The sequence below is a fragment of the Miscanthus floridulus genome, chromosome 16, assembly GCF_019320115.1.
Source record: "Miscanthus floridulus cultivar M001 chromosome 16, ASM1932011v1, whole genome shotgun sequence".
NCBI lineage: Eukaryota > Viridiplantae > Streptophyta > Magnoliopsida > Poales > Poaceae > Miscanthus > Miscanthus floridulus.
Genome location: NC_089595.1, coordinates 11298534 through 11369242, shown reverse-complemented (window position 1 = coordinate 11369242; position 70709 = coordinate 11298534). Strand labels below are relative to the sequence as shown.

Genomic DNA, 70709 nt, shown 5'->3' with positions numbered 1-70709 from the left:
CATCCTCGTCTGGAACATGCCCCATTCCTTCCTGCACCGCGCCCTCACCTAAACGACAGATAAATAAACCTATCAGTCATAAGCTACCATGGACAACAAGATGACAACTGCTCACAAACAAAAGCAACTTCCTTCCTGAAAAGCACTCTACGGCAAGTTTTCAGGCAATAAACATACCCCTTCCCATGGCGCTCTTCCGTTTTCTGACTGCCCCTGCAAGGTTTTTGTATACGAATTATGATGGTAGGAAAATGGTCAAAAACTCAAAGTTCACAGTCAAATTAAACAACAACAACAACAACAACAATAGTAGCATTTTGTCCTAAGCAAGTTGGGGTAGGCTAGAGATGAAACCCAAAAGAGAGAAGGAACAGAGAGACACATAAAGGGCACAAGATAGATAGAGGTCACAGTTCAGGCACTGTTGATTGCTAATCTCCAAGCGCTCCTATCCATAGCTAAATCATTGGAGATATTCCACTCCTTAAGGTCTCTCTTAACCGACTCGTCCCAAGTCAGTTTAGGTCGACCTCTACCGCTCTTTACATTATCGGCCCGCTTTAGAACCCCATTACGCACCGGCGCCTCAGGAGGCCTCCGTTGGACATGTCCAAACCATCTCAACCGATGTTGAATCAATTTCTCCTCAATTGGTGCCACCCCAACCCTATCCCGAATATCGTCGTTCCGGACTCTATCCCTCCTTGTGTGCCCACAAAACCAACGCAACATACGCATCTCTGTCACACTCAGTTGCTGGACATGTCGCCTTTTAGTAGACCAACACTCAGCACCAGTATAACATCGCCGGGCGAATCAGCCGTCCTATAAAACTTACCTTTTAGCTTCTGAGGCACCCTTTTGTCATAGAGGACGCCAGAAGCTAAACGCCATTTCAACCAACCGGCTGAAATTCTATGCCTAACATCTTCATCAATGTTGCCATCCTTTTGTAGCATCGATCCTAGATACCGAAAAGTATCCTTCTTGGCCACCACTTGTCCATCAAGGCTAACGTCTCCCTCCTCATGCCTAGTCGCTGCTGAAATCGCACCTCATGTACTCGGTCTTGGTCCTACTAAGTCTAAACCCTTCCGTCAAATTAAAGAAAGAAAAAAAACATAATATTTCTCCTTACCTGGTTCCCCAGAGAAGGAACCACTTGGTGAACGATCCACTGTGAATCAACAACTCCAATCTTTTCATGAGCAGGCTGTGAGCAACGTTACCAGCATTCAGTGCACACATTCAGAAATAGCAGTTCACTAGAATGGTATAAAAGTCTCTCAAACAATACATACCTGCACACATTTCCTGAGAGCAAAATCCAAGCCCCAACCATGAACCAAGTCATTCTGCAACCAAAGCAATATTGAATAATTATGTAAAGGAAGGATCGAAAGTAGACACAAGGGAAGGTATGACAGACAAACCTGAATCATATGCCACACACATCTCCATGCATCTCTTGAGAAGACTGGAGCCATTATTTCAACAAAACTGCAGTAAAACATAGATTAACTCTATATGTAAATCATGGGAGGCTGATAATATAATGGGAATTGGTAAGTATTCTGGGAGGAGAAAAACACAGTAAGAGGGCAATAACCACGTACGCGGCACAAGGTGGAAGATGAGGGTCAGAGCACCAGCCCGGCCTCTCCTCTGTATCCCTATAACCAAAATGATGCAAAATTAAAACACGAGAACTCAGCAGAAAAATAAAAGAAGTATTCTTTTTCAGATAAGAATGCCACTCACTTGTGAACCTCACTGTCACCTCTTCTCTTGGTCATCTGCCATGTTAAACCCCGATCAGGCTCTAATCCAGGTTGAGAGATGTCCAAATTATGCTTCTTAACAAGTTTGATGTACCTGTAACCCCAGCATTATCACAATATGTAAGAGGGTCAATGTTGAATAGCACTAAAAGGAAAGTGGGGAGAATGAAAGCATACTCCTCTGCATTAAAATGCTCAACCCCAAGGTCCTCATCCCAGATGAATATGTACTCATAAGCTGCCACAATATCAGGATGCAGGAATCTCTTGGCATACCACCTAGAGTTGTGTGCACAAACAAAACTTTCAGCACAAGATCATTTCAAATTAAGCAATTGAACTATGAACAGTACACTAGAGCACAAATGAAACTCACCATTTAGTTTGTTTCCTGACACTAATATGGATAGCTCGCTGGGACCACTCAAATTCATCCCACTCACTCACCCGACCATCATAATGGAATAACAGAATAGCAAAGTTGTCAGAAAACTGCAGCACCAACAACAAAACAGTCAGGAAGCTGAGTTAAACAAAATGCCATAAATGGATCTGAAAGTTCATTATCATCAAAACTAGGGAAAGGCATTATTTTCATTTTTCAGCTCATTGATGTTGTTGTCAAAAATACCTTCTTCACAGCTCTGTTTATATTTTCTTTCTGCTCAACTCCAACAGTAAAGGTAACAAGGTACTTTGGTTTGAAAGGTAGGTCCTGTATATTCAAGATCAAATATCAGCATAGAACATTGCAATGCAACAAAATGCAGAAAAAGTGCAAAGCTTTGATCTTTCAGTTTCAATAATTTGTGAATCCTACCAAGAAATAGAGAACTTCAGCTCAGTATATGCTTGTAGCACATGTCAAAAGGAAGCACAAGACACAAATTCAGAAATGTGAAGAAAACAAAGAAAGAACAAGCATGAGAAGGAGCATATGCTTAAAGCATGTGTCAAGAGAAGTATCAAAGAGTTAGAAATTAGGTTTCCAGTATAGTTCTCAACATGTCCAGCTATAATAAATATATCAAATGCACTTGGAGAAGATTGATGAGATGATGGTGCACAAGAAAATATACCTCACTTGGGTCTCCCCATAACCTGCGCAAATGGAGGTCAGACTCTGAAACAACGATACCTGGTGCTAGCCCCTCTGCACCCTTGGGGTTCGTTGGGACATAAATCTACAGATCATCGAAGAAAAACTAATCAGACAAACTAAAATATATCAGGAATAGCAAACGGTTTATTTATTATTTATAAGTATCTGGTATTCAAGGAGAAGATCACGTTAAATGGATATCATTCAAATAGCCATAGTACTCCACAACTAAGCTAAGTAGTGTAACAGAGTAATACAACTAACCTTGAACGTACTGTTTGAAGTTGGTTCGGTACCGTTTCCCCTTGCGTTTCTGGCAGAAGTCCAAGCATGATTGAGTATAGCTTGGGTTGTGAGTCCAGAGTTTTTGTCTTCAATGTACGAAACAAAGCTAGCTGGAAAGTGAAGCTGGCATATTTGAAACAGACATAATTAATTACTCAATTAGTTGAGATATTGCAGTTATGGTGGACATTATTATCATTAATACCTTTGTTATGCTGACCGAAGGGAATGAAATTCCAATGAAAAAGCCAAGGACTGCTCCAATAATTGTTACCATAACAAGCCTCATGCTTCCATTTGGGAATCTAAGCACACTGCGAGCGTCAACAAGGGCAGAACGTATTAGCAGGCAACGTTAGCCGTCCAGAAGTCAATGGCTCAAGTGGAGACAAGCATGTAGGTATACGAACCTGCGACCAAGAGTTGCGAGCTTTGCCATGCTCTAGTACAAGGGTGCAGCTAGAGGAGCAATACAGTTGCAAGCAACAAATGCTACGCATCATATGGGGAGATCATAATGGCAGCGGCTTTATTATGCAAACAGAAAGGGAGCCTGGAGAAAACACAGACAGTGGCAATCCATAGTCAGAAGAGTCCAATCCAAATATGTTTTTTTGAATTTGCATAGCATTACAAGCAACTAACAAGCAACCACAATGGTTGGACTGCATCTAAAAATATGAGCAATGCCCAAGTATGCACTTTCTACTCGGTTTGCTAAGAAGTGGGCGGCACAAATAGTATAGAATTACAAGGTTTTGTGCGCGTCGAACGAACTGCTGCAGGCCAATTTCAGTTTTCCTTACGGTCAAATGCAGATAACAGCTAATTAATTTCCTCCACGGAATTACAGTTACTCCCACAAGCCACAAGTACAGAGCAGGCACAGGTAGGAGCAGCTGAATTAACTAGCTCTGTTTACAGGACGCAAAATAGCAGCAACAAATTCGAAACCAAAAACACCCCATGCATCTAAAAGTATGAGCAATGCCCAAGTATGCACTTTCTACTCGGTTTGCTAAGTGCGCCGCACAAATAGTACAGCATTTCAAGATTTTGTGTGTGTAGAACGAACTGCTGCAGGCCAATTTCAGTTTGCGTTGCGGTCAAATGCAAACAGCTAATTACTCCCACAAGTACAGAGCAGGCACAGGTAGGAGCAGCTGAATTAACTAGCTCTGTTTACAGGTCGCAAAATAGCAGCGTCAAATTCGAAACCGAAAGCCCCGCATGCATCTGGAATCTCAATTCCATGAACCCCTTTCTGCGGCTGAAATCCCAATTCCATGAACCCCTTTCTGCGGCTGAAATCCCAATCCAAGACCAACCAAATCACCTAACCGGCGCTTAAAAAAACAATTTTTTTTATTTTTTTCTTGTATGCGAAGTAAAAAAAACTCGGAAAGTTTGGACTTCGGCCGGCGGCACGATTATATTATACTACAAGTGGAGTATCTAGTACGGCGAATCGGATGAAATCAACACCGCGGGCGGAAGGAAAGGCGGAGGCTTTGGCAGGGAAGCGAACCCGGCCTCCGTCCGCGCCGGCCGGCCGACGGAGCTGAATCCCGTGGCGCCGGTGCTTGTATGTTCCGATTCCCACTGAGGGGAAGCGGGGCGGGCGATGAGCCACCAACCGTGCCCCTGCCCGTGGGTACGGAGGCGGCGTAGGAGGGGGGCGAGGAGCGGAGCGCGTGGGCAGGCAGGCAGGCAGGGCAGGGGCAGGGGCAGGGGAGGCAGGCGCGCGCGTATATATGCGTGAGGCGGGGAGTAGGGAGGGCGGAAGTCGTGCGCGGCGCGGCAATGTCAGTTGGAAACTTGGAAGGGATGGGTAGATCGATCAAGCCGGAGAGGGGAGGTGGCCAGGCCAGGAGGGGAGGCAGCAGCCAAGCCAAGGGAAAGTTGGAGACGACAGCGAGAGAGGAGAGGAGGGAGAGGGACGCCACCCAACCAACCAACCGCGGGCGGCAACTGGTCGGGCCGTCCGATGCCGATGCCGATGCCGGCCTTCCGCCGTCGGATCCTGGACCACACGTACTCTTCTGGGCCTTAGACAGCTCGGTCCATCCCTGGACTTCGGGAACAAAGAGCGTGATGATCCATGTGTTTGTGTTGCCAACGTTCCAAACGTTTTTATTAGTTTTTTTATACGTATAATAATTACATTATTGATCCACCAGCTAACAGCAGCTGTTATTCTGTTTTAGCTGTTATGTTGTTGTTGTTATTTTTATTTTTATTAAGGAAAGCCGAAATACCATTGCAGAGGAGCTGTTAAGCTGAGCAAGCATGGCAGGGCTTGCAAAAAGTTGGAATGGCAAAGGTAGGTATATCCTTTCTCTTGACTGTTTCTTCTCAGAAACCAAAATTAGGACATGTTGACAGCAAAAATCGATTCGGCGTCAACAGGTTGTATGATACGGACAACGTGAAAATAGTCGCCCTGTTCGCTTGGTCGTAAACTGATCGTAAATTTCTAGTTCAGAAACAGTAGTTTTTCTCTCACACCAAATCAGTCCAGCAGTAAATAATCCACGATCCAATACGATCTCCCAAACAGGTTGAGTGTTTGTACTCGACGACTTTAGTCAACGCTCAATACAGGGCACATGCAAAGCTTAGGCCTACCATTGCTCCAAAAACTCCACGCTGTGCTACAGATACTGACGAGGAATAAATCATCTATTTTATTTATATATAAACTAGCAAATGTTCGCATGTTTCAACGTGATAAAAATTTATTTTTTAAATCCATTATTGTATAAACTACTTTAGTCAAAATACAATCATAAATTATTGAATTGATTTTAATGTAAAAGGGACTATAGTTCCTAATCAAAATTCATCGGATCGATGGCCGATTGGTGTGAAAAAAAAAGAGCGACAACCCGCGACAGCGCCTTCCCTATCCTCAGCCCGCGGTGGCTCGCTCCAAGTTGGCAGCGGGCTCGGCTCCTTGTCCGTCGTCGGCGGAGCTTAGACGGGAGGTCTGGCAGACACAAAACATTGGGGATTCGTCAGGACAAGGATGTCCAGCAACGATTGGAGCTCCGTGTAGAGTTCAGGTGACGACTTCTCCTCAATCCGCGGCGGCGGAGTCCAAGGGCTCGCTGGCGGTGGTGGACTCGGTGGCGGAGTTTCGTCATGACTGGCGCGCACAAATCATCGGTGAGTCATCTCCTCGCCTACATTCGGATTTGGGGGAATCAACTGTAGGGGATTTTGGGATTCCGAATTGTCGCCTTCCTGATTCTCGGCTGAAGGACGATGATGTTGCGTTCTCAGAGGAGGCATAGGCCATCGATTGAGCAGGGGATTCGTCAGGGCAAGGGAGCCCAAAGACGATTAACTCTGGCTCCGAATCAACACAGAGATTGGATTGTGGATAATTCTGGTTATCACCCATCGACCCAGGGAGGGAAGAGTCTCGTTCGATCGCAGATTGCAGCCGACATTAAGCGTCATTTGTTTTGCGACAGGGATTCGGATTCCCAGTTGGGAGAACTAGCTGATGCTTGTGACAGATTAGAAGCGTCGATGGGAAGGATGTTAGCGCTGGGAAGGTCAGGGGATCATGGAGATCTTGAAAAATCCAAGGCTAGATGTGGCACAGGATCAACAATGGCGGATTCCTTTCGGATGACTTCCATGGATCGGAATCTTCCAGAAAATTTGGCGCTGCAGGTTGGGGATGAAGGTGTTCACAACTTGGGCCAGGATCCGCACAGCATGATCTTTCTGCTGATTTTATCTTGGAGTTATCTGAATCTTGCTCACAGGAAGACATTCCTTTGTTGATTGGTGGGGATTTCAATCTGATTAGGAGTAATACAGACAGAAATAGAGGTCAAGGAGACCAAAATTTGATTGATCTATTTAACAACTTTATAGGGCAGTTTCATCTGAGAGACATTTTCATTAGTGGACCTAGATTCACCTGGTCCAACAAACAAAAAGATCCCACACTAATCAAGCTTGAAGTTTGCCGCCGATTTGGTAGTATTATCAATAGCCCTCAAACGGCCTCGATGACTTTGTCGATAGTCACACATTTTAGCGAACTTCCTCCTTGTCGTTAGGCAATTCAACATAATTGCATCTACTCCACTGATTTTTACTTTCACGTTGTTCAGTGGGTTTTCGATCTAAATTTTTAATATCTGCATACCATATAACATGTATAGAAGTATTATTAATAAAATTATGCATGTTTTGGCAGAATCGCGCCGCCTGGTTCCATTTGTGACCCGTGCGATTGATCTAGCACTTGTGGTGTGTGACCGATCTCTGCGTCAACGATATGAAATATTTCATACATCTCAACTAAAATCTAAATATGATCCATCTTCACTCACAAGAAGTCTAGTCAAATTTGGGTTGAAAATATAGAAGGCCAAGAAGTACCTAAGGATTAGTACTGATAGCAATACAATCATCATATGTTTTGTTCTCTGTGCCCTTCGTGCTACATGAAGCACTGACCTAGCTTTGTGCTATTTATGTGACATAATCAATTGACTTATGCTACAAATTTATGTGACATAATCAATTGACCTCCGAAATTGCTACAACTAACGACGAGGTGACGACGCCCATTGCCATTAGAAAAGGACGTTGTACGTCCTTGCCGCCCGCGAGATCTAGCGGGAGGAAGAAGAGCCGATCGACTTGCATGCAGTTGCAGTTGCAGTGCGCTGGCTGGCTGTCGTCGCATCGCAATAGCACCCGTACGTCAGCGAAGCGGCCATGCATGCATGCCGCCCCGATCGAGCGCCGTCGCTGATCCGCACGCACGCACAGTCCGGCCGCTCGATCGATCCGATCCGAGGGGCACGGCGACGCCTCCTCACCTGCGGCCGGTCTCAATGGAGAGTTTCACCTCCCAGTTTTCAACACGTGAAACTTTGATATGAAACGGGTCTCTCCCACAATGCAAAGTTTCATGGCACGGTTTCGTCCCTTATTTTACTATTCACAGGTCCCACCTATCCCTATCATCCCTCTCTTCCCCGCATCCTTCTCGTCACCGCCTGGAGGCCGAGCATGGAGTGGAGGCCGAGCATGGCGGCGGGCGGACGGAGCCCTCGCGCTCGCGGCGCCCGCGACCGGTGGCGACTGCGACCGGTGGAGGACGTGTGGCGGGCGGAGTCGCGACGGGGCAGCTCGCGACGGACGGCTCACGACGAACGGCGCCGGCGGATCTCCCACGACTGGCGGACGAGCGCCCGCGGCCGGCGACCTCGCCCGCGGCGGTCCGGCGGCCGCGCCCTGCGGAGCTCCCACCTACGCCGGCGGATCTCCCGCGACCGGCGGACGAGCGAGCGCGTCGGGCGGCCTCGCCCTGCGGAGTCGCGATGAAGAACGCACGGTCCCGGAGAAGAAAAAGTCGCGATGAAACGAAGGAAGGGTCCTCAGTGCAGGTTTCACGGCGTTTCCGAAGTTTTGGAAACAGTGCGGATAAGTTTCGTGACCATGAAACGAATCCCTTCTCTCTCCTCCCTAGTTTCATGCAAAAAAACTGACGTGGCACCTTATTAATTGTGCATGAAACCCCATTGAGACTGGCCTTACTCCAAGTCACTCACTCTAGCCGCAGCCAGCCAGGACCCATCGTCTAAGCCCATATATAACCATGTGTCGTGTGATCCACAGTCCGCTCGATCCTCGTTGCGCGCGCACCATCAAAATCAAAATCAAAACAAAATCAAAAGTTGCCTCTCTCTCACACTCCCGCCCGCCTTTAAATATGACCGTCTGCTGCTTCCACGAACCACCTCCCCTCCACACCACTCGGAATAACACTCCTCACCTGTGATCTGCCCGGCCCCTCCAGTGTCCGGGTCCGACACCGGCCTGTCAGTCGATCGCTATCGCCGCCCAACCAATCCGCGGCACTACTCGTACGTCATGGATTTCAACGGCGGCGCCATTGATGATCAAGGGTGAGTTGCTCCGCCTCCGCGCGGGATTCCTCCGCCGTACGTACCGCGCGCGCGCGGCGGGCCTTTATTTGGTGGCAGCTAGCAGCCGGGCCGGCCGGCCGACTGATCCTGTTTCGATCTGTTTAATTTCTCGCGCGCTTCAATTCGGTTCCGTCGTCGTCCCTCCGATCCAGTTCCAGTTCTAATTCTAATTGAGCTCGTCGTTGTGGAATTTCTTACAGTATTGCGATATGGGAATGGCAAAGCCAGGACTACTATGGTCTGCAGAAAGATGATTTGTTACCTGGTTTGCTTGCACCACTGCCATTGCATCACTCATTCTGCCCTAGATATATATATGTAGCCATGCAAATTAAAGACGATGCTATGAATCTCTTGTGTATTTCTGGTTTGGCGGATTCCATGTTACCAGCTTGTGTGCTGAAGCAAGCAACAACAATGCCAATGTGGGTGATGATTTTTTTAGCATGTTTCATGAACAAACGCCTATTAAACATTGTGCAGACTTGGAATATCAGTTCTGTGATATAGCAGGCAAAGTCTTGTTCTCTCTCTCTCTCTCTCTCTCTCTCTCATAAGAAAGGAAGCTTTTAATTAGGGGCTTGCTACGGTACTCTCAAATAACTGTGAGCCGTTGATCTAAATTAATGCTGATTACTACATATTACCTCCTGCTAGAAGGTAATACAATAAATATGTACTTAAGTATTTTTTATTTTAGAAAGTAGACAAAGTACTTCCCCCATTTCAAATTATAAGTCATTCCAAGAATCTTAGAGAGTCAAAGAATCTCGAGTTTAACCAAAATTATAGAGAGAATTACAAAGAGTTATGGCATCAAATAGGTATACTATGAAAATATAATTAATGAAGAATCTAATGATACTTAATTAGCATCATATAAATGTTATTGTCTTATCATATAAATTTAGTCAAACTTGATATGGTTTGACTCTCCAAGATTCTTGGAATGACTTATAATTTGGGACGGAGGTAGTATTAGGCAAAATATCTTATAGTTGGCTCTATTATACCTACTAATGTGATAGACAACGATCAATCACATACATAATTGGATCTATTAATTAGATGTAAGGTCGTCCATATGTGATTGTTTCAACATGTATTTTTATTGGATTCAACGTGACATAATAATGAACTTTTTATAGTTTTCTATTATTTAAATGCACTTTTAATTTGTATTACAAAAGTATACCTTGTATGTTCCGAATAAACAAAATATACAATGTCTTTTCATGATTGAATGACTTTCAAAAATCATTCTTCTTTTGGTAAAGACGTACAATTTTTTTTTTTGAACTGAAACCGTGGGGCAAAAACCCCCGGCGGCTTTGATTAAAAGAAGAGAGTACAAAGAAAAGCAAACTTACAACAGAGAGCAAGTGCCTAACCAGCAGTTAGACATGAGCAACAACAGGAGAAAAACTAAAAAATAGAAACTACAAAACTACAATTACAGGGCATCAAGCCACAAGCAAACAGACTGGTGAAGACTTTGCTTGATCTTAAAAAGATGTGCAGTTATCTCCTTCTTGAATGCAGCCTTCCAGGAATTAAAATTTGGAGCCCTTCTATCAAAGATGAATGCATTCCTCTCATTCCAGATGCACCAAGCCCCGATCATGAAAACCTCTATGAAAAAAGGATAAGGAAAATCTCTCTTGGCTACAATCAACTTTTCATTAAGATTCCCTTCTTCTTCCCAAACAATGCCCAGAGCAAACCATCTAGAGAATGACAGATGGGCATTCAAAGAACAGATTGCTCACTGGTTTCCTCAATGTTATCCTGAGCAAAGCACACAACAGTAACCTTCTTCTAGAAATTTGTTCCTCCTTCTTAACATATTTCTAGTATTTAGCCAGGTCCTTAAGCAGAAGCCAGGTGAAAAACTTGATCTTTGGGACGCATTTGGCCTTCCAAATCCAGGTGATGGTCAGGGGGGATTCAATGAAGCATACTGATAGCGATAATATTTGCTAGAAGAGTAGTTCTGATTTCCCCAAATAAACTGCCAACAATCATTTACATCTGAATTTGCTGGATGCATTTGCAGCAACTCTGTCTGCAGCTCAAGGAATTCATTATATGCTTGCCGTGTCATTGGGATCCTAAAGCTGCTAAGCAGAGGTTCAGCATCTCTCATCTTTTGAAATGAAATTCTTGGTTCCTTCGCAAAATTCAGCAGATGAGGGTATTTTTGGGAGTGCACACTACCATTTAAAAGATCATCCCAAAAACTGACTGTGTCCCCTTTACCTGGAATGCAGTAAGCAACTCCCCTATATTGGATATGAAGTCTCAAAATGTCCTTCCACCAGAATGAACCTCTTTCTCTTCTAATATGAGGGACTCCATCTGGATAATGTTTCTGCCAGATAAGCTTAACCCACTGAATATTTTCTTTCCTATAGAGTTTATCCAATTGCTTCAACAGAAGAGCATCATTTTGAACGCTCAAGTTGATGACCCCCAGTCCCCCTTTTTCTTTGGGTCTCCTGATAAGTTCCCAGGCTGCTAGAGTGTAACCTTTTTTCCTAAAATCACTCCCTCTCCAGAGACATTTCTTTCTGTGCTTATCAATAATTTCCACCACTGTGACTGGCAATTTTAAAGAGCACATATAGTAAGTTGGGAGTGATGAGAGAACTGAGTTTACCAACTGCAATCTTCCAGCATAAGAGAGGAATTGAGAGCTTGCAGAAAGCCTTCTCTCAATTCTGCTGATAAGAGGGGCATAATCTTTCACTTGTGGTTTAGTGAGACCCATGGGCAGACCCAGATAAGTGAAAGGGAAGGATCCCACCAGACATCCAAAAACATTTGCTAGTGTATTAGCCTTTCCTTGGTAAACATTAATAGGAACAAGACAAGATTTGTGGTAGTTAACTCTCAGTCCACTTGAAATAGTAAAATTCTGTAGGATCTCCTTGAGATGTTGCAGCTGTGTTTCACAGGCTTGCATGATCAGGATAGTATCATCTGCATACTGCACAATTGGGAAAGGGGTACCTTGATTCTGTGGAAAGGGGGGGGGGGGGAAGAGGTTTCCATGTTCATACTCCTTATTTATGACACACTGTAACAGATCAGCTGCAATAGCAAAGAGAAGAGGAGACAGGGGGTCACCCTGCCTAACCCCCCTTTTACATTTGAAATCCTTGCCAGCTACCCCGTTGAGTAAAACTGATGAAGTTGCAGATGAAAGAATTTCTTTCATCCATTCCAGCCATCTTGAGGGGATACCCTTTGCTCTGAGAATGTCTATGATGGCTAAGTGCTCCACCAAATCGAAAGCCTTTTCAAAATCTAGCTTAAGTATAATGATCTCTCTCCTGGAATGATGACATTGGTGAAGATATTCAAAAGCCCACCCTAGACAGTCCTGAATAGTCCTTCCTCATTATAAAGCCATATTGATTCTCATGCACCACTGTCAGAGCTTTCGTTTGAAGTCTATTGGCTAATATCTTAGTGATGACTTTCATAGAAGAATTGAGGAGGGAAATAGGACTGAAATCATTGATATTTTCAAGGTTGTCCTTCTTTGGAACCAGAGAAATATAAGAGGAGTTGATACTTTTGATGTCTGCCTGGTGGTGGAAGAAATCCTTGCATAATCTGTAGATATCCTACTTAATGATGTGCCAGAATTTTTTGAAAAATAATCCATTAAAACCATCAGGGCCAGGAGCCTTGTCACTGGGAAGTTCAAGGATAATTGAGTCAATTTCTTCATTGGTGAAAGGAGAACAGAGGTCTTCAAGTTCATTGCTTGGCTGAATGATTTCTTGAAGATTAAACTGCATAGAGGTATTCACTGATGTACCAAATCTTCTTTTGAATTCTTGATAAAACAATGCACTTTTCTCTTGATGATCAGAAATCATACGGCCACTTTCATCCATTATCTGACAGATAATATTTCTTATACCTCTCTGTAGCCATTGCATGAAAGAATTTGGTATTTTCATCTCCAAATTGCACTAGGCGCTAAGTAAATCTCTGTTTCCAATATGTTTTCTGCATGTGCAACAGGTTATTAATATGGCTTTTAATGATAGCTCTGAAAGCTCTTTCCTGGTAATGCAGGTCCCTGATTTCTTCAAGCTTATCAAAGAATTCAATAGTGGTAAAGACGTACAATTGTAATGCAGTTTTTATCTTAACAAAAGAAAAAGTAAGATTCTTTTATAATTCATTCTATAACTATTTTTCTTTTTTTCTTAACTTGTTTGGCCTCAAAAATGTTTTTCAAATTCATGGTTCGGGTAGTGGTATTTTGTCATGCTAATTTTAGCATACATGCTCGAGTAAAATTCAAATTTCCTTAGCAAAACACATGCTATCGTTTTGGGTAAAAAAATGCGTATAGGTGATATATGTAGTTTTTTTTAAGGAGACCTTACAACACTATCGTGCGTAGGGATAAGATATGCTACTTTAAAAAATCCATTTAGTTGTAGCATTTTTTTATAAGAATGTATTGCTACCAAAACTTATATGAAGATTAACGAGTCGGATAGACCGGTAGGATTGGTACGTCCGATGTTTCTGGTTTGCCTAGCTTCCATGCGAGAGAGAAACACTTAAGGGTTACCCACTTGGTATTTCCTAATTTTATCCCATCTGACCTTTTCGGCAAACACTTAAGAAGGTGCTTCAATATCAATTGCATTTTCTGACTAGTAAAAATGCAATGTATAGATATCATCATCAAGGACTTCGAAGAATGGAATGAAACTTTACAAGCAAAATGCAGACGCACGCTGCAGTTCTTTTTTTTTTGAAACGCAATGGCAGGAGCTCTGCCTTTCCATTAAGATAAGAAAGAGAGTTTATATACAAGAGCTGTAGAGATCCCCAAGCAGGACAAGGGGGTAAAGAGGTGAAAAAATTGTACAGTCGTCTAGGACGATTACTCTCCCTAAGAATGAGCCATCTTCTTCTGCAGGATGTCCTCTTTTGTTCTTGAGGCCACCTGCATTGCCGTTTCGTGGGTGTTTGTGAATATTCTTCTATTTCTCTCTTTCCAAATGTTCCAGACGGTGTAGATTACCAAGCCGTTGAAGCACTTTCTGTCGTCATTGGTTATCTTGGATTGGACCTCTTCCCACCACGAGATCAAATGGGTTGGATCTTGGGCCGGGAGGATTATGCTCGCATCGAAGTGTTCCCAATGTAGAATGAGATTCCATACTGCTCTGGTGAACGGACAAAGCAAGGCTAAGTGGAGGCACGTTTCCAACGGGCCGTTGCATAGAGCGCATCGGTCTTGGTGTGGCCAACCTCTCTTTTGTAGATTATCCGTAGTGAGGATTTTCTCTCGCGCCATGGTCCAGACGAATACTTTGCACTTGTTTTCAGTGAATGCTTTCCATATGAGATCACTCCGAAATGCTCTGTAGGAACCGCAGAATTGTATTCTGTAGGCCGATCGGGTGGAATAGGCTCCGTTGGCTATCCATTTCCAGGTAATGGTGTCTGGAGTGCCCGGCGTTAGGTGGATATCTTGCAACCTGATCCATCAGTTCTCTCCAGAAAATGTTGAGGTACATGCATGCTGATCTATCAAAGTATCCTTAGAGACGAAGTGAACTATGAATATTGTTTATTGAGTTAAATGCATTAGAGGTCCATTAACTTGTGAGGAAGTTTCGGTTAAGTCCATCAACTTCCAAAGTGACTTTTTAGGTCCATAAACTTTGTACGCGTATCACTTAGGTCCATACCTCTCCACGTTGGCTTCTCGTGCTGATGTGGCATGATGCTGTGGCCATGCGGGCGTGCAGGTGGCTTCCTCCGATGGCGCTTCGCGGCTGGAGCGGAACGCGACTAGGCTCGTGGTGCGCTGGAGCTTCCCGCCGCGGCGAGGTCCCGGAGCACGTGGTCGGGCAGACGCTGCGACTGCGAGCTGAGTGCCATGTGGAGTGCCAGCGCGGGAACCGTGCGGGCGCGCGACCGGACTTGGAGCGCAGCAGCAGCAACCGCTGCCGGCGCGACTGTGGGCGACGGCAGCTCCTGCGCGGGAGCCGCCGGCGGCAGCTGCAGCTCAGGCGCGTCGTCGTCGGCCGGCTGGGCGTTGTCGTCGGCGCTGGGGACGAGGTTGGCGCGGCCACGGACCGCCCCGCGGTGCCCGCGGACCACACGACGGCGCCACCGGGGGCGGAGCGGAGCACGAGGTTGCCCGCGGCCGTGAGCTCCGCGGACGCGCCCTCCCCGACGGGCTGGCCGCGGTTGGCGGACCAGACAACCTGCGGGATGCCCGCCACCACGGAGGTCATGAGCCCGCCGCTGTTGCAGTAGACGACCGACGTGGAGATGACGGAGGCAGGGGAGGAGGAGGTGGACAGCACGCCCCCCGGCGTCGCCTACGTGCAGACCATCAACCTCGACGGCGAGTCCAACCTCAAGACGCGGTACGCCAAGCAGGAGACGATGCCTACGCTGGGCGAGGCGCTCGCGGGGGTCATCAAGTGCGAGAGGCCCAACCGCAACCTCTACGGCTTCCTCGCCACGGTCGACCTCGACGGCCGCCGCGCCGTCTCGCTCGGCCCCTCCAACATCGTGCTCCGCGGGTGCGATCTCAAGAACACGGCCTGGGCCATCGGCGTGGTCGTCTACACCGGCCGGGACACGAAGGTGATGCTCAATAGCTACGGGTCCAAGCGCAGCCGCCTGGAGACGCACATGAACCGCGAGACCATCATGCTCGCCGTCGTCCTGTTCCTCCTCTGCGCCATCGTGTCGCTCCTCGCTGACATCTGGCTCGGCGACCACGGTGACGAGCTCGGGGTGATCCCCTTCTTCCGCAAGAGGGACTTCTCCGTCAAGGACGACCCGGACGCCACGTACAACTGGTACGGGATGGGCGCCGAGGTGGCCTTCACCTTCATGAAGTCGGTGATCACCTTCCAGGTGATGATACCCATCTCTCTGTACATCTCCATGGAGATCATCAGGGTCGGGTAGGCTTTCTTCATGGAGCAGGACAAGAACATGTTCGACGACAAGCGGCAGGCCAAGTTCCAGTGCCGCGCGCTCAACATCAACGAGGACCTGGGCAGATCAAGTACGTGTTCTAGCTCATATGTTGGCAGCGGATTCAATTCTTGGCGCCGTATATCACTCCGCGTATACAACGTACGACTTACTTATTTTAGAGAGAAATACATGGACTCCATAATAAATATAAAAGCTGCTTGCTGTTGCTGCTCGCCGGCGCCGTGCACGCCGACGGCGTCTACTACCCGCCGTCCGGTGGCCCCGCCGTGCCCGTGCCCCGCGAGCCCTGCGACCCCATCATGGCGCTGCTCCAGGAGCTGGAGGTGTGCGAGGGCATGAGCCATGGCGCAGCTCACGTCCAGCCGCAACGGCGACCTGCACCGGCAGCAGGAGCAAGAGGCTAGGCGCTCTCGTTGACGACGGCGGTGGCCACCCCACCCCCTTGCCAGGTTCCCGGACGTGGCGGAGCTGGTGGACTGCACGTGCCTCGACATCTATGGGACCCTCCTAGCGGCCGCGCTCACGCCGGGGACCCCCTACGCGGCGTACCTGGTGTACGGCACCGCGGAGGGCGGACACCGCGGCCTCAGCTTCCCGGACCAGGAGACGACGGTGGCCGTGGGTGGCCGTGGGCGGCCGCGTGGTGGCGCGCCGGAGGTCCAGGAGAACTTGCCGCGGCCCGACGCGCGGCCACGGCGCCAGGCGCCCTCGTACATGCTGCCGTCGGTCCACAGGAACTTGCCCGCTACCTGCGCGGCGGCAACGGCGACGGCGAGACGGCGGCGGCGAGGACTGCGCGTGTGCTCAGCTTCATGGACGGGCTCTCCTGCTGCGGCGAGGAGCGCGTGATGGTGTTCACCATGAGAAGAGGCAAGGACGGCGTGGACCCGGCCATGCTGCGCGGCCAGGCCGGCTTGACGTGCACATCCACTTCACCATGTGCGACTTCGAGGGATTCCACGCCGGTGCCCGCCGAGCTCGGCGAGATCATGCTCGCCAAACCCGGGTCCACGAGCCGCGCGCTCCGCACCGTCATCAGCGCGCTGCAGCACGTGGCGCCGTCGACAGCACGCAGGCGGCGTCCGCGTCCCCGGGCGGCACGGAAGCGCGATGCAGCGCTGGGCGCGCACCTCGCCCGCAACAGCGGCGAGGCCATGCTGCTGCTGCTTCGGTGTTGCTGCTGGTGGTGGTGGTGTCGTCATGGCTGGCCGGCGGCCTGAGGAGCGAGGAGTGACGTGGGCGACGCCCTGATGAAGAGCGACGGGAGCAGCAGGGGCGGCGGCGCCGGGGACGGCGACGGCCGCGGCTTGTTCGCGCGCCCGCAACGGCGGCAGCGGCACCTGCTTGCGCGCCCACAACGTGTTTGACGAAACGAACGGTCAACAGTTGCTTTAGATGGACAAGTCAGCAGGCCACGTCAGCACGAGAAGCCTACGTGGAGGGATATGGATTTAAGTGATACAACATTAAAGTTTATGGACCCAAAAAACCACTTTGAAAGTTGATGGACCTAACTGAAACATCCTCACAAGTTAATGGATCTCTGATGCATTTAACTCTTGTTTATTTGTGGGACCTGTGTCAATTTATAGTGGTATGTGTTGTTTTGCCTTCAACCCTCATTGGTATGATGCCTTTCTTCTATGTCTAGATGACACGTCCTATGACTGAAGGGGGCTTTCTCAAAGTCTTCAAGTGATGGATTCTTCAGGTATACTGTACCTTCCATCATTACTGCTAGACTTTTGGTGTTTAGGCAGGGTGTGTGTCATTTTCAATTCTTAATTATAATGGTAACTCCAGGTACCAACAGTTTACTGAAGTCTGATGGGACTGATGAACTGCCAGAAGAATGGCTAGTTAATTGCTTACAAGTTATTGAGGCTTGTTTCCCAGCAGAAGAAATGTATGCATGTCATTCAACATAGATAAGCCCTTGGATTTATCAGTCGTTGAGTTCAATGTCATTCAAGATATGCACTATTGCTACTTATGGTATCTCTGAACCTTCTTAATAGGAATACCCATGTTGCTGCCATGGAAAAAGCTGTCGATATCTCAGGTTGGTACAAACCTCTAATGCGATTTTCAGATTGCCGTTTATAGCAGATTCTAAGTTGCATCAGCGCTGTGCTTCAATTTCAGCGCATCAGAATACTTTGCCTTGTCAACAATCTATCGTTGTCCATAAAGAACCTGCACTGCTGAAAGGTGTGCCCAACACTTGTCCACGTACGTTTGCTGAACGCTTGTCTCCCTTTCAAGATTAGTATATAATATAATATAATATAATATTGGCTATGTAATGTATCCTGTCAATTGAACTCAAAGCACACTTTTCTCTGTTCCACAGCTGGCAAAACTATTGTCACAAGAAAGGAGCCGAGAACATATGTGGCCTACCCTTTCGATTTTGTACTGCCATCCAGTATCCGTCGTGGGGTCACCATTAAAGACATAAATGAGATGATCAAGGCCAAACCGCCACTCAAGATCAAGCACAAGAACGACGAGGAGCCCAACTCGTTCCAAGCCTTAGCTATCTTCGGGAAACCTGTGGTCCACAAGAGGAGGATCCATGCCCTGCCGCCGCACAAGATCAAGCACGACTAGGAGCCCAACTCGTTCCAAGCATCAGGTATCTCCGGGAAACCTGTTGTCCACAAGAAGAGGATCCACACCAAGGGGAAGGGGGGCAACGGAACCATCACGATCACCAGAACCATAGGTTAAGCTGACCATTTTGTTGGCGAAGCTGTGCCAACCAAAACAGAGCAAAATCTCCATTGTTGGGACGAGAGTATTCAGCAGAAGCTATAGAGCAGTGAACAACAAATCTGATGTGTATAGTTATGGAATGGTGGTCCTTGAGATGGTCGATCGGAGCAAGGAAACAAATCGATGATAGCACAGACGACAGTAGCAGCAAGTATTTTCCCCAATGGTTGTATGACAACTTGGATCAGTTTAGTAGCTCTACAACCTGTGAGATCAGCATCGACACCACGAAAGTTGTGAGGAGCGATGATCCTCGTTGGCTTGTGGTGCATACAGTTCAGGCCTACTGACCGGCCATCCATGAGCGAAATCCTTGAGATGTTGAAGAACGACACTATGGACTTGCAGTTGCCACAGGCTACCAACCCATCCTAATGCGAGGCTCCCTCGACTCGCCCTCGCCCTAGCGCCGCCGCCGCCTTCCACCACCGCTGGTCCCCTCCAATCCCTTCCCCCTCCGATATCTCGCCGGAGGCTGGAGGGAGTAGGGATCCATTATTTTTAATAAGTTTCTTTTAGTAGATCGAGTTCTTAAGGTTAGGATTTCTCCATGCCAAGTTTCTTGGTATTAGGGATTTATCTCCTCCTCTTCTCCGGCGACGGCGAGGGAGTAGGGTGGAACGTTTTCTCCATGGCGGCTCTGTTGAAAATAAGGACGACAACTACGGCGTCAGCATCTTCATCGGCATGACAACATGAAGATTCTTTCCGGACGGCGCATCAAGGCAGAGATGATGTCGCTGCCATGGAATAATTTTCTCCGGTCTCTTCTCTGTTTTGTTGTTTAGATCTGGCCACGATGAAGGACTTGGGAGAATATATTTCAGATCAGTCTTCCTCATTCTTTGGTGGCAGAAGAAAGAAAAAGGAAGATACAAGAAATAAGAAGTTTCTCAACTCCACATGCAGGAATGTTGGTCGTCATTTGTTGGACATCTGTTCTCAGGGCTTTTGCCGAGTGTTTGCCTGTGTGGTCATCCATACGAAGCGTCATACAGGTTTGGATATGAGATTTGGAGCTATTCACGGCGTGGGTACAATATAGATGAAAATCAGTTTTTGGATATATGTAATGTATTCCAGAATGCTGGTAACGTGATGATATGCCCAGCTATTATCTAATATAATTCTTCTTTCATTAAAAAAAAAAAAAGACTTGCAGTTGCCACCGAATGCGTTCTGGACTGGTTGAACATAGCCACCCAGCTTGTAAACTTCACTCTCCTTTTTATGATTGCATATATACTTTTAGTATATTGTAAATATGTCCATTATTTAATATGCACTAAACAGTTGCATAGACTTGTGACTTGTATTAGAGGATCTCTAATAGATTACTTCGTAGAAAATGGGTGCTGCAACATTAGTGCACAATAAGACCTACTGTTGTAACTTGTAAATGATTCCTAATTATAACTGCTCTGTACTTGTGACGGTGAGGTTAATCGTCATGCATAGGAATAGTTATATATACTTTGTTAAAATTTAGTAACTGTTTGCTTTGTGCATGCATGTTTTTGACGAATACCTTCGTGATGATGAATTTGGTGGTTCTGTTAAAAAAAATGTTGTAAGCGAAGTTCTGAGGCGAATATCAATAATAAGATTATGGCAAATACATTTAGCTTAGAAGGAAAAACAAGATAATAATGTCCAAGAGGTCAAGAGTCAATACAGAGTTTTCTTGAAGGTATCAAATAGAGCTTCTTGCTCGCTTATGATATCTTCCTCTGCCTACTTCCATCGACTTAATTAAGGTTCTTTCCGAAAGATGCCAAATATGGGGAAACAATCTTAATTGTATTGTTCTAGTGCTTCATTTTGAACATTTCAACATTTCCACTTATAAAGTCGAACTAGTTTATCTGACATATTGACCTCGCGTTCATAAATTGTTGGATCAAAAGTTTAAGAAAAATGTTGACTTAGGGTTTCAGCATGGACGCAACCTGACAAGCTGGTCGTGAAGTTGGCGTGGGGCACGGCAACACCAACACGCGGGTTACCATTGCGCTGACGACAGGTGATGGTTGCCAACGAGTCAACCACAGCCAACTTTCAAAAAAAAACTCACTTTATGATAAATAAAAAATTTAAACTAACATTTATGATACCAAATAAATATCATTACACTAGTTATGAAATATATTTTCATAGTAAACCTATTTGGATACATAAATGTTGATGCTGTTTTCTACAAACTTGATTAAATTAAAAAAATTGACTCATTTCAAATCTCTAATTACATTCTTTTTTAGACAGTCAAATCTATAATTGCATGCCTTTTTTAGACGGAAGGAGTACGCAACTGCGGGTGTGACCTAACCTGGTAACACAGGGTGCAGACATAGGGTTCAGATAAATGCAAAGTAGCTTTTGTATCTGACTATTTTTTCCAAGCAACAACCGAAAAGGACAGGTAGTTCCTGTAATTCACTATAGGTAGAAAAAGAAATTAACCCAATTTATAAGAAAAAAAACAGACATGAAAACTTTTTAGTGACATGGTTAATTATTAAAGGAAAACCGTCAAAAAACTAAACACGGCAACCCAAACGACTAACCCCCGAGCAACCCACTTAGGTAGTACAACGCACAAGTGAGGGAGCCCTGGGACAAGCTTCGTGTTCCTCTATGAAAAATTGAGGACGCACTGAATTGGATTTGCATCTGTTCAGTTCGGCCCAGCCCGCGTTGACAGCCCTGGGACTGATATGAATGGATGCCTATTTCTGGATGCCTACTCAAGTGGCATAATTTCTATATAATTGGTGACAAATGACATGGCCACTGGTTGCAAGCCGCATGTAACCTAGCTCGCATCCCCCAAAGTCCAGAAGGCAGGTTTAATTAATGATCATAAATACCCCTTGGTGATTTGTTGCTCAAGCTCATCGAAGTTCCAAGCATCATTGACCGAGTATTCACCTGCAAAATAAGCCTTAGAAACCTTCACAAGCAACAAATCTTCACTGGACTAGAACTACAGCTGAACCATGTAGACAGTAGCCAAGAGGCACAGCACAGAAAATTACCTATTGAGTCTCTCCGCAAGGCAGTTAAATGAGCACAGCTGCAGGAAAATGTATAGACTGAATTTGGTCACCGAAATATATTAGCATAAAAAACATGTCGATGGATAAGAACAGTAACTGAAATGAAAATGGGGGGAAAAGGATCATGTGGTTATTCTACAATTAAACGACAAGAGTATATATTAAACATCCAGAAAAAAGGGAGGAACAAGTATTTGGGTTCAGTACAACAAATACATGGAACTAGCCAACTTCAGTAAAATAGCTAAGTTATTTAAAAAAAAAACTTCCAGCCCAAAGACATGATAATACTTGTGAAATATGAAATATCAAACTTGGTTGAATCTTTGACAGAGCAAGTACAAGCAGGGTGCATAAGCATAGGACCAAAACACATAGGGGCTAGGCTCTATGCAGACTTTTAGCCTTATGGTGTTCAAAGATATGTAGAACTCCATTGGACACATAAAGTAACTTGCTACCATAAAAGGATGACAATAGTGAAAGGATATTGCACAATCGTAACAACTGAAACATTTATAGAAACCTGAAAAGGAAATATAAATGTAATCCTGACACCGATCACTTAGAGCACATTATACATGCTGATGTTCATTAATGCAGACTGCACACACAGAAAGTAAACAGAAAATAAGGCTAACACAGGAATAATTGTGCCAACCTTCCAAGTGCTTTACCCAAGTCCGCACATAGGGACCGAACATATGTTCCTTTTGAGCAAGTAACTCGAAATATCAAATTCTGTCTGTAGAATGCAAACCAAAAAAAAAAGAACAATCATCAAGAGTACAGGTAATCATATGAACACTGACCAGATATTTATTATCCGCTATGAATTCAAAGGTAGGAAAAGAGGAATGTAAGAATACCTGTCTTCCAAACTGCGCTCAATATCAAATTGGTATATTGATATTCTTCTTGGTGAAAGCTCTACTGTTTCACCCCTCCTTGCTTTGTCATACATCTTTTCACCACCAACCTGATTTCATGGTCAATTAACATTGTGAGCTTGTGAATTTGTCATACACGTTTTGGAAATAACACAACTTGTGAACTTGTGGTTTCATGGTTGATTAACTTTTGAGTAGTAGGCAGTGTGACAGCAGATGGAAGATCAGTAATATCAAACTGTATCATGATCAAAACCAACTATATCCTTATGTCAGAAAGCGCAGTACACAGACAAGTCCTGAGATAGTATGACAAAGTTAACCTATATGCATGTTATCTTTCTATTTCCCTTTTTGCTCTTCATAAGTGAACAATATACTTCTAGTGGTTTAGTAGCTTATTATCCAAAAGTGTAAAACTGCTGAGCAGATTGTCATACATGCATAACAGAAAGTCAGCACCACCCACGAACAACTCTAGCAACATTCTTTTAAAGAAAATGTAGAAAAATAGCTTTAGGTACAAGAATAGTGTACCTTAATGGCAGAAAACATTGGAGGAACTTGCCATATCTCACCCTTGAATGATGCTGCTGCCTTTCTAATATCTTCATCTTTGATGTGTTCCCATGGTTCCCTCTGGATAATCTGATCATAGAAGGATGTAAGGCATTACTGTCATCTAAGAAGAATTGTGAATACAAATAATTAAAATCAAAGCTAATATAAAAAAATAACTGTACAGGATCAGATTTAGGAAAACACAAGTGGTTTAACTAATTATTTCAAGAAAAGGTTAAGATTGCACACAATCAACTATTGAGATCTGAAAATAGAGTTTGTAATTTCTGACATTTGTAAAGATAGGATCAACAAATGCTTGCAGAATTTACAGTCACCTACTATACTATATATAGACTATATATGCTAATAAGGTGATCAGCCTCTTTTTAGGATATAATCTTTCAATACGACTTCCCAGCAACATTGTACAAAAGCATAATTAACTGTGAAAATAGAGTTAACAGTCACCAACTAAAAGATATGTAGACAATATATGCTGATAAGTGATGAACCTCTTTTCAGGGTAGAATCTTTCAATAAGATTTCCCAGCAACATAGAAAAGAAGAATAACTAACTGCGAACCAAATAGGTTGTTATTTGGTGATGCTTCCCCAAATCCCTTCAATAATGCAGATCCATTTGCAACCCCTGAATAAAAGAATGTTCAGCAGACCATTGTAGAGATGCTAGGATACATACTGGTGAATCTGCATCCCAGGTTGATGTGGCTTCTCCAAGTCGGAAAACACCGCTATAGCCTTTAACCATTCCTTGGTAGCTTCAGAAGCATGAGATCATTCAGAAAAAACAATGTACAGCAAGTGCTAGAGATGGAGGGATGATAAGTAGCCATAGTATGTAAAACAATTCTTTCAGAGTCCATCATATTTTATTTTTCCCCCAAAGCCTACAATACAGTCTATACTAGGGCAAATTTGAAGATAAGCGTAAACCAGAGGACAATTGTCCCAGCAACCACAAGAATAAGCTTTCCCCGAAAGTTAAGACGATGTTACCTATCAACTATTTTGGTTGCTTTTCCTACACAAACAATCAACAATCCAGTTGCCATGGGGTCCAGAGTTCCAGCATGTCCAACCTGAGACCACACAAATATTGCAAAACATATACTTAATGCTAAGGGCTAATGCTACATTCAGATACAGTGAAAAAGCCCTGATATCACCTTTTGTACTTTCACCAAGCGCCGCAACTTGCCACAAACAGTAAATGAAGTCCATCCTGAGATTAGAGGAAAGACGAGTTCAGATGAATTGTTCAGGATGGAAGGCAACAGAGCAAATTAATAAAACACCACTCGAACCTAATCCTGTCCGCACATTAACTAATTATTATCTGCCCTGAAAGGAAACACAACACAGAACCCTGTCCTGAGGCAAAGCTGCAGAAGTGCCACACTAACTGATTGCCATGTAATTGTTGCTCTAATCGCTCACATTTCACAAAAGGAATTTTCCAGTGGTGCATCATATAAAAGTATCTAAAATACTACTGTTGTCTTAATCTCACACAGACGGCAACCTAGTACTGCCGATGATACATTTTGGTGATAATCCCAGAACCTGCAATGCACCAAAGGGGAGGCGAAAGGCATCACCCTTGGGCTTGTCGATGAGCACGATGGTCCCGGCCGGGCCGTCCCACCTGGGCGGCAGCTCCGTGGTCCTGGTGACGAGGTACGGCTGCGGCCGCTCCTCCTGCTTTAGCACCTCCCGCTTCACCTGCTGCGGCTCTTTTCCCGGTCTCTTGGTCTTGGTGTCGGCTTGGCCGGGGCCCTTCTTCAGAGACCTGAAGAAGTCCTCCACCTTCCTCTCCAGCACCTCCCCTTTGTCGTCGCTGTCGCCGCCCTTCTTACTGACCACCCGCTCCTCTCCCTCATCTTCCTTCTTCTCGTCGTCGAAGAAGACGAGGCTCCTATCGGCGTCGGAGGCCGGGGCAGCGTCAGCAGAGACGAATGCATTGTCGAGCGACTGGTGGGGGAAGTACTTCTTCTCCAGGCGGTAGAGCATACGGTAGTGCTTGTCCTTCTCCCACGGCATAGCGAAGGTGTCGTGGAAGTAGAGCGCTTCCTCGCGCGCGTGCAGGCGCGGGAAGTCCACCACCTCCGGCCGGAGCTCGACGAATTCCGACGACGAGGAGGAGGGCTTGGTGGTGGTGGTGGCGTCAGGGTCGGGGAGGAGGCGGCTGCGGCGCTTGCGGAGGTACCGGCGCTTGGCGCGGTCGAGCGGCTGCTCGTCGGATGCTGGCTGCGGCTGGCGGCCGGCCCCGGCGGCGTCGGAGGCGGAGGATTTGGGGGGATTGGGTTCCGCGGGGCGGTGCACGATGAGGTCGTAGTAGAGAGGGTAGGGAGTCGCGGTGAGCGAGAGGAAGCGGTGCGGGAGGCGGAGCAGCGGCGACGGGGAGGGGGAGGAGGAGGGCAGCAGCGCCGCCCTCGCCGCCGCCGCCATGGCTCCCGCTCGAGGAGGCATTCGTGTCCCCGCGGTGCGCGGGCCGCTTGCTATCGGTAGGGCCGTAGGGGAAGGGAGAACCGAGTCATGCGGCAGCCCAGCCGTTGGATCTGCAGCAGACGGTGCAGATGGAGAGCATTGCATCATCGATGTCCATGAGGACTTTGCAGGTAAGAAAATGGATGACGACAATTAAAAATGCAACGAACTATCATGTTTTATAACATAATAAAAATAAAGTTGATTTTTAAGAGCAATGTTTAAATCAAAAATCAGAGAATAACTAAAATTACGGTAATATTACTATTAAGACATCCCAAAGGCCGCTCCACTCACTGACGCATGCGCCTTCTCACCTAAAAAAAGCAAAATCAACTCCTGCATACCTCACTCTGCTCCCGTCCTTATCCTTTCCGTGCTCGTCATCCCCTGCCGCAGCGCACCAACGCCCGATGTCCTCCCCCACCGGGAGCCTCCAACGATCGCAGATCCGGCAGCCCTCTCCCTACCTCGGCGAGATCTATGGAGCAGGAGCAAGATCCACTCGCCTCTGGTGAGATCCATGGAGGTGAGATGATGGTGTTGCAGGGAAGTGGACGCCCTCTCATCCACCAGGCACGGCGGCCTCTCCACCGCTGACGGTGCCCTCTCTCACCCCAGCGACCACTCCCCCGACCTCAGCGGCCATGGTGATCCTCGCCCCCCATCCCTCACCGTCTCCCGCCGAGCCAAGCCCGATATTGGTGGCGGTGGTGCTCGTGCGCCGCCACTCATCACCAACTCCAACCCCAACGGCTAGAATCGACCGGCCCAGGCTTCCCCTTCCATATGTTGCAAATGTATGTTTCTAGTGTTTGAGTCATTTCAAAGGTATGTTGCAATTGTTTTTTATGGTTGTTGGAAAAGTAGATTAGAGGATGTTGCACATGTTGCGAGTGTTTCAGAAGTATGTTGCAAGCATTTGTTCAAAATATTTCATCTGTTTCCAAACGTATGTTGCAACTGTATTTATCTGGATGTTGCATATTTTTCACACATATGTTGCAACAGTATGTTCCAAATGTTTCAGTTGTTTTAGTCTTATGTTGCAGTAAGTGTTTTTTTCATGTTGAACTTGTTTTATCTGGATGTTGTATATGTTTCATACACATGTTGCAAGCGTATGTCCCAAATGTTTCATCTGTTTCAAATGTATGTTGCATTCGAGTGTTTCTTTTTGCAAGCACAGGGCCAAGCCACGGCCACCGACACGTGGAGGAGGTGCAGACCGCCGTCAGCGGTGTGGGGAGGAGGCACATGTCGCGCGGTGATGTTGTGGAAGAGACGGGTGCGAGTCTTTCAGGCAGTCTAGAAGAGACAAGCGCCGCGCCAGTGTGGAAGAGGCGGGGGCGAGTCATCTAAGCAATGTGAACAGCGGATCTGAAACAGGCGGTTTGGATGCGAGCGCTGGAAACGAAGCTGGCGCGACGCATGCATCCGGACCACCATGTGCAAGTGTTGCCGATAAAATTATGCTAATAGAGCCACTGTGTTTTTTTCTTTATCGGCCTTCGATGAGATGAGATCATCCATGCATGATTTTAAAGCCCAACACGGCCTGAAACAACCCACCAGGCATTCAACCTGACACGCAGGCCACCCAAATAGGCCCATGATTCAGCAGCCCATCGCCGCATTGCGCTCTCCTAGTCCCTCCCGGCTCTCGGACAGCCAGAGAGGAAGGTACGATAGGGCGGTTGTGGCTTCATCACGAGTACATACAAAGCACAAGTATTTGGTTGATTATGCAAGCGGTAGATCGGTGTGCTTTTTTTTAATAAACAACCTTATGTTGATGTTTTTTTTGTCACCAACTAATAAATTTAGTGCCACGTGTCACCTAGCTCTAGGAAATTCAAAAGTACATTTAGGCCCGTTTGGCATAGCTAAAGTGAAGTTGTTTTTTAAAGTTTCACCTCAACCAACATCTTTATCAACGAAGCTAAAGCTGTTTTTCAACTTGTTTTGCAAAATAGCTCATGATGGAAGACAAAATAAATGAAATGACAACAATGGCCCCCATTTTTTCCCTTTCCACTTTTTTCCTATTTTTTCTCCTACCCATCGGTTTCCTCCATGAGTCATGGCTGCGCCAACACCTTCAAGCCCCGGCGTGACCTGCGGGCCCCAGCGGCCGCGAACGCCTCGTGAGCCCAGCCTCGCTCGAAGGTCGCGCGTGCCTCGCGAGCTCCGGTGGCCGCAAGCGCTCTGCGAGCTCTAGGTGCACGTGCCTCGCGAGCTCCGACATCCACACGTGCCTCGGCACAACGGTCGCGCCGCCTGCACCTTGTCTCGGCTACCGTGGCACTCGCGCCCGCTCATGCCCCAGCGACAACAGTCACGCCGCTCACCTGTGGTCTGGGGCCGCGGCGCGCTCCTAGCTCTGGTGGCCTCTGCCATCTTCTTCTGATGCGACATGTCTCTCCTTCATTCATCCGCACATGGCTCCTGGTAGCCATGTCCCGCCGCCCCCGCCGATCGTGCCCTAGTGGCCATACCCCGGTGGGCCACGCCCCGACGAGCCATGCTCCAACAACCGTGCTCCCGGTGGTTTGCGCTCCCATGAACGTGCCCCAGGCAAGCCATGCCCCAGTGAGCAGCACCCCTGAAGGTCGCGCTCCGGCAGGCCATGCCCCATCGCCTCCCTCTTGCGAGCTCATAGCTCTCTCTCTCTCTGCCTGGGCAAAAGGAGTCTTTTGTGCATGCTAGGCCCCACATGTGTTAGGTGAAACTGGGATAAGCTATTTTTTTAGCTCTCTTCCATCCCATCCTCTTGTGAGAGGAGGGAAAAACAGCTTCACCCATGAAGCTATTTTGAAGAGGGGTCTTTAGAAAAAAACGGCTCACAACACTTTATGAAGCTGTTGGTGAAGCTATGCCAAATAGGCCCTTAATGGGTGTTACCCTCGCGATCTCTTTCTTATTCGACTGATATGAGTCGAGCATAAGTTTAATCTCATGTGAAGTCATATATATCATGTTAATGAGGGTGCCCGTTGTATGGATACACGTCAACTAAAATAATTAAACATTGGTGTTACTCCAAGAATCTACGGTCATTGAGCAGAGATTAACAAATTGAATTCGAGTAAAATCTCTGAATTAGTATCCAACAGTGTTAGAAAAATTTTATTGTATTTCACTGAAAGCACGATGAACACTATCACCAGAAAATAATGGCAAAAAATTCCAAGAGCCTCCCTTAGTCGCAGTGGCTCTAGAGTTTGAAAGTCAAGTTGTGGATGTGTTGTAAGATTCACTGGACTCAGACATGAACCTTTTGCAAGAATGATAAATTGGAGCTGGCATCTTTGAATAACAAATGTACTCGACCCAAGCAAGAAACACAAATCTCACGGGGCAACAAAGCAATTATGCTCATAAAGAAGAGTGTTCCTAGGTAAACTTGTAATTACAGCCCACAGAGCCAATTTGCTTTGCATAGTCTCGCATTGTCGCATAAGCATATGTGCTAAGAGTTGTGGCTTGAATCTTGCAAGCACTAAAAACACCTAACCATCTTCATGACCTCTATCGTGCTCCTTATTGTTGTCAGGACGGGATATCGATATAATGTAGAGGTGCTAGCAAAATGGCAAGTGTGCATCATCCTACTTGATACCAGTCCTGTTAGTGCTATGCTCCACCATGCATCCTCCTTTTGGCTCCGCCATCAGTGAACTCCCACTACATAGAGACCCTTATATATGAACCTTGCCTGTCATCAAAATACAAGACATGTTCCTCATTCCAAGACCAGATGCTGACACAATGGACGAACGCGCACCGAAGTTGGCATCAGTCTTTCCTCCCTAGCATCCTCATCGACTGCGGCGAGCCATGCCTCGTCAGCTCTTACCATGTTATGTTCCTATTGGGACACAGATAGCTTGGTCGCGAAGGCTATCCTCCCCTCGCATCTCTTCATCACACATCTAGCGGACTAAGCCAGAATATGGGATGTCCTGTTTATTTTGACAGGAATTTTGTAGTGACCTTCGCCTATGACATCTGACCTTGCGAAGGTCCATGGGTAGTGGAGGTGTCTCAGTGAAGGCCCAAAGATTGCTTCAAGGCGGCGCTCGGGAAGAAGACGCGAAGGTCACTAGGGGGAAGACGATGAATCAACTATGCGGCTAGAGAAGACTGGCGGAGGTTAGGCCTTCGCCTTTCATGGGCAGGGCTACCGAAGGAGGCACGTGTTGCATAACCACTGGGCCTCTAGTGGGCTTAAAGCTAAGGCCCATAAGGCAAGGTGGTTGAGGGAGAGAAGAACTAATGTATGAAAGCCCTAAGTTTGGTTTTGGTTAATTGATGAAACCTAGTACTAACCTTTGCTCTAAGTGTAAGAGATAGGTTGGTACCCCAAGTGATGGAGCAAGCTTGGTGGCTAGGAGGAGATGCCACAAGATCATGGTGATCAAGTGCTCAAGCATGGGAAAAGAAGAAAGAGAAAAACAAAAAGAGGCTCAAGGCAAAGGTATATGCATAGGAGCTCTTTTGTTTTTAGTGGTTAAGACACTATAGAGAGTGTAACCACATTTAGGATTGATAGCCGTACTATCAAGATGGCAGAACTCGCAAGTGAAATGTGGTTATCAAAGTGCCACTAGATGATCTAACTCATTCATATGCATTTAGATTCTAGTGAGTGACTAACACCCTTGAAAAAGCTTTGAAAATATGCTAACACACATGCACAAAGGTGTTACACATGGTGGTTAGCACTTGGGAGCAAGGGTGGAGAAGTTGGAGATGAGAAAAGGGTCACAGAAGTGACCGGACACTCACACCGGACGCTGGCCCCCGTGGCGCCGGACGCGTCCGGTGGTAAACCCTAGTGTCAGTGTTGCTGTCCAGTGAGGATCAGATGCTGAGGGAGTTCGGTCACCTCTGACCGGACGCGTCTGGTCGCTCTAGGACTTCTCTGGATCCTCTCTGTGTTCGACCGGACTTTGGTGAGTCGGTTGGACCGGACTCGCCTGTAGCACGTCCAGTCGCACCGTCGAGGCACACGAGCTGAGCTGTGAAGTGAGCACCAGACTCTGGGCGCGTCCGGTCTGAGCGACCGGACGCGTCCGGTCGCTGAAAGATTGCTCGGTGTTATTTCTGTGATCGACCGGACTCTCTGAGGAGCGCGTCCGGTCAGTTCCTATAACGCGTCCGGTGCAACATTAAGGGGGCGCGAGCACTATGCCGACTATTGGGATCGAATGGACGACGTTGAACGTAGCTGACACGTGGATGGCTCTGGGCGACTGGACTCAGTGCATCCGGTGCGCGCTGTAACAGAACCGACCAATTATACGAAATTTAGTAAGAAAATCATCCGCCAGAGCAGACGATTTAGCAAACTTAAGCCCATATAACCCGGTAGTCCGTGAAATCACGAAGGATTTCAAACCAACTTCCATTCCAGCCAAGATCGTAATAAGTTTAGCGGTCACCATCACATATTACATAAAAGTTCACAATCTCAGATACATCAGAGTTTCAACATAGTTATTACAAAACCAGTTCGAATAAAAGTAGCGGAAGCCATTTGTTCAAACCACACATACTCACGCGGAGTTTAAATATAGTGCCAGCGAATGATCATCTCCAACAAAAGCATCAGACGAGACGTAAGGAATAACCATGCCCATGGTCCTAAGCATCACCCATCGCAGGATAAAGGCAGTTGATACAGTAGCCATAATACATCTGCCCATCTGCAACAAGTGGGAATAAAACCCTGAGTACGAGAAGGTACTCAGCTAGACTTACCCGATATAACCGAAAATAAATGACACCAAGGATTATGAAGGGCGTTATAGTAGGGTAGCTGACTCATTTGCAAAAGAAGCATTTTTAGCATTTCAAGAACCTTTCTAAAAGCATTATTGCCAAGTTAATTATTATTAACCTGTCGACTAGATTTGCACCTATACTAGAGTAAACACATGTGATTAAGCAGATAATGATAACCAATGATCATTAAACAACTTCCATATCATCATATTCACTATAACTGTCCAAGTGTTCCATAAACATTTACTACGATGAAGTAACTCAAGTCAAGTGCTCACTATCTAGGAGCGATGGCGATTCGAATCGATTCCTAACCAGCTGGTGATTTATTCCTTACACAAACCTCACTCACCCGCTAAAGTGAGATATTGATCACCGAGTCAACTTTCTAGGTATCTCAAGTTTGCCAGGAACCACATGTACCCGGGGGCAGACCGACTGCACTTTGGTCTTATCATCTCGCCCCCGTGTCCTACCACACCTGCTCCGGCACAGTGCGTTGCGGGCAATCTACTCGGCCCAAAAAATCTTCTAGCTTCGCGGTCGGAAGGTACTTTATCCGGCCAGCTAAATGTAAGGTATGCGTTCAACATGACTCGAGGCCCAACAACGGTCGGTCCTTAATCGACACAGACGGAAACACTATAGTCCAAAACTCTGCAAGTCTCCGTCCGGTCTCAACTTCATTTAACACTTAGTTATACCATGACTTCATAGTCATCCAAGCAGATCCAGGTAACCACCTATAGCTCGCAGGTGACAGAAAATCACCCGACTTCTACCGGTCTAAGCCAGCTAAGCATTGACTCGACTGCGGGTACCAGGGTAACAAGGATATAGTATAACAAAGGTAAACAAGGTATAATGCAGCAACGGTTGCAAACAACTCCTAAACGTAATGCATCAATTAAAGTAAAGCATTTAATTAATAATTGCAAACCGGGAGAAAATGCTCCGGGGCTTGCCTCTCTCGAAGGAGCTCGGACGGTGATCTAGGCACTCCGGAAGTTCCTCAACGCCCTCCTCGTCGGCTTCGGGCACTTCCTGCGGCTGCACCTCGAACTGCTCCTTGGGCTCCTTGGGTATGACGACTGGGTTCTCGGTTTGCGATCCTGTATGATGCAATGTGCGTAAGTGCTTATGCAATCAGCGCATCGGATGAGATGAATACAATGGATATGTTTAAATGCAAGGTAGTCAACATCATCCAAGAAAATATACTACAAGCACATGTTATCTACTGCATTCTCTTCTACTACTAATATGTTAAGTCAACATATCTTATGAAATGCTTCAAAGATACACCAAAGCTTTGCTAATTTCTTAAACACATAAAGCAATGCTTAATTAAACTCTAATTAATAATAGGTTTGAATAGCAACCTCTATTTTTCTTGCTTAGAAAAATCTTAGAAAATTACCATAGCACATTACTACCCTAAGCAGTCTATTATCAGATTTTCATGGTATTTGAATGAGTGGATTAGCCTACACAAAAATAACAAGCTATGGCAGGATTATGAACATAAAAATACTTTGAACTGTGAAGAGTGTCAAACAACAGAGTTAGTATTTTTCCTAGGTTCTTCATAGTATACAATGACTGTACAAAAATTATCACATGCATGTTTTATACAAAGTTTGCCCTCTAGCTAAAATAACAAAAATCAGCCATTAAAGGTACTTGAACTACACCTCAAAATTTTCCCACAGCACATGCATGAAACATATTTTTCCTAGGTAGTACATTACATAGGAAGATTAACAAACTTAGAATCATATTTTTCTGAAGCCTATAGATTTTTGTACACATTTTTCAAGTTATCAGCAATATACATGATTAAATAAAGTTCTACAGAAAAGTATTTCAAAAATGACATGCAGAAATTTTTTCCAAGTAGATCTGATGATAAGGAACCTAGACAAATTTATTTCCACAGATTTGGAGCAACTTTGAGTATCCAAACATTTTTCAAACCATTTCCATTTTCAAATAATAAAGAATAAATTGAAAACCATTTATCCTACAGCTACTGGGCCAGCCCGCTGGATTTCATCGGCCCACGGCCACTTTTGGCCTGCGCGGCCCGAGCGCAAGGGAGGGGGAAGACGGCCCAGCAGGGCGTCGGCCCACGGCCATTCGGCCTGGCTGGCCGAGGCAGAGGCCACGCCGGCGCTTGCACTGGCGCGGCGGCACAGCTCGGCCATGAGGCCAGCGGCCATCTCCGGCCGAGACAAGGCGAGCTAGCGGGCGCATGCGATGTGCGAGAAGATGGCGAATGTGGTAGGGTAGCTAGGCGGGGCTGGAGAAGAGAAGGAAGGTGACTTCCATGGCGGCCGAGCACGGCGGCGCCATGGACGTTGGTGGCGGGGCTTGAGGTAGCGCTACCTGGGCTCGGCGGTCGGAGCAAACATGAGCACGACTTGAAGGAGAGCGAGGCGGAGCTATGGGCGCGTGCTTGCTGGCCGAGGTGGAGGAGCCACGGCGGATTTCGCCGGCGGGTGCGTGGGCGCGGCGAGAGGTAGAGTTGGGGCGCTCGGCTCTGGAGGAGAGGAGAGGCAGCACGGGAATGAGCCAGCGAGCGCACTGGCTTCGGCAGGTGTAGGCGGGCGTGTGGTCGTGGGCGCAGGCTGGCTGCGATGCACGGCGGCGTCGACGGCGCATGGCCGCCACGCGGCGGGCAAGCTCTGTCGCGGTCGGGCGCGCGGCGCGGCGCGTCAGCGGGCAGGCGCGCGGAGGCAGGCCAGGCACGGTGCGGTGCTGGGCTGGGCCGAGCGAGGCGAGGCGCACGCGGGAGGCTGGCTGGGCCGGCTTCGGTCGTGGGCCAGAAGCGAGGCGGCGGCCCGCGAAGGAGAAAAAGTCCTTTTCCAAATATATTTTTAAGGAATTTTTAAATGCCATCTTTCAAATATTATTTTGAGCAAGAAAATGACATCTTTTGAAAATGTACCAAAAATGAAAGTTGATTAGAATTTAATTATCTACAACTTTGCTTTTATGACCAAAGCCAAATTCTTTCTAGATTTTGAATTGTAAATTCAAAGTCCATGTTTAACTCAAAACCCTAATTTTTGGGAATTTATTTTTGAAGCCAAATTTTGAATTAATTTGAATACAAACCTTGCTCCAAAAATTGAACTAAACAATCCTAGATGATTTACAATAGTAGCCAACCATGTTTTACTAACCTAGCAAGCAAAATTCAGGGCAAAACAATTCTAACAAAGGTATGCAACATTCAGGTTTCACAACATGTTTCAAATGTTTCGAAGCAGTGTTTCAATTGTTATTTATATGATTAGGCATGTATGATTTGGATGCTTGATGATGCATGATATGTATGATTTGCAGTGACTAAATGCAGGCATAACACCGGGGTGTTACATGCGTGTAGAAGCTATGTGAAGGGGCCAACGGCTCTTTGAGCTTTGCCTCCTCTATATAAGTGGTTTGGCCGGTTGAGGCTCACTCTCTTGGATATTTTGATTGCCATACACACCTAGTGAGCCTTGCCAAACTTCTCTCACTCACATTGCTTGATAGTGTTCATCATTTGGTGAGATTGAGAGCATCCAAGTGCATTGAGTGAAGTGGTTTCATCTAGAGGCACTTGGTGATTGTGTTTTGCTATGGATTCTCTTGTTACTCTTGGAGTTTGCCGACTCCTAGATGGCTTGGAGCAGCGAGGATCGTTGAGCAGAGGTTGGTGTTTGTTCTCTGGCTCCGATCGGTGGATTGTGAGGGGTTCTTGAGCCTTCCCCGTGGGAGTTCACAAAAGGCATCTCTAGTGGATTGCTCGTAGCTTGTGGATCCCCATCTTGTGTTGGTTGTGCGGCACCTGGTTACGGGTTAGGCATTGAAAGCCTATTAGTGCGTGAACCTTCAAGTGGGTGAATCGCTACAACGAGGAGTAGCTTGCCGACAAGCAAGTGAACCTCGGTAAAAATCATTGTGTCATCTCTTTGCCGAGGATTCATCTTGTGTATATCGATTGATTGGTTCATTTATCACCGTGTCGGTATAACCCCCTCAACTCTACCTTTGCACTTCAATTGTTTACTTTCTTGCAAAGTAGAGTAGCTAGTGTTCTCTCTAGTGTAGCTTGTGTAGCTCTAGACTTGTTTAGTAGCTTGCTCACTAGCTAGAATAGTCTTAGCCCTTTGTGTGCCATAGAACTTTTAGAAACTAGAATTGTTGGATAGGTGGCTTGCAACCTTTTGGTAGTGCTAGCGCAAAACTTGCTATTAGCCTTTTGTTTTATTAACCTCTTTGTTTAGTGTGTTTGTAGAATTTTTATTAGGCTATTCACCCCCCCCCCCTCTAGCCATTTTAGGACCTTTCAAGTGGTATCGGAGCCGTGGTCACCGTTTCTTTGAGGCTTAACATCCTACGGTGTCAAGATGGCTCAAATCAACAATACCAAAAGGCCACCCCAATTTGATGGCACAAACTATAGCTATTGGAAGGCTAAGATGACCACCCATATCAAATCAATCAACCAGAAGATATGGTTGGTGGTTGAGAAGAAGTTTGAGGTTGTCGATCTGGAGGCACCCACCGCCGCCGAAGAAGAGAAGCTACAAAACAATGATATTGCTCTAAGTGCTATTCATGATGCAATCTCTCAAGATGTATTTGAGCAAATCAAGAATTTGGAAATGGCTCATGATGCTTGGAAGAAGCTAGAAGAATCATTTGAGGGCACTCAAGCGGTCAAGGGAGCCAAGGCATATATCTTGAAGGAGAAGTTTGCAAGTTTCAAGATGAAAGAAGATGAGACTGTGCCGAAGATGTTCAATAGGCTACAAGTGCTAGTCAATGATCTCAAGGCACTTGGTGAGAATGTGGAGGACAAGGACTTCTCTCATAAGTTCTTGAGATGTCTTCCCTCAAGATTTGGCATGTTGGTCACCCTACTTGTGAGGAGTGGATTGGATACCATGACACCAAATCAAATACTTGGTGATGTGGTAACCAATGATACTTATAGGGATGACAAGGAAGAGATGGAGAAGAAGGATGAAAAGAACAAGAGTGTGGCATTCAAAGCCACATCATCATCTAAGAGAAAGGGCAAAGCTAAACAAGAGGAATCATGTGATGATGATAGCTCCAATGCTTGTGAAGATGAGGATGAGGAGATGGCCATCTTTGTGAAGAGATTTGGCAAATTCATGAAGAAGAAGGGCTATCATGCTAGAAGGGAGAAGTCTTCATCCAAGGGCAAGGATGAACCAAGAAGATGCTTCAAGTGCAATAGCAAGGATCATCTCATTGCGGATTGTCCATATAATAGTGACAATGATGATGACAAGAAGGGCAAGAAGAAGAAAAAGGATAAGAATGAGTCCACTCACAAGAAGAAGAAGAACTACTCTCACATTGTCACGTGGGATAGTGATGCTTCCACAAGTGATGAAGATGATAGTGATGATGAAAGGAAGACATCAAGCAAGAAGAAGGCAATTGCAAGCATTGCTATTAATGACAAGCCTTCACTATTTGACACTCCATCGACATGCTTCATGGCTAAGGCCAATAAGGTACAATCCGATGATGAGAGTGATAGTGATAGTGATAATGATGATGAACCCACTAAAGATGAACTAATGGACATGCTTGATGATGCTCGTGATCATTTTGACATAAAGAGAAAGGAGTGCAAAGAATTATGAAAGAAGCTTCAAGCTCTTGAGCAATCCTTTGATGAGCTCAATGCCACTCATGAGAGGCTAATGGAAGCCCATGAGAAGCTTGGCAAAGCTCACTCCAAGCTTGAGAAAGCTCACTCTTCTCTTATTGAGCAAAATGAAAAGGAGCAAATTAAAATATGTGACAAAGGCTAAACTTGTGATATAATTGATGAATCTTTCTATAAGCCTATTATTGTTGCTCCCACTAACCCTTCTTGTAGCACATCCACTTCTACCTCATCTACTAGTGATGGTTTCACATGTGATTCCTCACTAATGGTTGAGAATGAAACCCTCAAGAAGGAGGTAAATGAGCTCACTCATGCCTTAGGCAAAGCCTATGGTGGTGAGGCCCGCTTGCTTAAGTGCTTGGGTAGCCAAAGGTTCTCCCTTTGCAAAGAGGGATTGGGCTATACCCCCAAGAAAGGCAAGGTAGCCTTTGCAACTCCAAAGTCTAGCTTTATGAGGGGCAATGGTCGGTTTTGCACTAGTTGCAAGCAAGTTGGGCATGTAGAGCAACATTGCAAACTTAACAAGAGCAAGATCAAGTTCACTAATGTATCCTCCATTCATTATGATTCTTGCTACATGCTTACCAAGGGTGGTGATGGTGTGAAAGCTAAGTTCATAGGTTCACCCAATGAGAGCTCAAAGAAGAAAGCTATATGGGTACCTAAGTCCTTAGTCACTAACTTTGGAGGACCCAAAAAGATTTAGGTACCTAAAAGGAATTGATCTTTTCTTGTAGGTCAATTACAAAGCCGGAGGAAGGCATTGGGTGCTTGATAGTGGGTGCACTCAACATATGACCAGGGATGCAAGAATGTTCAACTCAATCAAGTATCACTTTTGGTGACAATGGAAAAGACAAGGTGAAAGGGCTGGGAAAGATTGCTATATCCAATGATCTAAGCATTTCCAATGTGCTTCTAGTTGAGAGCTTGAATTTCAATCTATTGTCGGTTGCCCAATTATGTGATCTCGGTTCCAAGTGCATCTTTGGTGTGGATGATGTGGAAATCATTAGTGTGGATGGTTCAAATTTGATCTTCAAAGGCTTTAGATATGAGAACCTCTACCTAGTTGATTTCAATGCTAGAGAGACTCAACTTTCAACATGTCTCTTCACCAAATCTAGCATGGGTTGGTTGTGGCATAGAAGACTTGGTCATGTTGGCATGAGACAATTGAATAAATTAGTGAAGCGTGACTTAGTTAGAGGCTTGAAGGATGTGATCTTTGAGAAGGACAAGCTATGTAGTTCATGTTAAGCCAGCAAACAAGTTGGAAACACCGATCCTGAGAAGAGTATGATGAGTACTAGCAAAGCATTTGAACTCTTACATATGGACTTGTTTGGGCCAACTACATATACAAGCATTGGTGGCAATAAGTATGGATTTGTGATTGTGGATGACTATACAAGATACACATGGGTATTCTTCCTTAGTGACAAGAGTGACACATTTGATATCTTCAAGTCATTTGCCAAGAGATGCCAAAATGAGTTTGAAATCACAATCAAGAAGGTTAGAAGTGATAATGGGAGTGAATTCAAGAACACAAGGATTGATGAGTTGTGTGATGACCTTGGAATCAAACATCAATTCTCACCCAAGTACACCCCACAATCTAATGTCATTGTTGAGAGGAAGAATAGAACCTTGATTGACATGGTAAGATCAATGCTAAGTGAGTACAATGTTAGTCATTCCTTTTGGGCCAAAGTTATCAACATAGCTTGCTATTGTAGCAACCATCTTTATTGCCATGGGATGCTTGAGAAGACCCTATATGAGCTCTTGAATGGAAGAAAGCCAAATATTGCTTACTTTAGAGTGTTTGGATGCAAATGCTATATTCTCAAGAAATGCACAAGATTAAGCAAGTTTGAGAAGAAATATGATGAGGGGTTTCTACTTGGATATTCCACAACTAGCAAGGCTTATAGAGTTTGGAATTTGGCTAGTGGTACACTTGAAGAAGTACATGATGTGGAATTTGATGAAACCAAGGGATCTCAAGAGGAGAATGAAAATCTAGATGACGTGAGAGGTGAAAAATTGCTAATGCTATGAAGGACATGGACATTGGTGACATTAGGCCAAGACAAGTTGTTGATGATGATGAAGTTCAAGTGATCCCCCAAGTGCAAGAACAAGCTAGTGGTTCTCATGATCAAGTGCAAATCCATGATGATGTACAAAATCAACAAGCTAGTTCACCATCTCAAGCAAATGATCAACTTCCAACACTTCAACCCATCAACATTGCAAGAGACCACCCACTAGATCATATCATTGGTGATATTCAAAGTGGTGCTCAAACTAGATCAAGATTGACTTCATTTTGTGAACATTACTCTTTTGTCTCATCAATTGAGCCAACCAAGATTGAAGATGATTTGCAAGATGTTGATTGGATAAATGCCATGCATGATGAACTCAACAATTTTATAAGAAATCAAGTTTGGGAGTTAGTTGAGAGACCAAGAAATCACAATGTTATTGGCACTAGATGGGTCTTTCGCAACAAACAAGATCAAGATGGTATAGTTGTGAGGAATAAGGCAAGATTGGTTGCACAAGGTTATACACAAGTGGAAGGACTTGACTTTGGAGAAACCTATGCACCAGTTGCAAGATTAGAGGCAATAAGGATTCTATTGGCCTATGCATGTGCTCACAACATTAAGTTGTACCAAATGGATGTAAAGAGTGCATTCTTGAATGGGTACATCAATGAAGAGGTGTATGTTGAACAACCACCAGGATTTAAAGATGACAAGAAGCCTAACCATGTCTACAAGTTGAAGAAGGCGTTATATGGCTTGAAACAAGCACCAAGGGCATGGTATGAGAGATTAAGGGATTTTCTTCTCTCAAAAGGTTTCAAAATGGGAAAGGTTGACACAACCCTATTCACAAAGAAGATTGGCAAGGATCTATTTGTATTGCAAATATATGTGGATGATATCATATTTAGATCAACCAATCAAGACTTTTGTGAAGAATTTGGAAAAATGATGGCAAAAGAATTTGAGATGTCTATGATTGGAGAACTTATTTACTTCCTTGGATTACAAATCAAGCAAATGAAGAATGTAACCTTTGTGAGTCAAGGCAAGTATATAAGGGACATGATCAAGAAGTTTGGTTTGCAAGATTCTAAGGCTATGACTACACCAATGGGAACTAATGGTCACTTAGATCTTGACACTAGTGGCAACTTGGTGGATCAAAAGGAATACAGATCAATGATTGGTAGCCTACTCTATGTCACCGCATCAGATGTCATGTTTAGTGTGCACATGTATTCTAGATTCCAAGCCTCTCCTAGAGAGAGTCATTTGAAAGCAACCAAGAGGATATTGAGATACTTGAAGAACACAGAAGATGTTGGTCTTTGGTATCCTAAGGGGTCACAATTTGAGCTTATTGGATATTCCGACTCCGACTATGCCGGTTGCAAAGTGGATAGAAAGAGCACATTGGGTACATGTCAATTGTTGGAAAGATCACTTGTTTCATGGTCATCCAAGAAACAAAATAGGTAGCACTATCAACCGCCGAAGCCAAATACATTAGTGCGGGAAGTTGTTGTGCACAATTACTTTGGATGAAGGCCACCTTGCATGACTTTGGAATAAGATTCAAACAAGTGCCATTGCTATGTGACAATGAAACTGCCGTCAAGCTTACCAACAACCCAATTCAACACTCAAGAACAAAGCACATTGACATTCGCCATCATTTCATTAGAGATCATCAACAAAAGGGCGACATATCAATTGAGAGTGTGGGCACCGATGATCAACTAGCCGACATATTCACCAAGCCATTAGATGAGAAGAGGTTTTGCAAGCTAAGGAATGAGTTGAATATCCTTGATTTCTCCAACATGAGTTGATGCACCCCACTTATATGACATGCCTCTCCTTCGAGCAAAGCAAGGTAAAAGTTGTTTGGCATGCATACATCCTTTGATAAGGACTTGCTTAGTGCATCTAGTCATACCTCATGCCTATTAGGCTCATTCATTAAAATCAATAAATTTGATGTATATATGATGCCACTATTGCTTCTATGTTTTGACTTGATCTAGTGGTACCATATGACATGTGTTATGAGCTTGCAATCATAAGTGTTTAATCTAGAAAACAAGCTTTAAGTGTTTAACCGACATGGACAAGATAACCATTGAAAGATGTGTGAAGAAGCTTGTCCTTGAGTTAAACCGTGTTAAATATCTTGGGCAAGTAATCTAGAGTGAACCACATAAAAGAAATGATCTCCCTCACCCTTCTCAAATTGGTGTACCTTTTGTGATAATAGATGACAAAGGAGGAGAAGTTGGTTACAAAGATTAAAATAAAATATATAGGTAGATACAAAGGGGGAGAGATATGACAAAGGAGGATCAATTAAAATTTTTTAGCACACAAGTAGGGAGAGCAAGCTCATGAACCAAGTTGTTGCATTTGAATGTGCATTTCATGATGTGCTTGCTTGCATTGCATAAATTTCAATTCATATACATGCTTGTGTGGTGTATGCTAGTAGTAACACTTGATTGATGATTGAAATACTAGCATGCATAGGTGATAGCTAGATACTTGTTGTTTTTCAAGTGGTACTTGTTCTTATCAAGTGGTACTAGAGCCTTGTTTCTAATGTTGATCTCATGAGGTATCTAGTTGTTTGTGATGTTTTCAAGTGATATCCAACTAATCATGGTGCTAAGGATGGTGTAAATGGTGCACTTTGATTGGTTTCATGCTTCAAAGGTCCATCTCTTACACCTTAGCATCATTGAGAAATTTTGATAGTATTCACCCCCCACAATTCATATCCATACATATGTGTAGCGCTTTGTACCAAACTAAAGATAGCACATATGTAGGGGGAGCTAGTACTATCAAAACCGAATTTGAAGTGTCTGTCCACTTTTCTTCATGATCAAATGCTTGGACAAGCAATTCAAGTTCAAACTTGATTATATTTCATATCTTTGTAAAGGTTGTCATCAATTACCAAAAAGAGGGAGATTGAAAGCCCTAAGTTTGGTTTTGGTTAATTGATGAAACCTAGTACTAACCTTTGCTCTAAGTGTAAGAGATAGGTTGGTACCCCAAGTGATGGAGCAAGCTTGGTGGCTAGGAGGAGATGCCACAAGATCATGGTGATCAAGTGCTCAAGCTTGGGAAAAGAAGAAAGAGAAAAACAAAAAGAGGCTCAAGGCAAAGGTATATGCATAGGAGCTCTTTTGTTTTTAGTGGTTAAGACACTATAGAGAGTGTAACCACATTTAGGATTGATAGCCGTACTATCAAGATGGGAGAACTCACAAGTGAAATGCGGTTATCAAAGTGCCACTAGATGATCTAACTCATTCATATGCATTTAGATTCTAGTGAGTGACTAACATCCTTGAAAAAGCTTTGAAAATATGCTAACACACATGCACAAAGGTGTTACATATGATGGTTAGCACTTGGGAGCAAGGGTGGAGAAGTTGGAGATGAGCAAAGGGTCACAGAAGTGACCGGACGCTAGCCCCCGTGGCACCGGACATGTTCGGTGGTAAACCCTAGCGTCAGTGTTGCTATCCAGTGAGGACCAGATGCTGAGGGAGTCCAGTCACCTCTGACCGGACGCGTCCGGTCGCTCTAGGACTTCTCTAGATCCTCTCTATGTTCGATCGGACTCTGGTGAGTCGGTTGGACCGGACTCGCCTGTAGCGCGTCCGGTCGCACCATCGAGGCATGCGAGCTGAGCTGTGAAGTGAGCACCAGACTCTGGGCGCGTCTGGTCTGAGCGACCAAACACGTCCGGTCACTGAAAGATCGCTCGGTGTTGTTTCTGTGATCGACCGAACTCTCTGAGGAGCGCGTCCGGTCAGTTCCTGTAGCACGTCCAGTGCAACATTAAGGGGCGCGAGCACTGTGCCGACTATTGGGATCGAATGGAAGACGTTGAACGCAGCTGACATGTGGATGGCTCTAGGCGACCGGACTCGCCTGACCGGACTCGTTGCATCCGGTGCACGCGTAGAAGCTATGTGAAGGGGCCAACGGCTCTTTGAGCTGTGCCTCCTCTATATATGTGGTTTGGCCGGTTGAGGCTCACTCTCTTGGACATTTTGATTGCCATACACACCTAGTGAGCCTTCCCAAACTTTTCTCACTCACATTGCTTGATAGTGTTCATCATTTGGTGAGATTGAGAGCATCCAAGTGCATTGAGTGAAGTGGTTTCATCTAGAGGCACTTGGTGATTGTGTTTTGCTATGGATTCTCTTGTTACTCTTGGAGTTTGCCGACTCCTAGATGGCTTGGAGCAGCGAGGATCGTTGAGCGAAGGTTGGTGTTTGTTCTCCGGCTCCGATCGATGGATTGTGAGGGGTTCTTGAGCCTTCCCCATGGGAGTTCATGAAAGGCATCTCTAGTGGATTGCTCGTAGCTTGTGGATCCCCATCTTGTGTTGGTTGTGCGGCACCCGATTGCAGGTTAGGCATTGAAAGCCTATTAGCGCATGAACCTTCAAGTGGGAGAATCGCTACAACGAGTAGCTTGCCGGCAAGCAAGTGAACCTTGGTAAAAATCATTGTGTCATCTCTTTGCCGAGGATTCATCTTGTGTATATCGACTGATTGGTTCATTTATCACCATGTCGGTATAACCCCCTCAACTCTACCTTTGCACTTCAATTGTTTACTTTCTTGCAAAGTAGAGTAGCTAATGTTCTCTCTAGTGTAGCTTGTGTAGCTCTAGACCTGTTTAGTAGCTTGCTCACTAACTAGAATAGTCTTAGCCCTTTGTGTGCCATAGAACTTTTAGAACTAGAATTGTTGGATAGGTGGCTTGCAACCTTTTGGTAGTGCTAGCGCAAAACTTGCTATTAGCCTTTTGTTTTACTAACCACTTTGTGTAGTGTGTTTGTAGAATTTTTATTAGGCTATTCACCCCCCTCTAGCCATTCTAGGACCTTTCAACGTACCCCTGGGTGTTTGTAAGTGTACGGGCATATGGCCAGAATATACCCTACCGATTGTGACTTGTGAGGGCATAGGTGTAAAAGAATTTTGCCCTGTACAATGACCTATAAAAGGGGAAAGCAAACCCCATGTAAAGGGGAGAGACCAATGAATCACTAAAACCTAATTGAGTCATATGAATTGTTTTCTTACTTAAATAGACCTTTACCCCCTCCTTGGCGATGGCCCTAGAGTAGTCAGCTTGCTGGGAATAATTTTCCCAACAGTTCTCGGGCTTCGCCGCTTGGCTGACTGAGGCCAAGCTCGCCGCGCCATGACCAATGAAAGAAGGCAGGCTTCAATAGCATGGACGTGACTAGACAACATTCCTTGCATTGGGAGACAACTTATATATTGTAATAATATTATTAGTATTATGATGATGGTAATAACAATGTAAGTTGATCTGGTGTCTGGTCCATATATAGTAAAAAATAGATTTGCTCGTTCGCACTCTCCTGCTGCGTTGCAAATCTGTTTGCCACCTGTCTCCTTCGCCTGATTCGCGTCCGCCCGATCCCTGGCCATCCAATTCGCCCATGCCCCATCCACTGTAGATGGACAAGAAGAGGTAGCGGCGACGACTACCAAAGATGGAAAAGAAGCAGCGGCTACCAGAGATAGAGAACAAACTTCGGCGGGTTTAGAAGAAGGGGCTCTAGGGGAGGCAGGCCGACCAGGCGAAGGGGATGGTGGTTGGGCGGTTAGAGGCCCTAGAGGTGGTCGGGCCAGGGAGGGCAGGGGCATCGCGGCCGAGCTCGCTGGCACGCTTCCCTAGGGTTAGGATGGGTGGGGTTGAGGGGCGAGGACAGGTGGCGGGTGGCGTGGTGAGGCGGCTCACCGCCGGCCACCGGTGGCAGGGGCAGGGGCGGGGCCGAGGCCGAGGAAGATGGCGGAGGTCCAATGAACTTTCTTCACTTTAGGGGAGGGTGGGGGCGGCCAGTCGGCGGCAAGGCAGTCGAGGCTAGGGGTGACAGGGGAGGAGACAGGGGTGTGGGTGGGGGAGGCAGGGCACCGACGACGGAGAAGAAGGCATTACAGAGGAGGAATTGGGGAGGAGTGCTGTAGGAAGAAGACGATTGATGGTTTGCTAACGATTAGTCCACTATGCAGGAGACACACCAAAAAAACAAATAATGATATGTTACGAGTGTCCGTCCCATGACTCCTGTCCAGACGCGGCTCATTTCTCATCCACTCATCCGCGTGCTTCTCACCTGCGTTGCTCACCTGTTCTATGCTGCGCGTCCCCACTCGCATGGGATGGACTCTGCTCGCCAGCACTGCCCCTGCTGGCGGGACATCCGCTCGCTGGTGCCCCCCCCGCTCAGGCCTACCCTGCTTGCGGCTCGAGGGGACAGACTCCGCCAGCGCTGCCCCCCGCCCGCACACGCCGCGTGCCTCCCCTGGCTGTATTCACACCTCCCGTTGCGACCGCACTCCATCTGCCTGCCGCGCCCACTGCCGAGGTTCGTGCCGCTGATGAGCTCCACACCGACAACCTCTATGTACTATGTGGCATCTAGCTCCGCGCCGGTGTCGAGCTCCACAAAGACGAGATCCATTCGTCCAAGCAGCAAGGTGACATTGCACTGAAAGCACATGTTGCAAGCGTATGTTTCAAGTGTTTCAGTTGTTTCAAAGGCATGTTGCAAGGGTTTCGTATGGATGTTGCATATGTTCAATGGTCGTACACTTATGTTGCAAATGTCTGTTCCCAATGTTTCATCTATTTTTTCAGACGTATGTTGCAAGTGTGTTTATGTGGATGTTGCATATGTTTCACACATATGTTGCAAGTGTTTTATCTGGATGTTGCGTATATGTTGCAATGTTTTTTCAAGCGTTTCATGTGTTTTTTTGTAAGTGTTTCAGACATATATTTTAAATGTTTCATTTGTCTTCAGACGTATGTTACAAGTGTTGTATCCGAATGTCTCAAAAGTAGATTGGGTGTTGCATCTCCCTCCTCTGCGTTGCATCCTTCTCAAACTAGGGAAGAGGTGTGCCGGGGCTAGCAGAGGGCGCGCCGGGGGATGGCAGCGCGGACGCGAGCACACGCTCTCCAATTCCGTTATGCGGGTAGATAGCGCTTTTGTTCACTTTTTATGTTACGTGGGGATGCTTAGATGGAATGCTCTCGTTGTTAGGCCTGGGACTGGGCCGGGAGCTGGGCCATGATTCGGTTGCCTGGGACTATGAGCTGTATCCGGACATGCTGTTGACGCCAAACGTCCGGCGCTAGTGCCTCGAAAAAAATAGAATTCCTCTCTTGTAGTTCCCATGCACGTATGTGCCATTGGACCAGCTGGTCTTTGACTCGCTTCTGTTCCTTTCTTTCCACGAGAAACCTGCATGCATGCATGGAGAGATGCCGTGCAACACTCTTGACTCATAGTCGTCCATACTGGACGTGCTCAATGTTATAGTTAGCCCGCCTCGTCTCAAAACCTAGATCGGCTTTTCTTTTCTTGTTTAAAGCTTCCATTGAAATCTTTACTGACCCCCTAAGGTACCTGAAGACATGTTGTATTGAACTTTTCTCTACCTTAATACAAAGACGCGCAAACCTTTTGCATGATCGAGAAAATCTCCCTGGTCGGCGCTCAGCGGCGTGTTCATCATGGCGGAAGTGGAGGCGGAGGCAGGGTCGAGTTTGGAGTCGAAGGCGCCTACGTGGGCAGAGTCGCTGGCGATGGAGAAGCGCTTGGACGCGTTGGGCCAGTAGATCGCGGACCTCAACAAGATCGTCTATCCTCGTCGTGCTTCTGCGGTGGAGTATCCTGATCTATCAGGCCTGAGCGAGGCCGACCGAGCGGCGGAGTCGGCGTGGCTCCGTGAGCAAGCGTGGGACGAGACGGTGAAGCGAGGCAAAGCCAACGAGGAGCTGCTGCGCTTGGGGCGGGAGTATGTCTGGCTCGCCTCCGAGATGAGGGCTCCGGATTTCTCTGCAATGACCGAGGCAGACCGAGCGGCGGAGGCGGAGAGGCTCAGGGAGGAAGCGCTGGGGAAGGCGCGTCGTCTCCAGGAGGCGGGGGACCCCGAAGGTCGGCGGCGGGAAGCGGAGGCTTTCATCCTCGATTTTGATCCCAAGCAGAAGGGCATCTACTACAAACGGCTCTGCTTCGTCAACTTTCGACCTCGACGAGGAGTGTAAGTCGCCCATGATTCTTCCGGCAATGTCTTCTCTTTTCTCTTCATTTTTTTATATGATTGTTTGCATTTTCATCTAGTTTTGCTAGAACTATTATTTATTGTGAGCATGAATTCAAGGTACCTTGTTTACTTTGTGGTTTTTCGTCTGCTACAGCGCCCCATGGTTCGACGAGATTTACTGATGATGATGCATTTGGAATGAACAAGCCACACATGCTTTGCGGGAGAGTAAACATCTTATCTGCCAAGATAGCCTCTTCGGATGTCGGCTACCCGATCCGAGTGTATGGCAATGTCATTGCCCGGGACTGCATTGACAAGAAGTGTGTTTATCTCTACCACCGCTCCAGAGGCCGATGCCAACTCATTAACTCTAAGGTACAGCTCCTTCTCTTCCCAACAAACAAACAATGCATTGCTTGCTTTTTGTTTCAATAAATATTACGCCCTATATTTTGTACCAAGATCATAAGTCTAAAATCTATATATTGACATTCAAATTGATCTCTATGGTCTGAGAATGTATCTGCCAGATGTCTTCAATAAGTATACGTAATCCCCATCATCATTTGCTGTTTGAATTCATGGCGATGGAAGTTAAAATTTTGGACGCCACTAATTTATTTCATGCAAACATTAGCTGGCTGCACCATATATTCACAATCGTAATAAAATAAAGGTGTTTAGAAAACTTGCCATGCTTGTTTTTAGTGCTTGTTTGTAGACTCTGGTGGGCTAGCATTCTATATTTGCATGGTTGTCAATGGTAAAACTAGATGATCCATATCTGCTGGACCAGTGCCAGCTGCGCTAACATCTTTAGCGTGCTGTGTGGCCTAAATTTCATCCACTTTTTTCACAACGCTATGTAATTGGAATAATTTGTCACTGACCTATCATGTAAACCCTTTCGCAGGATACTCCTTTGATCTTGACTGGCCCAAAATGAGGACTTGCATTATTAGACGCTATGTATGTTGAGATTGATCTGAAGATAAAGGGTCGTCATGGGCAGGACAGAGAACTCAGCAAAGGAGTGTTGTTTATCAAAGGCACGGTGCACCGATCACTGAAGGAATGTAATCTTGAAACCAATTCGCTTTCAACAAGGCTCAGTACTGTGGACGTGACGTATGCAGTTGCGCCTATTGCAGTGGAGGCAACTATTGCAGTTGAAGTTATAGAGGGACATTTTGACGGAAGAATCACCGCACACACCTCCAGCATCAGGAAAAGCCTTGTGCTTTATGATAGCAAAGTGCCTGGCGATGGTCATAGGCCTTGTTTGGGACCGCGGCCCGCGCGGTGCGGTAGCCAGGAATCCATGGTGCTTTGGCTCAATCTTGTGACCGTAATCTCTTACGTGGTTGCAAGAATCATGGATGTCGCAGGCCGTTTAGCAGGATTCTTGCGGTTGGCGATGGGAAATCCAATTTTAATCGGTTCCAAGTAGGGCAATAGAGCTATCCAAACTTAAGCGACCTGTTGTGTCCGTTTTTGTAAAAGATTGGCTGATAATTGTTGCAAAGACGGGTGATGGTAAATCTGCACGCAGGATTGGATTTTCTCCAAAGAAGAAAGGCAGAGAAGAAGCTGTATTTACAGTTGGTGTCACTAAGATGCGCGTGAAGGTTGCTTGGTCAATAATGGACCCCTAACATGTTTGCAGATAAGCATCATTTTCATTGGTAGATGTGCATGCTTCGGTGTGGCCATATCTGATTAGTGATGTTTGCGTCTACCAATAATATAATAAGTTGTGCAACACCTAGCTGGACTCCCGACCCAGAAATTAGATGGTTTCTATAGCTATTAATTAGTGCTCCTACTAATAAGAAAAATGTTGATGTGTCACTATAGTTATTGAAGAGAAAGAAGGAAATAACTTCTTATATAGAAAACTATGTCTACATGAGAACCAAAATACAAAGAGATGTGATCGGTAGATGCTATAAGAGTGGTGTCTATATTAGTTAGCAAGTATGGAAACTATCTCATAGTTTCTGGGTTGGGACTGCCTTAATGTGAATAAACTGTTGTGTTTGTCTTATTAGGATAGTCTCAGCCTTAAACTTGAGAGAAGTTTCCATAGCAAATACGTCACCGTTAAATTAGAAACTACACATCCTATTGCATTGCATCCGTTTCTGTAATAAGTTCGATGTTTCTCCCTTCATTTGCACTCCCTCTCTTTCTCTCTCCCTTCTATTCTCTTTCTTGATCCTCTATCTTATCCGAAACAATGGGTGAGGTCGGAAGATGGCACAATGCGGGCAGTAGGGGTGCGATGACGGGCGGGCACGTGGGGTGCTATACGAGGCTGCGACGGCATGGGCGCGGTGTAGGGTGCAGCTAGCTAGGAGAGCGTGGTGCTGCAGCCAGATGAGGGCACGACAGATTTGGCAGTGTGGGGTGCAGCTGGTGGTGCGGGTGTGGAGTTGTGGTCGGATGAGGGCATGGGTGGCGTGGAGTTTGATCGGCGAGGCGGGCGTGCACTGATGGGCGTCCGACAACGTTCAGGGCAACCCGGTCAACCATACGGTGCGATGGAGGCATGGACTGCTATGCGGGGTGGCAGAGGTGTGGCTAGGTGAGTAGGGTGGCAGAGGCATGGCTGCCAACCGTAGAGAGCGCGTGTAGCAGATGGGACCCACATGAGGAAATCACATCTCGCCCCCAACACAAAACCATCAGTTTTTGCCGCCTTGGAGCTCGAGTCAACATTTGACATGAGAAACAATTTCCTCCAATGGTACCCGCGATGCCCCCATCAAAATTTGAAATTAAAGACTGGAAGAAGAAACTAGACATGTTTCTCCTTATTGAAGGTTGAATCTGATCCCCTCTAAATTCCCATTGTGTCCCCCACTGGCCTAAAGCGTAGGTTTTGATTCTAGTTCCTCATAGGTGAGCCTATGAAACCATCCAGATGAGGTTGTACGTCCAGATGAGGCGCGGCTTACCAGGAGGAGAAGGAGGGGGAGCGCTCAGATCCAGAGGGGGAGGAGAAGGAGGAGGATGGCTCAGATCCAGAGGAGGAGGAGGGCTCATATCCAGAGAAGGACCACCTACCTCATCGGAGTCGCCGCCGTCATCCTCGTCTCCGGTGAGGAGCACGAGAGCTGGGTCGCTGGGCTGGCGCGGAGTCTCATGGAACTCGTAGAGGGGGAGGAGGGAGGGAGGGAGGAAGGAAGGGAGGGAGCGCCGGCGGGCGGGCGGGGGCGCAACAACAAGGTGGCGCGCGGCGTTTCCCAGCGAGCGCGCGGCAGCAGAACGGAGAGGGTGACGCCAGCGCTGTGGGACTCCAGAGTGAGCGGTCGAGAGGATAAGGACCAATAGCGACGGTTTGGTTCAGCGCAGTTGCGTCCGGGGCGTGTGGTGGGTTGGTTCGATGCAGGTGTGTCCGTTCCGTCCGGACGCCCGTCGTATATCAATATTGTTTGTGGTACTTCCTCGAATCAGTTTTAGTTGGCGTTTTCAGATAGGCAAGTAACACTATATAGAAGCCAAAACATATATGCATTTACCAAGTAATAATAATATATAGTGCTTATATATGCTTACTCGGGGAGGGGTCAGCTTTTTCTTTTTGACAGTTAGTCGGATGGAGGTTACCATAGGAGAGCTGAGCGGGCGACTTCGGGGCCGCCCACCGAACCTTCACCGGAGTCCTGCCGACTGGGAGCCCCCGCGGTGGATCCGGCGGGGTCGGAGCCTCCAGACCCAGTGGTGCTGCTCACCGCTCGCCGCGACTCCTGGCGCAAGGCGAACCTCCCCTCGAGCTCGCATGTGACCGAGAGCTCGGAGGGGGCATTTCAACATCGAGATCGGCGATTGCCTCGAAGGGGGCATCTCCACATCGAACTCGGTGGTGGCTTCTCCTCCGCAGCGACATCGTTGCGCGTCTTCTTCTCCGTCGTGATTCAGGTCCTCTGATTTCCCCTCTCTTCGTGAATCCGCTCGTATCATTGCAAAGAAGAAGGGCTTCGGGCCCCCATTTGCAGAGCAGGATCCTCGATATCAATTCGCTGCTAGAAAACGGGAATTCCCGTTTGAAGAAGTTGCGATTGATACCCTAAAGATCAAAGCAACACCAATTCGGCTGCAGTGGCGCCTTCATCAACGCAGTTTGAGCTCAGATTGCGTGGAGGGAAGGAATTTGAGTTGGTCGGAGAGGAATTGTGAGGAGGGGCACGTGGTGGTGGAAGCTTGCTGTGCAAGTGGTGGTGGAAGCTGGATAATGAGAGTGGTCTTTGGCAAGACATTGTTAAGTTCAAATATTTGAAAAAAAAAGACTCCATCTGTACTATGAAACACAGACAGAATGATTCGGCCCTATGGTCTAATCTTTTGAAAGTCAGGAACATCTATTTACAGGGGAGGAAAATGGCAGTCAAAGATGGTAAGAAAACCTTGTTTTGGAAAGACATTTGGTTGTTTGATAAGCCACTTAATCATCTATTCCCGGATTTGTTTAAAATATGCTTACAGCCCGATATTTCTGTTTTCCAAATGAAACAAAACTCGGTTAATTTCACCAGATGGCTGTGTCAAGAATAGGGTTAACGAGGTAACCCTCCTGAGATCCTCGGCTGCGTGTTATGTAGGTGGGAAGAGCCCCCACCGTGACAAGTTACATCAATTGAGGAATTACAACCACATATTCCTAAAAAAGCTCAACTATCTATTTCTAGTATAACAAACATGCAAGGTACAATGAACTCGGTCCATGCTTCCAAACCGCAACCCCTATACATGTGCTAGACCATTCCTTCTAACACCCCTCCTCAATCTCAGCCACTTCTAAGGTTGAGATTGTTCCTGAATCGTCGAAGCTTCACAATCGGTAGTGCCTTGGTGAACCCGTCTGCTACTTGATCACCTGTGTGTATGAAACGAATATCCAGTAGCTTTTGTGCAACTCGCTCCCGCACGAAATGAAAATCAATTTCTATATATTTGGTCCTGGCATGAAAGATAGGATTAGCAGCTAGATATTTTGCTCCTATGTTATCGCACCACAACAGAGCTCGGGGTGGATGTGCAACACCAAGTTCAGTGAGCAATTTCTGAACCCAAATCATTTCCGCAGTAGCATTTGCTAGTGCTTTGTATTCAGCTTCAGTACTAGATCTCGACACAGTTGGCTGCTTTCTGGCTGTCCAGGAAACCAAATTTTCGCCAAGAAACACGGCAAAACCACCTGTTGATCTTCTATCATCAACACAACCGGCCCAATCTGCATCAGAGAAGGAACTGACAAGCATAGACCTAGACCTCCGAATCTATAGACCAAGATTTACAGTCCCCTTTACATATCTCAGGATTCGTTTTACGGCGCTCCAATGTACAGTGGTTGGGGCATGCAGGAACTGGCATACTTTATTAACTGCAAAGGCTATGTCAGGACGTGTCAAAGTAAGATATTGGAGAGCTCCAACCATGCTACGGTACTTGGTAGAGTCATCAGGTCCTAGCTTATCACCACTCTCAATGCTTAGTTTTTCAGTGGGTGACAATGGTGTATCAACCGGTTTGCAGAGTTGCATGCCTGACCGTTTCAAAATATCCAAAGCATACCTTTCTTGGGTGAGAGTCAAACCATCACGCCCCCTCTTGACTTCGATGCCCAAGAAGAAGTGAAGATCACCAAGATCTTTGAGGGCAAACTCGGCCCGCAGATCGGCTAGAAGTGCATCTGTTGCCTGAGAAGACGAACTAGCAACAATAATATCATCGACATAAACAAGAACAAATATACTGTGGCCCCTTTTGCTATAGTAGAAGAGGGAAGTGTCGGCTTTGGAAGGCACAAAACCAAGACATTGCAACTTACTGCACAAGCGAGCATACCACGCTCTAGGAGCTTGTTTGAGCCCATACAATGCCTTGTCCAACTTGCAAACGTAGTTGGGATGAGATGGATCTTCATACCCTGGAGGTTGATGCATATACGCTTCCTCCTCAAGAACACCATGGAGGAAAGCATTCTGAACATCAAGCTGCCTCAGTGACCAGCCCCTGGACATGGCAACAGACAAAACAATATGAATAGTTGCAGCCTTAACAACGGGACTAAAAGTGTCCTCATAGTCAATCCCATATTGTTGCTTATACCCTTTAGCCACCAAGCGAGCCTTGTAACGATCAACAGTTCCATCAGCCTTCCGTTTTATCTTATAAACCCATTTGCACCCAACGATATTTTTACCTTTCGGTGGAGGAACACGATGCCAAGTTTTGTTGCGTAGGAGGGCTTGGTGCTCAAGGTCCATGGCCGACACCCACTTTGGATCACCTTGTGCTTCTGTCACTGAGCTAGGTTCATCATAAGAGGTGGTGGCGAGCTGACACCATCGTACAGTCCCATCAGTGTAGACCTTTGGCTTGCTGATCCCTTGCTAAAGCCTGGTAACCGGCCCCTGCGGCATTTGTGCAGCGACCGGTGATGAAGCCACGGGTGAAACCACAGACGGCGACGGAGCAGCAGATCCCGTAGGCAAAACCTGCAGACCCCCACTCCCCGGATCATGCTGTGGTGGTTCCGTCAGTGCAGTCCGCGTAGCACCACCAGATCCTGGCGTAGAAGATCCGCTCGCGTGGGGAGACAGCGTCGGAGACGCGCCTGGCGAGAGGATGGGCGTCGATCCCGCAGTAGATGCGCCACTAGGATCAAATGCCACGTCAGTGAGATCCACTCCGGGCGCGCTGCTATCCCCGACGGGGGGGGGGGGCACATGAAATGACGCCCCCACTTGAACTTTGTGAGCTGCATGAATGTGGCATTGCGCCGAAATTTTGCCCTGCAACACTTTGATCTCCAGCAAAAACATTTAAACCATTAGAAGGTAATGGAGAAAACAGCCCAAGGTCAGACATTTGTGCATCCCCAGTACTAGTTGGATTGATTAGGACATCGGGTAGAAGTGCAATCTCGGCACGCAACCGTGCACCGGCATTAGGATGGAGAGAGGCAAAAGGAAACACATGCTCATCAAACGTGACATCCCTAGAAATGTAGACACACCCTTCTTTTGGGTCTAAACATTTAAATCCTTTATGTTGGTTACTATATCCTAAGAACACGCATTGTTTGGAACGGAATGCAAGCTTCTTGGTGTTGTAGGGGCAAAGATGAGGCCAGCAAGCACACCTGAAGGTGCGGAGAGAAGTGTATTCAGGTTCTTTTCCAAAAAGACGATAGAAGGGTGTCTCATTGTTAATTACGCGTGACGGTAATCGATTAATCAAGAAGACAACAGATAAAAAGGCCTCGTCCCAGAACTTGAGGGGCATCGAGGCATGCGCTAGAAGGGTGAGACCAACTTCCACGATGTGTCTATGTTTTCGCTCAGCTGTGCCATTTTGCTGGTGGGCATGTGGGTAGGAAACACGATGCGTGATGCCAACATGTTGGAAAAAGGAACTAAGGGCTTGGTATTCACCACCCCAGTCTGTTTGTATGGAATGGATCTTTTTGTCAAATTGTCTTTCAACAAGAATTTGGAAATCTCTGAAGCACCGAAAAACTTCAGATTTTTTCCGCAACAAGTAAATCCAAACAAATTTAGTATGATCATCAATAAAAGACACATAATAGTTGTTGTGACCAACAGAAGTGGGGGCCGGACCCCATACATCACTGAAAACAAGGTCAAAAGCACTATCAGAGATGGTGGATGATCTTGGGTATGGCAATTGGTGGCTCTTGCCTTGCTGACAGGCGTCGCAAACATGATTGTTATTGGACTCTTTTGCAACTAGGAGTTGATGATGATGAACAACTTGTTGAACTATGGCGGCAGCAGGATGACCGAGGCGATGGTGCCACAAGGACACAGTGGGCTTGATGACTCCAAGGACCTCTTTATTAGGCGAGCGCACAGGATAAAGGCCATTCTCACATCGGCCTTCGAGGAGAGGTTTCCTCGTTGACTGTTCCTTAACAACAAAGTAATTTGGATGAAATTCAAGAAAGACACCATTGTCACGAGTAAAACGATTAACAGAAAGCAAGTTTTTGCTAGCATCAGGAACATGTAGAATATTTTTAAGATGAAGATTTGTACGTGGGGAGCGCAAAATGCCGTGACCAACATGACTGATTCTCATACCTGAGCCACTAGCGGTGTGAACTTGCTCACCACCATGGTATTTGTCACGCACCATGAGTTTGTCCAACTCACTCGTGATGTGATCAGTCGCCCCTGTATCCATGTACCAATTGGAGTCTACTCCATAGTAGGACGAGGTCGCTAATGACGCCGACTTCTGTGGCGGCGTATATGAGGCATCATGCCTCTTGAAGCAGTCAAAAGCAGAGTGTCCTTCTTTGGTGCAGATCTGATAGTACACGCCCGGTTGAAACGGGACGCGCCTGCCACTTCCTCCGCAGCCACCGCCACCGCGGTTGTTGTTGCCGCGATTGTAGCCACCGCGACCGCCGTTGTTGCAGCCTCCACCTCCGCAGTTCCCGCCACTATTGCTGCGCCCTCCTCTGGACGCCAGATTCACCGAAGACTGGTTCCCGCCGCCGCCACGCATCTCCAGGCGTTGTTCGTGGCTGATGAGTTGAGCATAAAGCTCGGCGACGGAGATCGGCTCGACGCGGGCGGTGACCGTGGTCACCACGGGATCGTAGTCGACGTCGAGGCCGGTGAGGATGAAAGACACCAGCTCCTCATCTTCCAGCTTCCGGCCAGCGGATGCCATCTCGTCCGCAAGGCCCTTCATTTTGCCATAGTATTCGGCGATGGAGGATGTGCCCTTGTTGGCAGTGGCGAGGGCCATCCTCGTGGAGATCACACGCGCACGTGACTGCGAGGCGAACAATTTTTCAATGGCCGCCCACGCGCCCGCCGCGGTGACCTCACTGTTCACCTGTCCAAGGATCTCCTTGGACATGTTGGAGAATAGGTAGTTCAACACCATCTGATCTTTTGCCACCCACTCCTCAAACTCGGGATTGGGCTTTGGTGGCTCCTTTGAATCTTCTTTCCCCTTCTCTGGGGCAAGGAACGAGGACGGCGCCTCAGCCCCCGGATGGATGAATGTCGCAAGCCGCGATCCACGTAGCACGGACAGAACTTGCGCACGCCATGATGGGAAGTTCGCTCGGCTGAGCTTTTCGTTGGTGGGCAGGAAAGTGATGGGGAAGAATGCAGCTGGCGGCGCAGAGGAAGAAGAGGAAGATTGGAACGCCATCTTCAATAGTCCGATGGGAAGAAGGCTCTGATACCATGTCAAGAATAGGGTTAACGAGGTTACCCTCCTGGGATCCTCGGCTGCGTGTTATGTAGGTGGGAAGAGCCCCCACCGTGGCAAGTTACATCAATTGAGGAATCACAACCACCTATTCCTAAAAAAGCTCAACTATCTATTTCTAGTATAACAAACATACAAGGTACAATGAACTCGGTCCATGCTTCCAAACCGCAGCCCCTATACATGTGCTAGACCATTCCTTCTAACAGGCTGGTGGATGACTTGAAAACAGATTGGGAGAACATTAAAAGTAATGTCGACGAAGTTATTCTGACTCCGGGTGAGGATGTGGTTTTATGAAAATTCGATAAGAATGGTTGCTTCTCTGTTAAATCTGTTTACAAAGCTTTGACAATAAATGATGCGGGTCCTTACATTAAAAAGATTTGGAAAGAGAAAATCCCTGCCAAACTCAAAATTTTCCTATGGCTCGTTGCAAATAATGCAATCCTCGCTAGAGATAATCTGCGCAGAAGGAAATGGAATGGAGATCCATCTTGTCTGTTTTGTGATAGTAATGAATCTGTTTCACATCTCTTATTCCAATGTAGCATGGCTAAGGCTGTTTGGGCTATTGTGGCTTACTGTTTAGGTGCGTCCAATGTTCCTAGATCATTTGATCAATGCTGGACGTGGTGTGAGAAATGGTTGCCATTTGGTGAGAAAATTCACGCTATTGGTATAACGGCTATCTGTTGGGCTATCTGGAAAACACGCAACAGTGTGTGCTTTGAGGGCAAAGTTGTAACGAGTCCTATCACCACTATTTACTAGGCAGGGTTATTCTTTGATGGTGACAAGGACGAACTGGTGGCTGGAGCAAATACAATGTTGAAGCTGGTGGGTGAGACGATGAGGAAGAAGGGTAATCTGCCGAAGGACGCCAAGTCTGACGAGCAAGACAAGTGAGACGCTAAAAAGTCAAAGCGCCCAGAACAGTTGTTGATGCTGCATTAGTCCGATGTTTTCTGCCTAGACTGTCTGTTTTGTTGGTGTAATCATAAGTAACCAAACCCTTGTAGGATGCTGGGTTCCTTTCTGGTGGTATGGTGTTTTCTCGTATGCGTTAGTTGTGATAGTTAGCGCAGTTTGTAAGCGTTGGTCTGGTTTTTTGATCTGGTATGAAACTCTCCGTTGTTATCAATGGAAATGGGGGGAAGATCCCTCGTGTTGAAAAAAAATATATGCTTACTCGGGGTGACAAATTGGCAAAAGAGCTTATATATAACCTAGTGATTGCAAGCACTTTTGAGCAAATTCAGACTAGTTAGAAAAAGTAAGAAAAAAAAACTCGTCAGCAAACCTACGTGGTTGAAGTCTTCTACCCTGATAGTGATAGCTAAACCCTGGGGAGCTCATACTCATAAGTCATATAACCCTGGCGGGGCTGTTTTTTTTTAGCAAAGTTTTTTTTTTGACAACCTTTTTTTTAGCAAAGTTGTTAAATCACCACTGCTTGCCATGCATCATCCTTGAGACTGGCCGTTTACAGCCCATGCAACCGGCCCAACTTTGTCCAATCGCGAGAGGCCCGTTGAAATGCAAGGTTGGCGTGTTATCGTGTAACCGTGACAGCGGCCCAGGCTTACAACGGTCCAACCTGAAGCAGCTGCTGCAGCAGCAGCAGAACCTTTACCGGTTATCGTGCTCCAGGCTCCGATCCATTGATGGCCTTTTGCATGTACAAGCTGGAAAGAGTAGGGATGAAAACGGATCAGATACGAACGGATATCACTAATATTATATTTATTTTTATATTTCAGTTCGGATTTGGATTTGAATACGGATAGTATCAAACATGCCGGATATGATATAATTGGATATCGACATTATAAATACGCGATTTCAGTATTCGGATACGGATACGGTATCGGATGTTGAATATCCGGACTCGGATATGGATAGATCTGAACCCCTCTAAACGGATTCGGTCTCGAATACGGTCGGAAAATATCCGTACTATTTTCATCCTTGGGAAAGAGACAGAACAGCACAGGCGGATGCTATAGTCTACCGCCTCTTAGCCCACTCATATAATAGTTACAGCCTTCACTGTTAAACAGTGCCCACTTGTATATCTTATAGAGTTCCTTCGTTCTTGTGTCAAGCCGGCTGTAAGCTTACAGCCCGTTTCTCCTCTCTCCTTTTCTTTCTTCTCTACCTCAGCATTTAGTATGCATGCAACCCCTTATTATACTTGCTCTTAGCGGATAGAATGGATGGAACCAAAGAAAGAAAAGTGCACGTACGATCATTCTATGACGAGCAATGATGGATTCATCGATCGATCGCATTCGATGGCGGGGCCGAACAAAGCCATAGAGGCATGATTGGAGCAGAACGCCTAGAGATGGCAACGGGTATATACCCGTCGGGTAGTGCTAACCCATACCCATACCCATACCCGCAAGATAAAATTTTACCCGCTAAAATATCCGTACCTGTCCACGGGTAGAAGACTTTACCCATACCCATACCCACGCGGGTAAAAATACCCGACGGGTTACCCATACCCGAATACATACCCACTACAAACCAAAAGATCATTAATATATTATATTATTAGATTCATTTATCGTCAATTATTTGTGAATAGAAATCAACAATTGTAACATAGCAACAAAACTACACTAATTAATAGTCTAGTAGTTATAGATATATGATTATTTCATAGTAATTAATGAATGCATAAGTGTTGATAAGTCGGGTATAAATTACCCGTGGGTACACAGGTGTGGGTAGTATGTTCCCGTACCCATACCCGCACACCCGATGGGTAGATATTTTTACCCATTAGTATACCCGCGGGTGAAGAACTCGTCCCATACTCGCCTCTTTATCGGATAAAACCCATTGGGTAGTCGGGTTTCAGATACCCATTGCCATCTTTAAGAACGCCTGGCAGTTCGTTGTTGGGGCGGCACGTGAACGTGTGGGTAACATGCTTCTTCTCGGTTTTAGATTCCGGGCGGCCACGATGATACATACTCTCATGTCATTATGAGAAAAAAAAAATATATATATATATATTTAAAGTAACACTTCAATCAATATTATTATATTTAAATTATTCACCTATATATGTGTCGTCGTCGAAACAAACTAAAATGCCTCTTCAATCCAAATTATTATAGGACATATATGAAAATAAATATAGGCATGGATTAGTGGGCCGGGCCGGGCTGATGGCCGTGGGTGAAAGGGAAGGCTGACAGCCCATCTCATCACCAAATAAGACGATTGAACAAGACCTCAGCAGGTCCCCGTATATAGGAGAGAATAGATAGATAGAAATTTTTTTTTAATTTTAACATTTTTTTTGATAACTAATTTTAAATCTAACACTACAAGTTTTTTTTTAAAACTAACACTTTTGGCCGCGCCTATTGCCCTGGCGCGGCCAAATGCCTGTGCCGCGCCATGCATGGTGGCACGGCAGAGGTCTGACGTGGCGACGACCGGTTTCGGTGACCGTTGACGTGACAGCTCTTGCCACGCCACCGACCTTGGCGCGGCAGTGCCGCGCCCTGATCCGTGGCGCGGCAGAGCTGAATAAATACTGCGCCCAGTCCCGCCTGCCCGAGCAGCAAGCCCGCCTGGCCGCCGCGCCCGCCGCTCGGCCGGCGGTACCTGAACGGTGTAATCCGAACGCGTCGCGCCGATAGTGGGAGTTATTCTAAGTATTGCTTGACGTAAAATCAATAGTAGATTTGTTTCTGTCTTTTGTTGAATTTTTTCATGGCCGAATAGAGAATTTGATAAGCCAATGATTTGTTTTCCGTCTTTCATAATACAGTTAACCACCAATTTAACTAATCGATTATGAAAAATTGCCACCGGCGTCGAGATACGCCGGGACTGCCGGTTCCCGAACTAGTTGGTACTTAATCTCGCCGACAGTGCTGCCGCGATGCAAAGAAATGAATATGAAATAGATAAATGAAGTCCGTGCGCAAGTTGACAAGCTGCCACATAACATTTTCATTGTTTTGACATAAGTTTGACATAACATAACCAAATAACCCCGTAAGTTTCGGACGCCAATATTCGTTTGACCTAACAAACTAAGACCCAGGAGTGTAAGGATCCCTCGGACATCTCTGTCTCTATGGATTTATTAGCAACACATTAGGAGTGTAGCCAACGTCGGTATGGTCACGTCGACGGTGCGTACGGCTCGTACCCTGTAAATATATGATACGCACGATTACTTATAATTCTTTATGATCGTTAGTTCATGGAGCCTACATATTTAAATAAACTATCTTTGATAGTACCTGTGAGGCTCCTTGGGTACCAAGCGGGGCACCACCTAGCTGAGACATGCCAATCTCGTGCTACGGCCAATCGTCCCACTGGTCGTGCTGTCTGCGGAAGCCCGGGGGGTCATCGTCATTGTCGTCCTCATCATCCTCGGTTGCAATGTCCTTCCCAGCGCTATGATATGGTGGTGTACGCACCGCGGAAGTAGCACCCGACCGCGTCGAAGTCATCGGCTGAGAAGAGCCGGCTGGTGTCCTCAAAGAGGCTGAAGACGTGCCACCCGACCGCGCCGGGAGTGGTGGTTCCTCATAAAGAGTGTCCATGCAGCTCAGCTTCTGAGCTAGCTTTCTACAGCTCTTCTTCACCTTCTGCATAAATAGGCGTTAACGTTAGTGCATTACCCAAATGCATATACACTAAAGAAACATTTTCGGAACGGACAAGTTTATGTTACCTCCACAAAAGCCATGAGAACGCCTGGCCCTGACCTCTAGACTCGTGAAGCTGGAACGCTGCTTCGTTGGACAGCCTTGACAATTGTGTGGCCTGAGTACAGAAACGCGGTTGGACAGTTTTAGTATACATACTTAATACTAAAAGGATAACAAATTGTACCATTCAAGTATATTACCACGTATCTTTGAAGCGGGGCTCTCTCCAGCTGTGTGTCCTCCCTAGTGGTAACGTCGTACACATCTTCGGTGACATCTTCCTTCGAGTCCTCGTCAATCGCCACGTCAGTGTACGGGGGCTTGATATGTGTCCTCGTAGACCCGTGAAGCCACCGCAGGTACTCGTCGAAGGTGTGCTGGTCATGTGGAGGACCCGTATGGACCGGATGTCGTACCCTATTCTGTCACAAATGGATATGCGAGTTGTGTGTCACGCGCCAATCCTTGGTCTTGTACCTCTTTCTGCGGTCATACTTGCAACAAAACGATGTTAGTTGTACCACACACCTCTGGATTGTAGCATTGTTATTAATCAATAATGCACCCGTGCAATTCTTGGTTGGAGTAAAGCAGTGGTGGGCAGCCTGTCATTCTCCTAAACTATCTGCAGACCCAGATGTGCAAGTGAATCTCAACCACATGGAAGAAAATAAGAGGGACGTCGCAGCGATACTCATCTGATTCGTCCCTAGTGACAGGACTGAGATAGTCCTGGAGCTCCGGAGAATCTCAAGGACACCAATGCACCTAAAATTTCGTAATTGAGTTAGGTTGTGATATAGTGTACATCGAACAAGACACATGTATGATAGTAAAGAGAGCGTAACCTAGTGCTGTGTCAGGACGTCGAGACCGTCCGTGTACTCTCTGTACTTGCGCCTCGCATTCCCTCTAACTAACTCTGCTTCCGTCTAAATATACAGAGCTGTAGGGAGTGTATCCTGCCCGTTCCATTGCTGCATTGAACACGATAATGAATTAGCTATTAATAATGAATTCATATGTAACTGCCTTCAAGAATATAGTGAACCGAAGTACTTACCGGTAAACCATTATTAAGGGGCCTCCCAACAGGCCATCGTTCCCAACACCACACCTGAAGTAGGTATGAGCAACCCCCAAGGTTCACATATCCTGAGGTGCGATGGCAGGCAACGCATAGCTGTCGATACGTCCATGCCACTAGTACAGAGACGGGCTTTACTCCCGGTGGGGAACCCCCTCTAGTCCCGGTTCCCCACCCGGGAGCAAGCATCCGGGACTAAAGGGGGGTCCTTTAGTCCCGGGTCAGGAACCGGGACTAAAGGAGGACCTTTAGTCCCGGTGGGTAACACCAACCGGGACTAAAGGTGCCTCCTGACATGCCACGATGGCCGGCACCTTTAGTCCCGGTTGGTAATACGAACCGGGACTAAAGGTTTTTTTCTTTTTTCTTTTCTTTTCATTTTTTTGTTTTCTTTTCAAAATAGGTTTTCGAAGTCGTATTGTACGCTGCTAATTATACATTTATACGCGCATATAGTATGTTTCGGTTCAAGCACAATGAACGTATTAAATCACACAATTCAAGCATAGAAATATATATATATATATATATATATATATATATATATATATATATATATATATATATATATATATATATATATATATATATATATATATATGCATGCATGCATATGTGTATTTTACATTATATTATTTCATGTGCATATATTACAAAAGATTGCATTATAGTTGTTGTGACATAACAAGTTTCTTCTCATCCTCTAGCTTGGCTTCAATGGCAGTGTTGGGTCGAAGTAGAACTCGCCCTTAGAATCGATGACCTGCTCATTAAAAAATCCGGCTATAGACTCTTGAATTGCTTTGATTTGGTCTTGCCGTATGACCTTTTCCTCCAACCATCGAGTCTACAGGTTTGAATTAAAGGAAAATAAATTAATATATGTACATATATATATATAAAGACATAGTAACACAATCAATAATAATAATTAAATGAATATATAGTGTATTTTTAACGTACTTTGAGTCTCTCTGTAGGAGTTCTTTGGGAGACCACCTTGATAAACTTGCAAACATAGTAACCACAGTAGTTGTTCCCCTGTTCCTGCCTCAGACACCACTTTACGAGAAAAAGATTTGTCATCCAATCTGGTGATCCGGTGAAAGCTATATGTTTAATTAATAAAGATGATGCGATTCAGGGGACTTACTTTCAATGGGATTACATTCAGTGGCGCTTTGCATTTTTCCATGTGTTGCTTCTCAATAAAGGTTTTCCAAACACTGCCCAATAAAAAATTTGCCACGTCATCAGATATAGTTAATCATCATGTTTGTGTGTATATATAGTTGCTAGAGATCCCGAAATTACCTCTGGATAATATCTATCATATCTTGGTAGTCTTGTTGTGGTTTTCTCATCGAGTCATAGATTATCAAGTGACTTTTCACCAGATCGATGTCCATCAATATCCAGTGATTGCTGCATGTGTTTATAGGATATAACGCATAACACTCATTAATTAACTAGAATCAACATATGAGCCATTAAGGCTATGATCGACATGATTAACACTCACTTGAAGTTATAGGGAAAGAGTATATCCTTCTTGTGGCGTTGGTTCACTAAGAAGTTCATGAGGTTACTCTCTGACTCAGACTTCCAATTAGTCATTGGAGTAATTGGGTCTTTGAATACTATATGGGGATCAACAAAACCAATTTCATTGCATCCTTCCTTTCTGAGCTCTGTCATTGTAAATCTGCATATATATAGTACTTGTTAGGATAATTTATATGCATATACACACATATGATGAGTTTAATAATAGATCGAAAGAATTATTACTTACAGGCAATAGCAGCTAATGATAACTTTGTCCAGAGAGGTCAGGTGGCATAGTTGATGAAATTCTGCAAAGTCAACATACATAACATCATCGCCACGGAACCAATGTTCGTCTCTAATTCTGACACCAACGCAGAAGTCTCCACTGGTAGACGCCTGCATGTACCACTTGTTTAGCAGGTACATTTGCGTCCCCAGATCAGATAAGGCTTGAGGGTTGTATAGACTCTGGCCTAGTACAAATTTTTTCTTCCAAATATCAACCTCCGCCACACTCTCAATGTTTCCATCACCAAACATCTGGTAAAGGTCGAGACCAGTCTCATCAAGAAATTCACCAAGGTGATCCAAATCGACATCCGGAGGTATGTTTGCCTGATGCATTAATCCTAAATTCGAACCATATTCATTACCAACAACTAGCGGGGGGATTGATTGGTGCGCTTGTTGTCCGAGTTGGGCAACTCCTTTCCCTGCCCGCTTCTTTTTCTGTGCCGCCTCAATTGACTTGGTGAGAGTGCGGTCATAGTCTGATAACGTTGATTTGGACGGCTTACGAGATTCCCGCTGTTGATGCTGGTAAGAAGTCACTTTTTTTCTTAAAATATCCGGAGCTACGAAGAAGTACGGTTTCTCTGGGTTTCTCCTTGCTTCTTGATTCATTTTAAGTTTGTCATAGAATCTAGACATGTCTTTTTTATATGCATCAGTTCCTTCTTCCTTCTCTTCAGATATTATTTTGGGAATAGCCCTTGGTTTCACGGTGGCTTTCTTTGCAGGCGGGGACTGGTTCTTCGTTTGAGGGGCTGGCCTCTTGCTAGGCTTCTTGGTAGGCGGGGGCGGGGGAGGCGTTGGAGACCTCCTTGGAGGTGTTGGCAGCGGCGTTGGAGACCTCCTTGGAGGTGGCGGCTGCAGCGTTGGAGACCTCCTTGGAGAGGGTGTGGATGCAGCCTCGTCTTCCAACACAATGTCATCGTACAGAGCACTATGATGATCTGGCGATTGAACAATTGGATTTAGGTTGGGGGAGGATCTGCTACAAAAAAAGGAATGACATATTATTATGAGCAGATTGTTAATTATTTAAGCCAATACAAATTAATGATGTAGTGTTTTTATCCGCACGTACCTATGGTGAGGTAGTTCAGGAGGAGGTGGAGCCGACATCCCTGGAATGATGATGTAGCGCTTGCGCCATAGAATGAATGTCTTCTCCGCTTCTCCTAGAGTCTTCTCACCATCACCTCCAGGAATGTCAAGAGGCAAATCACTAAAACCTTTTTCAGCTTTATCTACCGAGATGGTGGCATATCCTTCTTGGATTATATTCCCATGAATCCTTGGTGTCTTGGTTCGGTCGATAGGATTAACAAGACCGATAGCCACCTTGATTGTGGAATTCTCCTTCGGAATGTGTAGCTCACACGTTGTACAAGGTTCAGTGACGTCATCCACAGGGAAGCGCAGTCCTGTGTCCCCTTGATTTGGTATCTCCGTGGAAGCGCAGCTGCTTTTCAACTGAACAGATTGGCTAATGTTGATTCCTGGCTCTGATGCCTGCTTGCTTGCACTCACTGCTATTTGCACTTGCCTTTTGATTTCCTCCTGCATTCTCGCTTCAAGGTTTTTTTTCCCGCTCCTGTGCTTCACGCACCGCTTCCTCCAACCTCTGGAGCCGTTGTGCCTCTTCTTCCTTCTTTCTCTGGCGACTTCTGTAGGAAGGTCTGTCCTGAGGGAATCCATGCTCCCACGAGACACTTCCTTTGCCTCTAGTTCGGCCACCATGTTCAATAGTCCCGATGGCGTATGTCAGCTCATCCTTATCTCTGTTGGGCCTGAACGCACCACTAGCAGTAGCTCTCTGAGCATAAAACAATCTTTCTGCTGCTTCTTGCAGTCTTGCGCCATAAACGCACTTCCCTGTCTCCTGGTCTAGTGTTCCCCCATGAGCGAAAAACCAATTCTTTGCACGTTCTCCCCACTCGAGTGATTCTGGTCTGATACCCTTGGCAAGAAGGTCTGCTTCCATTTTGTTCCACTTCTTAATGGCAGTCGGGTAGCCACCTGATCCCAAGGTATGGTGGTATGTCTTCTGTTGGGCATTACGTTGGTTCTTTATCACCCGACTCACACCCTCTTCCGAAGTCTTGTACTGTACAAACTCATCCCAATAGGGCCTCTGCTTTGAGATCGAGCCTGGGACAGTAAAATCTGGTGCTATGTTCTTCTTGACATACGTCGTGTATAGGTGTTTCTTCCAAGTCTGAAACTGGGTGGCCATCTTCTTCATTGCCCAATCCCTAACTCGCTCCTTCAATTCATCACCATCTATTATATCATCATAATCATCTGTTTGGAGCGTGAAATGTACCAAGACATCATTCCAAATTAACGCCTTGTCATGATCGGAGACAAAACTGATATGAGGAGCATTGGTCTTCTTCTTCCATTCACGGGTACTAATCGGGAGCCGGTCCCGTACAAGGTAACCACAGTGGTGCACAAATTTCATTTTATTCGGCCCCCCGGTTCTCCTGTATCCACATTGAACTCCGAGATGATGAAGCGACCCTCCAATGGCTTTTTGGGACCTCGAACATTTTTACTCTTCGTTGTAGTTGTTGATGTCGATCCAGAGGGCTACAAAACATAAACATTATTTTTAATGTCATGAGCACACATAAGACATATGATAATATATATATATATATATAGCTAATAATAAAAAATATATACTTGGCCAATATGTTGTTGCTCATTTTGTTCAAGAGCTAAGTACTGACTCCCGTCATCTACATCCTCTTGCACGTTATTTTTAGCACCATCATCGCCGGCAACTTGAGTGCCAGTGTTGATCAAATTCATCATCAACTCCTCCTCATCCATATTTCTCGGGTCGGCCATCTAGCTTCAAAAAACAAAACCAATATATAGTACGTCAAATCTTTGCTTATTACATGCGTAAAATCTACAAACAATATGCATTATTAAATCTTGCCCCTCGATCACGGACGCAATTCGCCACACTAGGACGAACTACGTCGGTACTAGGGCGAATTAGGGCACGAGAAAGGGCGGTGTGACAAGAGTGGCGGTGCTCCACTCCGCCGTATATATGTCTGTACACATGGGTGAACGAGGGCGGCGGTGCTCCGCCGTATACATAGAAACGCATGGACGAAATGCATATGAATACAAATGACGTATATATACGTGTCGACGCGGTGGCCGGTGTGCTGACGACGATGACGTGAGGCGGGCCGGCGTGCTGACGACGACGACGACATGAGGCGGGCCGGGGCGGTGTCGGTGCGTGATGTTGTGATCCTATGTACCATGTGATCAACCATGTAGTCATTCATCATATGAGAAAATTCTATGTTAATAATATAAGTATAAGTCATTAGGAAATGTAAGTATATGTGTCTTATTGCTCATATAACCATTACTATTTCCAAAATGATAAGAATTTATTTTCTTCTTCTACAGGCGATCTCTGATGCTATGATATAAAGTTTGAAGATAGTCTTCCCGGAAAAAAATATGTAATGCTCATATTACTTTAGCAACATTAATATATTATATCTGTATATTCAAAGTTCACAAATGAAGAAACATGTGATATTTTTGATAAACTAAAAAACGCTTAGTTTACAAACTGTGTATCAAAATTGAGTTCCTATTTGACCATTATATATCCTACAACAAATCCTTAAAAAAAAAGACCCTACACGAATATATTTGGATAAAATTTCGTTAACAAACATTGATCTATGAAGATAGAAAAAATTCTTCTATTGAAACTGCATCTTGAAATAATGGCATATCATATAGTGATGAATATATGGCGGTTGATGGGCTGGATCATTAGCGGATGGTTCGTAGCGTTGTTTCCAAATAATATATAGCGTGTTTATTATACAAGCCATGGATTTACATCGATCTAATTAATTTCTAAAGTAATTTCATTGGTGATCCTAAATTATACTTGTCATTTAGAGTTCCAAATATTCAAAACTTGCCTTAAGATATGTTTTTATTTAAAATCATTTAGAGTTCCAAATATTCATTTTTAGTTTCTAGATTTTGTGATTCAAAATTTGAAATTTTCAATCGACCTCGACCGTTGACATGGCTTACACCAAACTTGTAGTTTTTGACGTGATCTATAACTCGGCAGTGGAGGGCTCGGACGAATGTACAAAGAGATCGACGAATATATCACCTCGAAGCTCGGCAGTGTACGTACTGGAGGGCCTTGGGCCGGCGCGGTGGGGCAACGCGCGGTGGAGGGCCTCGGGCGCGGAGGAGGGCGCGGTGGAGAGCCACGGGCAAGCGCGGAGGAGGGGCACGGGCGCGCGCGGTGGAGGCCGCACGAGGAAGAAGACGGCGGCGCCGGTGTCACGGAAGGCGAACGGACGCGGCGCGAGGAAGAAGAGGGCGGCGGTGTTCGACGAGGAAGAAGACGAGCGGATCGATCTGCCAGGCGCTGGAGGTTATATAGCAGAGGAGAATTACTCCCGGTGCCAGCCACCAATCGGAAGTAAAAAGCCTTTACTCCCGGTGCGTGTTACCAACCGGGAGTAAAGGTATACCTTTACTCCCGGTTGGTGTTACTCCCGGTGCGTATTACCAACCGGGAGTAAAGGTACCTTTACTCCCGGTGCGTGTTACCAACCGGGAGTAAAGGTATACCTTTACTCCCGGTTGGTAACACGCACCGGGAGTAAAGGCTTTTTTTTTGGCGGGCCACGAAACTGCAGCCCACCTTTACTCCCGGGTGGGCTTCCCACCCGGGAGTAAAGGTGGCCTGCAGTTTCGTTTTCCGCCTGTTTTAAGCAATAGGCTTGTTAAATACAATAGAAATGCAATAGTTTTTATTAAATACATAGTAAATTAAATAAAAGACATAAAATTATTTTGTTAAAAATATGAATTTTATTTTTGTTTATTGCACATAGGAAAAATCGATAACCTAACTTTTTTTATTTTTTGTTAGAATTATAAAACATAATGTAACTAATATTTATTATTTCGTTAATGCAAAAATGTAGTGTTTAATTAAAATTATTAAAATTATTGGTTTTGGACAGGAAATTTGTTTTCACATCATTTTAACGTTAATATTTTAATATTTCATCACTCAGTATCCTAATTTACCTTTTTGAGAGAGAAATCCCACCAAATCAAACATTGATTTAATTTGAAACATGACATAATAAACATCTGAATTCACAATTATTACATAATATCTCAAACACACACTATATTAAATCACTATATCATCAAGTGGGCACAGCAGTGAACTTCTTCTTTACGTATGTCCCTTGGTTATGATCGCTTCGTAACCATGGAGTGTCCTCATCATTTACCAAGATGCTAGGGTCTTTGTTCACTTTGAAGGACGGAATTCGGTCATCCTTTTCATATTCTTCTGACATGTCCGACTTGTCCTCAATTCCCACGATGACTCTTTTCCCTGAAAGAACTATGTGGCGCTTTGGCTCTTTGGTTGAGTCATTATCGTTTTCCCTCTTTTTGGTTTGGTAGACATATCATTGACATAGAACACCTAATTCACATCCTTGGCAAGGACGAATGGTTCGTCTTTGTACCCAATATTACTAAGGTCTACTGTTGTCATTCCATACTCGTTGTCTACTGTTACCCCGCCTTCGGTCACCTTGATCCATTGGCACTTGAACAATGGGATCTTCAAAGTAGGTGCATATTCTAGTTCCCATATTTCATCTATGCGTCCATAATATGTCTGCTTATTCCCATTCGGGTCTGTGGCATCTATGCGGACACCACTGTTTTGGTTGGTACTCCTTTTATCTTGGGCTACTGTGTAGAATATGTTCCCATTTATCTCGTACCCTTTGTATGTGACGATATGCCATGATGGTTGCATAGCCAATAAATACAGTTGCTCATGGATGCTCTCATCACCTTGACATTTTTTTCGCAACCAACCGCCGAAAGTTTCCATGTGCTTATGCATAATCCAAGCTTCAGTCTTCCCTGGAAACTCGGATCGTAAGAGATCCTTGTGTGTCTCAATATACGGATCTACCAAAGAGGAGTTCTGTAGAACTGTGTAGTGCGCTTTATTGAAATAATCATCATCCGTACCAATATATGTTTTCCTCCCTAGTGTCCCCTTTCCGCTTAGTCTCCCCTCATGTCTCGATTCAGGAACACCAATCGAGTCAAGGTCGGGAATAAAGTCAACACAGAACTCAATGACCTCTTCTGTTCCATAGC

General features: G+C 45.8%; 5 protein-coding genes, 1 long non-coding RNA gene and 1 other non-coding gene across 7 annotated transcripts in view; 4 read left to right on the top strand and 3 right to left on the bottom strand.

Moving 5' to 3' along the window:
* Positions 1-5075, bottom strand: part of LOC136510148 (uncharacterized) — a 5384-nt gene extending 309 nt beyond the window's left edge. The window contains exons 1-15 of the mRNA XM_066504705.1: positions 4697-5075; positions 3579-3721; positions 3374-3482; positions 3148-3291; positions 2861-2965; positions 2413-2496; positions 2158-2273; positions 1959-2060; positions 1762-1875; positions 1617-1673; positions 1434-1500; positions 1302-1355; positions 1139-1213; positions 178-213; positions 1-48 (exon numbers count right to left, since the gene is read on the bottom strand). The exon at positions 1-48 is cut by the window's left edge and continues 309 nt beyond it. Coding sequence (XP_066360802.1) covers positions 1-48; positions 178-213; positions 1139-1213; positions 1302-1355; positions 1434-1500; positions 1617-1673; positions 1762-1875; positions 1959-2060; positions 2158-2273; positions 2413-2496; positions 2861-2965; positions 3148-3291; positions 3374-3482; positions 3579-3607 — 1140 coding nt within the window. The 5' untranslated portion in view covers positions 3608-3721; positions 4697-5075. The remainder of the gene's footprint in view (positions 49-177; positions 214-1138; positions 1214-1301; positions 1356-1433; positions 1501-1616; positions 1674-1761; positions 1876-1958; positions 2061-2157; positions 2274-2412; positions 2497-2860; positions 2966-3147; positions 3292-3373; positions 3483-3578; positions 3722-4696) is intronic.
* A 7746-nt stretch (positions 5076-12821) lies between these two features.
* LOC136510151 (uncharacterized) lies at positions 12822-13898 on the top strand. The gene is made up of 3 exons (XR_010772627.1): positions 12822-12944; positions 13224-13311; positions 13839-13898. It is a non-coding gene; the product is annotated as an uncharacterized lncRNA (long non-coding RNA).
* Positions 13899-15452: 1554 nt separating this feature from the next.
* LOC136510269 (phospholipid-transporting ATPase 1-like) lies at positions 15453-16103 on the top strand. The gene has a single exon (XM_066504782.1). It carries the CDS (start codon positions 15453-15455, stop codon positions 16101-16103), a length of 651 nt encoding a protein of 216 aa, XP_066360879.1.
* Positions 16104-17798: 1695 nt separating this feature from the next.
* LOC136510150 (protein XRI1-like) lies at positions 17799-19348 on the top strand. Its single transcript, XM_066504706.1, has 5 exons — positions 17799-17847; positions 17940-18042; positions 18155-18198; positions 18282-18368; positions 18490-19348. The coding sequence occupies exons 1-5, from the start codon at positions 17835-17837 to the stop codon at positions 18747-18749; spliced, it is 507 nt and encodes a 168-aa protein (XP_066360803.1). The 5' UTR covers positions 17799-17834; the 3' UTR covers positions 18750-19348.
* Positions 19349-21343: 1995 nt separating this feature from the next.
* Positions 21344-25945, bottom strand: LOC136512570 (uncharacterized). The gene is made up of 9 exons (XM_066506538.1): positions 25044-25945; positions 24612-24667; positions 24442-24524; positions 24125-24203; positions 23398-23508; positions 22840-22949; positions 22632-22715; positions 21950-21987; positions 21344-21842 (listed from the first exon to the last, which is right to left on the bottom strand). Exons 1-9 carry the CDS (start codon positions 25912-25914, stop codon positions 21772-21774), a joined length of 1503 nt encoding a protein of 500 aa, XP_066362635.1. The 5' UTR covers positions 25915-25945; the 3' UTR covers positions 21344-21771.
* Positions 25946-36194: 10249 nt separating this feature from the next.
* On the top strand, positions 36195-37397 carry LOC136510268 (uncharacterized). Its single transcript, XM_066504779.1, has one exon. The coding sequence runs from the start codon at positions 36195-36197 to the stop codon at positions 37395-37397; it is 1203 nt and encodes a 400-aa protein (XP_066360876.1).
* Positions 37398-56161: 18764 nt separating this feature from the next.
* Positions 56162-56300, bottom strand: LOC136514641 (small nucleolar RNA Z247). Its single transcript, XR_010773788.1, has one exon. It is a non-coding gene; the product is annotated as a small nucleolar RNA Z247 (small nucleolar RNA).
* Positions 56301-70709: the final 14409 nt, after the last annotated feature.

What these genes read in the sequence shown, in the direction of transcription:
- LOC136512570 (XM_066506538.1), bottom strand. Translation starts at nt 25,914, where the DNA reads ATGCCTCCTCGAGCGGGAGCCATGGCGGCGGCGGCGAGGGCGGCGCTG. An exon ending in GCAACCAAAATAGTTGATAG is followed by an intron (nt 24,204 to 24,441) that starts GTAACATCGTCT and finishes ATGCTTCTGAAG; the next exon opens with CTACCAAGGAATGGTTAAAG. An exon ending in CAATGTTTTCTGCCATTAAG is followed by an intron (nt 22,950 to 23,397) that starts GTACACTATTCT and finishes CCATGAAATCAG; the next exon opens with GTTGGTGGTGAAAAGATGTA.
- LOC136510268 (XM_066504779.1), top strand. Translation starts at nt 36,195, where the DNA reads ATGACCACCCATATCAAATCAATCAACCAGAAGATATGGTTGGTGGTT.
- LOC136510150 (XM_066504706.1), top strand. An exon ending in TGTTTCCCAGCAGAAGAAAT is followed by an intron (nt 18,043 to 18,154) that starts GTATGCATGTCA and finishes CCTTCTTAATAG; the next exon opens with GAATACCCATGTTGCTGCCA. An exon ending in AAAAGCTGTCGATATCTCAG is followed by an intron (nt 18,199 to 18,281) that starts GTTGGTACAAAC and finishes CTTCAATTTCAG; the next exon opens with CGCATCAGAATACTTTGCCT.
- LOC136510269 (XM_066504782.1), top strand. Translation starts at nt 15,453, where the DNA reads ATGACGGAGGCAGGGGAGGAGGAGGTGGACAGCACGCCCCCCGGCGTC.